Source organism: Nyctibius grandis, chromosome 22 (genome assembly GCF_013368605.1).
Source record: "Nyctibius grandis isolate bNycGra1 chromosome 22, bNycGra1.pri, whole genome shotgun sequence".
Lineage (NCBI taxonomy): Eukaryota > Metazoa > Chordata > Aves > Nyctibiiformes > Nyctibiidae > Nyctibius > Nyctibius grandis.
In genome coordinates, this window is record NC_090679.1 from 810,682 (window position 1) to 882,770 (window position 72,089).

A 72,089-nucleotide genomic window follows, 5' to 3' on the forward strand; every position below is an offset into this window, starting at 1 on the left:
CTTATTTCTGAAGGGTAACTGAATGACATCCACACCAGGAAGACAAGAGTACACTCCTCCCTTTTTGTGGGGAGAGCTTCCTAGTTGTAAAAGGTGTGCTGAATTTATACTGAAGGTGCTCTGAAAGCTCCAGGAGGTTGTAGATTTCTAGTCAAGACTTCACCTCATCAGAAGCAGTGAGTTAGAGAACAGGAGATAAACACATATGGTGTTTGTACTCCACTATAGATAAATCCAGCTGTCGCAGGAAAAGCCTCCTGAAAAAGACTTCGTCAATGATCACCACTAGATTTACCAGGTTCTCATAATCCCACAAGCACCTGATTGAGACCTTTGTTCTTTTTGGTGGTTTTCATTAATTCCAGAGTGCTTTTTGTAGAAAACAGATGATTATCCCATTCTTCCTTTCTTGACATCAGACAAGAAATCCTATTATTATCTAGGAAAGAATCCTCCGTTTCTGGCTTTACAGATTGAATTTCGTGGTGAAGTTTGGCAACAGCATGGCAAGGCATAATAAATTGTTGTCTCTGTGGCTTAGAAAGTCTGAGAAACTTGTAAGCAATTGAGTATTCTATTTGAAATATCGTATTTAGAGACTTCAAAATTCAAGAGACAATCATCATCTCTGAGTTTCTGGGCATCAGCTATTTTATATCTTTACTCCATTTTTAATAGATAATGGATTCAAAGTAGTGCCACTTTCAATTTTCAACACAGATGTAGAAAGAACATTTGTATGTCTTTAACGGGCATTGTACCTCAGACTGACTCTTTGAAAATAGTGCAACTTGTCATGAAGATTCTCATTTGTATTTCGCTGGAAATGCTCTTTCTACTAATTTTTTTGAAGAGAAAAGAGGCAATGGATAGAACTTTACTGCAAAGTAAGAGAGGCATAATAAGAGTGAACTTTTTGTTTATATCATCACTTGCCTTTTATAAAAATACTAGCTGACAATTATATGTCCTGTTTTCTTGACTATGCCTTTAAATTAAAGGGGGAAAGAAAAAAGTTAAGCAACTGAATTTCGTTATGTCTACCAAAGGGTCAATAGTTATTCTTCAATATATTTTTGAAACACATTAAATTAGAAATAAAATTCAAATCATATATTTAACAAAATATTTCCATTTAATCACACAAGCAGGACTTGTAAAAAATAGAGTTCAAAGCTTTGGAGCAGATGGTCTTTCTGTTTTAATTCTGTATCTGATCTGCAGTATGCCAGTAAATCTCTGAGTTTCATTTGCTTTATTCAAATCCCTTGGCTATTCAGGACACATTGTGTCAAAGCATTCTGCTGTGGAATTTCAGCTGGTTTACATATGCTCCTAAACTAAAAGAAAACATACATATATTTTGTACACACAAAGAACAACATGATAAAAGCCACAACACTGAAAAAAACAGTTCTTCCCTGGTGACATATAAATACTATATATGTGTTATGTATATGCGTACAGAGAGACGATGCAGGCAGTTAAGGAATAGGCCAGATTTCAAAAAATTTTTACTAGAAATTCAAAAGCAAAAATAGTTCTAACTCCTTTAAAAATCTTTCTCTATGTCAATTTTAATCCATTATTTAATAAATTTATTTCACCAAAATAGGATTCGATTGGTTTAACTTCATTGCTACTAATCACTTGCACTAACCTCAAGGTTCAAAGCGTTGCATGTAGTAGCTGTGCCAAGTTCGTTTTGGCTGGCTGTTTAGATTTAATAATATTGTCTTTAAAGGATTTAGCTCTACACTACCTTGTAACACAAATGACCGCCTCTTTTTGAAAACTGTACGGAGTCATAAAGCTGACTTGCAAAAAACTTAGGTCTTCTTGACATCTTCATTTTCCAAATGTGACTGTAAAGTCATGCAGTGAAATGCACATCACCTAATACTGAGTTACTTGGAGACATTACGTTCAAACGCATCTTCCCTTTCTCATTTGAACAATTCATTCAATAATTAAATCATATGACCCCAAGACTCACTGATAATATACACATTCCTATACATAGCTTGAGATTTTCAAAGATATCCTCTTAAGTTAGGTGCCTGAACCCACAGATGGACTTAATAAACACATTACCCTTGATGATGTTTGAATCAGGTCAGTGGAATTTGGATGGAAAAGGGAAAAAGTAAGAATTGCAAGACATGTATCTCCCACTTAGCACTTGTTCTTTGAAAGAACATTCCTGTTGGTAACAACAAATTATATTTATCTATAAAAGACTAGATGTTTTCTTTTCTAGCTGTTTTTTTTTCCTTAAGAGACAGCTATTTTGTTACCACAATCCATCATAAAACAGCCCGTTTGTTTGATTACATCCAAATATTTTTAGCGTTTACTATGGAATGACATGATAACTGTGATAACAGCCCTTGAAAAGAAAAGGGAAAATCTGGGTTACATGTGAGCACTGATGGACAGGAATCTCAGCCATGGAGGAAAAATAGTTTTGTCCTACTTTCTGAGCAGATGAGAATTAGAGAGAGAACGAGCAACTTCCAATTTTAGGTCAATATTTTCACCCAGGGAGAACTCTGAAAAACATATCATCCTTTGGCACATGGCAATTGTGTCCATGGAGGCAAAGTTGCCATTGTTTATATACTAATTAAAATAAGTCAGGAAGAAAAAATAGGATGCAAGGTGATGTCTTATTGGCTCTGAAATGACTTCAGCTGTCCACTTGATCAGATTTTAGTGCACAGAGGTACATGAACCTGTAGTCATTCAATTATTGACTTTTCAGCCCATCTGCCTGTCTAGCTACCTATCACCGACACACACATACAGCAAATGTACTTATAATTTCTTTGTTCATGAGAAATGAAGGGGAAAATGAAATACCGGAGCCATGTTGACCATTTATTTATTTTTGCAAACGTATATTATTCATCTAGAAGAAATAGTTTAAGGTCATTGTAGATAATACAGTTGATTCCCTAGTGACAGGGTAAGGAAGCTCAGTGGTTTTACAGCCACACAATGTCCAGGTACTTTAAGAAAAATTCTCTGTGCTGTTTTTGTAAACTCAGCTGAGGACCTCAACTTACTTGTTGCTTAAGCAAAACTCTCTCATGCTTCAGTGCAAGAATAAAAACATAGTAAATTATGTTAACTAAGAGCAAATGAAGGGGGAAACATTGCATATTTGGAAAATACCTCTCGCCACTAAGTGTGTCTATGTGCTAGTGATTTGAAAAGTCACTACTTACAATTCCCTTGGCAAGTCAGTAGCTTTTTCTCTTCCCTACTTTTCTGTGCACTGCTAACAACCTGGAATCAAAATGAGATGAACTACATTAGAAATGTCAGGAAACTAAGCAAAAAGTCCATTGCAAGTCTTTAAAATAACCTGTGGCTATTTAATGCTGATCATAATGACTGGGTGAACTTGGTGTACCAGCGGACTTTGATAAATAAAATTTCTATTTTCCTTGTGCTTAGGGAAATCATTGCAGCATTTAGACTGTTATAAGTCAGGCACTTATCCAAAATCACTGCCATCTTGGAAGTTATTGCCAGCCTTAGCTATGAATGTCATTGGTTTGTTGGGTCACATCAAATCCTTCTCATGCTGTTACAAAGACGAACAAATCATGTGTTTCATGAGGATGTGTAGAATGTGCAATATTTAATTTAAAAGTCTGGATAAAGCTTGCAACAGATAGTTTAACTGCAACTTAGGATACCAATTCAGGTTATGTCTGACAATATATATGGGTTTTGACCTCCCTTGCAACAGCATCATAAGAAGTAACAGAAATTGGATTGGTGATGGCATTGAGAGGAGAAGAGGGAAAGTAGACAGTATTTGAAATCCAGTAGGTGCATATGATATAAGGATTTTTGCCACCCCATAGATGCTGGTAGTGCTTTCTAAGTATATAGTCTTGACTGAGGAGTTCATTTCATCTTTACACTAAACAGAGCCAAGACAGCTGACCATGCTGTGTTTGTGGCAGTTAGCAGTGTCTGACATTTCTGCAGAAGGCTTGGAGCTGATGAAAGGTGCCTTGAGCTGAAGCCACGACAGAGCCTGTGGTGGGCAGGGGAGCGGCTGCGCGACGCTCTCCCGGCCCCTCTCCCTACCTGATGCACCCAACTTCCTCCTTGCTTCTCCGCAGAAGTATCAGCCCCCGCCGAGCTCGCCCAGTTTGCTCACACCTGAGGAGAGGACGGTCGCTGGCGAGGGGGAGGGGGGTTCAGCTGACGTTAACTTCAAGCAGAACTGGGCCCCTCGGTGACCACGGGTGGGCCAGGGCCGGGCCACCACGCATGTCCCGGGAGGCAGCCGGGAGCGCCTCTCCCGCCGCGGGGGCTGTCCCGGTTTCGGTCCCCTGCGGGGGGCCGCGGGGCAGTGCCGCTGTCGGGTCCCTGGTGGCCCCGGGGGCGAGCGGTGCAGCGGGGGCAGCGGGGCTGGGATCCCCCGAGCACGGCAGAGCCCTGGGGCCGCTCCGGGCAAACGTGGCACCTACCGACAAAAGGCGTGTGAAAGTGCGGAGAGCCGTGGGGCCCCGGAGCTGATTTCCTACGGGTCTCACCCAAAATGCGTGTTACCTGGGTTTAATTAGGATTGCACATCATCTCTGCCCCTGTCTGGCTACATCTATAGGCTACTGCCTGGTCCCTATAGGTATATAGAGCCTATAGGCACACACGCGTAGTGCTGCATCCTCCACATTTCTAGCTAGCCTTCATTCATATTTATGCCGCGATTAAATATTTGATCAAAGGTCGAACACTAACGCGGATCGGTTATATTTTTAATGTACGCCCCTTAAAATAGACTGTTTTGTAAACTGCAAGTGTCTAAAGATTCTCCGGGCAGCCCCCCCCCGCCCCATCCCGCCGTGCAGCCTCCCCCCAAATAATAATGCTGCAGATTGTAGAAGGATTTGAGTCTGCAGCCAGAGAGAAAGGGATTAGGGCGAGAGCACTGGAAGTTAAATTGTGCTGCATATAAAAAATGGGCGGATTGGTCTCTAGATGAGAGCTTGGTACCACCTTCCTTTCTAAAATAAAATCTCTCTGGCATGAAGTCACAGCCTATTTCACATCCGGTTTACCCTGGGACGTATTACTACTGTCTTGGTAAAGAGCAAGCTTTTGTTGTATAGCGGCGGTCGGAATACCGGGAAGAGAAATTTGGGTGCTAAACCCGGAGGAGCGGAGCAGCGGCGGCGGCGATGGCCGAGGCGGAGTGAGCGGCGGAGCCGGAGCCGCGCAGCCTCCGCGCCGCGCGGGCGGGAGGGCAGCCCGGCGGAGCCGGTCAGCGCCGCCGCGGACCCGCGCCCGAGGGGCTCCCGGTAAGCGCGGCTGCTCGCCCGCACACCCGCACACACACCCGCACCCCTCCGGGCGCTCCCGGCTGCGGGCACGGCGTCCAGGCGCGCAGGCGGCTGCTCTCCCCTCTCTCCGCAGGTACCGCCGGCTCCGTGTGATTTTTTCCTATCCCTCCAGCTTGAAAATCCGCAGCGATCGATGGGCATTTTAATTTATCTTATTTATTTATTTTTTTAGCTTGGACTGATTTCCACCGGTCGCTTGGAAAAGGTTTTTTGGTTTTGGGGCTTGCTTTTTTTTTTTTTTTTTTTTTTTTTTTAACGAGGGAGGTGGCGGGAGGGGTGGCTTTCTCAGGGTGAGGGGGAAATACAAAGTTGAAATGCCGGGAGGAAAACAAGTCTGGATTTGCGCCTCACAGGCGGGCAAATCTCTCACCGGGGGTCAAAAATCCGTCAAAATACCCTCCCCACCCCCTTTTTCTTTCCTTTTTTTTTTTTTTTTTTTTCCTCCAGTGGGAGCAGCTGAAATTCTCCCAGAAGCGTGGCTCTTTCTCCCATTTTGAATGGGAAAACCGGCACTGGTTTCACAGGCGGTGCGGGCAGGGGGAGGCCAGGGGCTGGGGGCTGCTGCTGTTCAACGCTCCTTGAAAGTCTTTGTTAACATTTGCTTTTTCCAGCTGCAAGAAACTTTCCTTCTCCAGGATTTATAGTGCCTGTATGGGTTTGTTGAAGCGGGGGGTGGTGTTGGGAAGGGGGTCTGGACGGGCGTGAAGCTCAACAGATCAAGATAGATCAGAATAATTCACTTTCGGTTCTTTATCCCGAGGAGACTTTTGCAAAGGCAGAAGTTGGCAGGACCGGGAGAAGGCGATTTTTGAAGCTACAGATGTTGCCTTTCCCTTTGTAAGGGGGCTGATCACAGGGCAAGTGAAGATGCAGTCTCGTCCCTGAAGATCTTTATCCACGCTTTCCTGCCACATCCAGCTCCTTCCTATCCAGTTAGACAAGCATTGAGTGGGGCTGAGCTAATCTGCCGATCACTTGCCTATAAACGCATTAATTATATCTCATTGCTTACATCCCGCTTTGTAATGATATTTTATTGATTTAAATTGTCCCCGAGAGTGTGCAGTGAATTGGGGTAGCTTTATTTAAAGGTACAGCAACATTTCCATGTATAGTGCTTCATTTTCTCAGGCATTTAAAAAACCTCTGCTATTGGGGGAGAATACAGGCTTCATATTTTGTTGCCCTTATTTATTGTAATGAATACCAAAAATCAGCTGGATTCCAGCACACAGTATATAGGTATGTAAAGGGACCTGCAGTATCTTCTGAGCCATCAGTTGAATCTGGAACCAATTCCACAAATATCAGCTAACGTTATATTTTATGGTTTATTAGAAAGCAAAAGAAACCTTCTGAGTTGTGTTACTTTTTACTCAAAGGTAAACCGAGAGTAACTCAGTGAAGTCTGGTGAGAGGACAGGAGACATTTGGAGAGGAGGAGAAGGCTGCTAATCAAAAACATTTCCTAGCAGCGATCAGAGACTGGTAGAGATTTAGGAGATGGTGTGTACGTTATCAGCACATGGGTTGATTATGAATTGTACCCTTTAGCCTAACAAAAATATTAGTGTGCATACGTAGCAGCAGATCACAGAGTTAAAGTCTGATCATGTTACTCCTCTGATGCTAATATTTCAGGGAAGAAGAGAATAGTAATATCTGTAGAAGAAAGTTGCTTCCATCACATCAAAGCAAAGCAGTGGCTGGAAGAGAAGCACAGCTCTCCTCAGTCACACTACCACACACTGACACCTTCCAAGAGGTTTGGAAGGACTCAGGCTGGTTGAAGTCAAAAAAAAACCATTACACTTGGTTATCTGCAAATGTTATGGAGGCACCTTGTCACATTTTCAACACAAGAGGAAACAGAGTAAGAATTGACACAGAGTTTGGGGACAGCAGCTTTAACTTGTAATTGTTTTTGTTAAAGTTTGAGAATAATGCAAACAAGAATACACCCTTACCGTAAAATAAATCCCACCCTAAGCCTCTGTGTTTAAAAGTAGAAGGTAAACAGCAGAACAGCCAAGGCCGTGCTGCCTTATTCCAAATGACCTGAGCTATAGTGTTGTGAGGTCATTGCCTGACATCAAATTATTCTGCAAATGTTTCCAAAATCAGACATTTTTTTCCACAGTACCTGTTTTAATGGAGGGGATGTTGATGGTTATTTTCCTTCTAGTTTCAGACCCCACCATGAAGAGACTCCTGGTGCTTTGTGACTGCCTCTGGGCCTGGAGCCTCCTTCTGAATGCATTGACTGAAAGAAGGTGGGGAGAGATTTTTTAATGCACCGACATATTTTAGGAACCTTTAATTTAATATAGCAGCATAGGACAAATACTGCATGGGCTGCACTACTACTTAGTATGTTGGGGGAAGTTAATCCCTGTTCAAATCCCAGCTAAATCTAACTAAGGGAAGACTGAAAGAAAACTACAATTTGTTTGCATAACATCTTTTTTTTTCATTATTGGGGGAAAAAAAAAAGCAAAAGCTTTTGGAAACAAATTGAAACTAAACTACCTCTTAAACACCTGTGCAATCCTTTCCACTCTTATATAATGACTGCTCAGAAATACATGTTTCATTAGAGGGAAAAAAAAGTGTAATTAAGTTTTTTTTAATCTCGTTTAAATGCTATTTAGTAACTTTATTGTCCCTGCAAGTGAAGGCAAAACTTTCACTTCTTGGTTGGTCAGGATTGTGTCCTAACTTAGCTGGTTTTGGAAATCCAAAGTAGACCTTCCTGGTGAAGGGAGACTGCTTGGATGAAGAAGAATTGTAAGCTCAAACCCTGTAACAGTTTATGTTTGAATGACCATGCTGCACTGAATGTTTATCGAATATATGTTGAAACCATAATAGCATTAGTATTAAGAACAATTAGAGGAATCATACAACACCTCATCTAACAACTACTAGGTTAACTAAAGACTATAAAGCAGTTTGGAGTATACGTGAAGTACTCTCTGCAATTCAAAATTCAGTAAAGGTGTTTAAGACAACTTGCAGATATATTTCTGTATTTTAAAAATATTAATGTCCTGTCAATAGTGCTACCTAATGACCAAAAAGCAGTAGAAATTTTGTATTGTCAATAGTGATCCCTAAAAGATGTATTTGTGCCTTGATCTCCATAGTGTCTCCTTATGCATTCACAGCTCTAGATAAACTTATCTTCAGGCTACCTTGAAGATTTTAAATAGAGTGGGGTGGGCAAAGGGGCAAAGGTTAATCTGCACAAGTGTTTCCTCTAAAAAATACAAAAGAATAAAAGCGGATGTTACAATTGCTGTATTGAATAAACATGAAATTTTAGAAGAAATACCTTGATTTTGATAATACATTAAGAAAGGTGAGATTTGAAGTATTCATGAAGTACTTAATCTGGCCTAGCTAAAGAACTTTGTGAAAACATGTTTATTATATAGATATGTGTACATATGTATGTGTACATATATTTATTACATCTATAGTGTATGCATGTGCATTCTTAAAGTGATAATTAAAACGCATTGGACTAGTGTTTAAAAATTATATGGTTTGTCACTATTATAATGACCTGTAGATGGAGTTAGTGCACAGTTTTTTATTGTGCTGTGGTTTAATATGAAAACAGAATCGCATACAGTCACTTTTTCCTCAAAATGTACACACCTTACATGAAATATATCTGTTTCTAAAGCCATTTTGTCATAGTTAACTTCCCTTGCCTTTTCTTCTGGAGTGCTGTTAAACCTTTATGATAAAAAACAATTGATGAATTAGATAAATTGTCTGTGATAGAGAAAGACACAGTCTTTCCATATCATTCTTCCTGTCATAAAAAAACAGCATTAGGACTATTTTAATATGTGTGTTTTGAATGAAAAATCACAATCCCTGTGGAGTTACAGTATACTTTATGTACACAAATGCTCACATCCTTCCTGTTGTGACCATATGTCGGTTAAAACCAGCCCTAACAGTGCTCTTTACCTCTGATAAGATGGTGGGAAGAACAGGTAATGGTACTGACAAATGCGACGCCCCGAATGGAAGCGGTGTATTGTATCGCATCCTTTCTGACTGCACTGCCACTAGTCCATCTTTCAGATGCCTCTTCTGCAAACATACTCATTTATTTACCACTAAAATATCTGAAGAGTTTTTATATCCTTCTGCCACCTTAATCCTGATGACCTTCTGCTATCCTTGAGATATGTGTGTACAGCAGCTTGTTTACTGACAATGAGTGTTAATATAAAATTTAATCAGTGAAAAGTCCTGTGTTGCAATTCTACACAAGGTGTATGAGGAATGATCCTTTGAAAGATAATGCTCGCTGGAGACAGCAGGAGAACTTGTTATTTGGTAACATATAGGAAGCATAAAAGAAAAAAATATTAGCCTCTGTGACTTAAATGCAACTGTAGGTATGAAAAGTAAATATAAATCAACCTATTTATTTATTAAGTGAAAGTATATGATATGGCTAGAGGAAATTCATAGTATTTTATAAACTGTTAGATATTTTGCCTTCATTAGAGAGAGTGATTTATATGCATTAAAAAGCCCTGAAAATTGTTCTCTACAAAGTCACATCCTATTGAAATAAAACAAAAGTTAGTAAAACTATGAGAATCAGTTCTGAAACTCATTTAAATTTGTAGTGTTAATTATTCAAATATGTACTGCAAAATAACTTGAGAGCGTTTCCAGAGTACCTATATTGGGGTATCTTTTCTCCTTCTCTCTGTATTTGATACAAGTGGAATATACGTGTGGGATACACAAAGGATGCAGCTTACAGAAAATCATTTTGTGCGTGTTTAATAGAACCAGATCAGTTCATGTAACAGTATATTCCTCATAAGACGGGCTTTGCTGGTTAGAGCAGGAACAACTGGCAGAGCACCGAGACCCACGTATCGCTGTAGCCGTATGGGTGACAAGCTGCCCAATGGAAGAATCGCTTTTGTGACTAGACCTGATCCAACAAAAGTTCTTGGCACTGCACTGTTTATCCAGTTCAGTAGCAATGTGTGCGACAAAATGATGTTTGGAAAGCAGTGTTTTTCCTTTTAGTCATGATGACTACACATGTTTATAATGCAAGTCTTCCCAGCAATGAATGAAAAAACGATACCGGGTTTGGCTTTAAGACAACTGTAATCTATGATTAAGGGAATCATCTACGACAGGATATTTGGTAAAGGTTTCAGATTTAAGAGAAAGGTTAATTCTGATGTCATCTACAGTAGACAGAAGCCACTAAGCCCAAGGATTTCATTCTGATTTGTATCGATGGAAGTAAGATTTTGGTAGCTGAGTTCAAAGAGCTTAATTTTATCCTTGTTCGAGCAAAATTTCAGGACCTTTGGCTGAGTTAGAGGTATACATTAGGGATCTTGTAAGCGAAGCTTTACAGACGTGAGAGATTTACATATCAACAGATGGTTTCATTACACATTTGTAAGGAAAAGTTGGAGGTATTCCTCCAAGTCTAATTGCTAAAGGAAAATGGGAAATAAAATAAAGCAAAATTATAAATTGAGCTATGAAAATGCACACTCACTTGATTTACTTCTATATGCATAAAGAAGACTTCTCTGTATTTTTTGTTTTATCTTTGTTTTAGCATTTATTTTCAGTACTTAAGCATCAACGTTCTAAATTATTGTATCTTTCTTTGTATGCAAACCCGTCATAACTATTATGAATTAAACACATCACCTTTTGCTGACAAATGAGCCTTTTACTGAGGAACGCATATTAGATTATTAGCATCAATGAATGATGAGATAAATATTAAGGAACTGACATTCTATTTACTCACCGTTTATAGAGAGGCACCGGTTTTCTATATTTTTACAAAAAATGTACCATTTAAGAAGAAAATGATCAAGTGAAAGAACCTTATAAAGCACTACAGTCTTGTTTTATGGAAGAGATTTTGTGACCATGAACCAGTATGAGGAAGATTAAACAGATTTTGGAATTATTGTTTTGTAAGGTTATTGGCGGATTACTGTTTTTCAGTGATAACTGTTCTGTATTTCAGCTATGGACAAACCTCATCACAAGATGAACTTAAAGACAACACCACAGTATTTACCAGAATATTGGATCGTCTGTTGGATGGTTATGATAACCGCTTGAGACCAGGACTGGGAGGTGTGTTGTACTATAATTTTCAAGGTCACATTTTAGATAAAAATAAGTTAAAAAATTTTATTTTTCCATTATATACTTGTTTTAATTCTGTTTATATATACACAAAAAATAACGCTGATATGTAATACTTATTTTTTCAAAAATGCCATGCTTTCTCTGTCTTTCACATACTCGCTTTTCTCACACTTATAGCCAAAAGAAGAAGAAAATGGTTCACAATTCAAGAAGACCTCTGAATACGTATTAAAACTTTAAATGTATGAAGAATAAAAGATAATAAAATATGACCTGTGACCTGACAAATGACATGCTTATGAATCAGGCCGAAACAGCACATCTGTATGTGACTATCTTCATAAGAGGATTTGGTTTTAAAAGTGAAAGCATCAATCCACCTTAGTGATAAAAGTCTCAGAGAAGTTTATAAGACTTTTTTTTCTACTTAGGTATGTCAGGATTTGTTTCTGTAACATTTTGTCTTCACAGCTTAGTAAAAATGTCTTCTTCTGCTCTTGATGCTGAATCCATAAAAATGTACAAAAACACATAGCAATTATATCTTTATAAAAATGTTGTTACAAAGCCTAGTCTTTATGAGCATGTCTACGTTCACTCTTTGATTTATTCTACTGTGACACGACCTCAAAATTGGGTCTTAAAAGCTCGTTGTTGACAAATGTGAAAGTTCTAAACATACAAGCATTCCAGTGCGTGGAAAAGTTGGTTTTACTTCTTTCAGATGTCGTCTTTTTTTTTCCTTTTGAGCTCTTCAGGTAAAATAAAACAAAGCAACCCACCCCGCAAAGTATAGTTCAACCTGTTTTCATATAATAGCTCTCAAAGGAGCTGCATTATAAGAAGAACAGGGTATTACATTAAGAATTCTTATACCATCTCCTGCAGATGAAATAGAAGGTAATTGAGAGTCAGCTTATTTTGTGGTTTGAGGCTACCGTCTTGCAACAGTTCTTGAATTGTGAGCCACCTTCTTCAATGGTTTGACTTCACTGACTTCAAGGAATAGCTAAAGATACAATTCTGTTTATAAAGCATTAAATAACATATTTAAAAATAGGTTGGTTTGGAAATTTGTGTGCAACTTCAGATAATACACAACAAAGTAAGAATCACTTTTTACTTTTATCTACCAGTAGTTTTGCCTGCTTACTTGTAAACTCTTGGACTAGTGTAGAAATAAATGCTCCTTAATCTTTGATTAATGCAACTGTACAATTCAGTCAGCTACTATATCACAATAAATAAACATAGCAGAGAAGGCAATAAATAAATGAAACTATAAACTGTGTAGAGTCTGGTACACGTCTACAAGAAAAATCTGAGCACATGATGATTTCTTATATGAGTTTTGTAGCTACTATGGTTTGTTTAACTGTTACTAGAAGAGCAAACCAAGGGAGATGCAGGGAAAGGATTTTCTCTCATTCTCTGGATTGTAATTTAGAGAACTAAGCACATCAGTGTAGTCTTATGTATGTGTGTTTATATACATGTTTCTGAAGCCAGACTTCAAAGTTGTACTGGGAGAACAGGTCTGCGTACTTCATGAAAGGATCCTCCAGTCCAGTTAAAATTTACTCTTGACAGAAAGGTTGTTTAATGTAACTGCTTCTATAGGAAGAAATGTGTCTCTTTCTCAAACTTCAATAGCCATTTACATCGCTATCAGTTAAAAGCAAAAATGAGTAGGGCATGGGGAAATATGGGGTGGAGGGAAGGCAGGACTGGAGTAGTTTCTCTAGCCCACAGTTGGAGAAGTTTAAATAACCTTTGCATCTCTCCTTTTTTGAATTCTGTTGCATGTTCCTGCCTGTAGCCAAGAACCTTGAATATCATAATTTCGCTGTTGCTCGGTACATTATAGTTTCACGGTGTCAGTTCAGCAGGGTAAATTTAATTTATCTGTTATATTTGTCAGCTTTGAATACTGGAACTAAGAGTACTAGGGCTTTTAAAAAATCCCACATCTAATGAAATTGTGGGCAGTAAATTAATGTTTAAAATCAAATGTAGTTAGAAGTAGCTTTACTCTTTTGACTGGTGAATAATGCTTTATTTAAAAGACATAAATTATAGATTTCAAAAACTAGGGACAAACATCTAGGCCAATGTTTTCAATTCTGGTACCAATTTATAGTAAAGGGTTTGCTCAGGAATTTTGAAATTCACCTCTGCAAAACCTTCTTGCTGAGGTATCTAAATATGAGCTAAGAACCTCAAGATGACTCAATTTTGACACATTTGGTTTAGATACTTTGTATAATGGGGAAATGTATTTGGAAATGTTCCATACGTAAAAATATCTAATGAGAAATCTAAATTAATATATCGAATATAGCACAGTTTTTGGAGCTGGAAGTTCAATAGCCTTCCATCATAGCATGATCTGTTGCTGGAAATTTTAAAATGTGTATGGAAGAGCAGCAGCTTCATTTTTCTTCCCAACATCAGTGATGGTTACTTATTACATATTTCAATGCGAACACTATTTTTGTCTACTCTAAAGAGAAGGTTAAGAAAGCTACCAATATAACAGCATTTTTAGATACATAGAATTAGGTCTAAAACTTATTCATTCCATATTAGCTGTGATGTAGTTATCAGAGAATTTAAGAGACCAGAGACCTCATACATATATGTTATGTTGATAAATTTTACAGTTAGGCACAATGTAAATCTGTGTATCACTAATTACACTATAGCAATCTTCCAATTATCCAAAATTGTCTGTCCTGTTCTTTCTACACCTTCTGAGAAACAGCAGATGAAGTAAGACATTGCGGGGTACAGTTACTTCCTTCTACAGAAAGGGGCATATTGCAGAAAACTGCTTACCCCTGTACTGCAGTTTTTCAAATATATACACCTACAGAAAAGAGAATTCTATGCATGAACAGAAACAGAAAAGAGAATCAATTTCTCTCTTTCTCACCTATGGAAGAAAAGGTAGATGACAGAGTTTCTTCAGTCAGTTTATTTGTTTCTCCTTCCTTGTGTTTACGTGTATGCATGAAGAACCAGTGACGAAAAGGTATGTTTACTGAAAAATTGTAATGAATTGTGAAAGGAGTTTGATCTTTATCTTGCTCTACTCACTTATAGGAGTAATTTCCTCCTTTTTGAAATAAACACCATTATATTTCTCTGTCCCAAGTTTGCAAACTTCCTAGTAGTGTGGTGAAAAGTGTCATTGTTTGGTAGAAATATCCTGGTGAGGCACATGAGGCACCATGAAGGCAGGAACAAGCTCCTGAAGAGATCTCATTACAAAGATACATTGTTGCAGCTATACTATATATTAATTGGAAAGCCCGTTTAAAAGGTGGAGCATTAAGATAATGAAAAATTTAGAGGTGCTGAATTTTGAATCACTCTTTCAGCATGCATGAAATCAATGCTAGATTAATATTAAGTTCTCCCTTTTCTTTTTTTAGATCTTCTTTTGAGGTATCACTTCAAAAGGAAAACTAAAAAACACATATGTTCCATAAAGAGTATGGGAATGAAAATTATTATTCATCAGATAACCCAGTAAGGCCATATCTGAAATTAAGTGAGCAGCTCGGAGCATTTTGCAGTTAAAAAAAGAAGGAATTATTTCTCATTAACAAGAATATAAAAAAATAGAGTAAGTGACCCACAGGGAAAAATCATAGTGATTGAATATGCTCAGTATTTAAAACACGGCATTGTGGCTAAAACTAATCTGATTTTTCTTTAAAAGAAACACGCAGCACTATGCTATGCATTGGCACATTTGCACCTCTTATCAATAATTATTGATAGAATTTATGTTATTTAGATGTTTGCCTCCTTCGTATGTGGGCATAGTCACTTAGTCAGACATTGCTAGGAAACGGCGTCTGTTGTACCCATCCGTAAACACAGACAAATAACTACATTTACAGTTATTTATGGCTGGAAAATAGAACTTTCAAAATGAATGTAAAAATGTTCTGAATCACACTAGAGGACACCTATTAATTCTAGGAAAGGATAATTTACAAAAAGCAAGGAGGAGGAATTGCGAGAGTAACATATTGAAGCTGAAAAAGAGGAAATTACATTAGACATGAAGGGAAAAATAAACAGTGAAGTTGTTTAGGTAATAGCATAATTTTCTGTGGGAACTATCTCGATCCTAGAACTACAGGTAATCAGAAATAGGCTAAATAATAAAGATGCTGTTCTCTTTTCAAATACACAATCCTGTACAAAATAAAAAGGATCAGATAGTGGCAGGAAGGAGTCAAATAAGTAGGAAAATTCACCTCAATGTTTGGTGACCTCTCATAGTAAACCACTATATGTAGAGCAGGAGTTTAAAAGAATTGAAAAGCAATGAAATATTATGGAAAAAATAAGTTCCTCAGATAAATGGATATGACATTGCCTTTTGTTCTGTGTTGTCTTCATGTGGGGAATAGAGATGAGCCCTGGATGCCACCAGGGTGGATTTGGAGTGCCACAGTGGAGACAGGGTGGGCTTGCACAGGGCAGGTGGTTTGTAGCTGGTGCCTAGATTCATTAGCATGAAATCAGGTGCAGCTACAGATTTTTTTAAGACTATCACCTTTGCAGTGCACACATCTGCTTTCTAAAACTAAAGAATATCATGTGGTCTGTGACCTTCTAACCTAGAATAATTATAAATGCAGTTTATCCCTTTGAGAGGGATTTTGTAGTAGAAAGGTTGTTCAATACAGAACTAAGGACAAGAGTGGGTTTCATTAGGCAGACCAGAATCTTCCTAAAGGAAATTTGCTTTTATAGCTGGGTCGAATGCCCATTAGATCATCCCAAGTACATTATCAACATTACTGCAGTATTGAACAGAATAATACTTGTTTTATGCTATCAGTAAAAGCTATTTGTTGATCTCTCCTGTGTGATGTTTATCAAAATTGAGTGTGACTGTCCTTAAATGAAACGTCAGTCCATCTCAGGCAATTCATTACTTCCACAGAGTGCTTATATTTAAAGTGATGGAAAATAAACCTGACAGTATTATGTTAATTAGGTTTTAAAATTCAGTTTTATGAGAACATTATCTATAAATATACGATAAAGTTACCTCTTGCTGATTGAGTTCCCAATGGAAATTGTTGGATTTGAACTCATATCTGAGCTAACTTAAAGTTTAGGAGAAGTATGTTTTTGGTCTGTATGTGTAATAAAAATCTAGTTAAACCTAAATGTTTCTACTCTAAATGAAAAGAGAGTCCTATACTGGACCCCTGCACATAATTCTGTAAGTGAAGAAGGACTAGATGCCATACTTAACTCTGTAACAACTGAAAGGGCTGATTTTGGTCTTTTTTTCCACTCTGTAGGCACCACACTGAAGTAAAGGCAACTGTAAAAAGCCACAGAAGACCCTAGGAAAATTGATTTAATACAACAGTAGGGAGGTACAGAGGATACGAGCAGCTTTGAGCTGTTAATTGGCGTGGGGAGAGCTGCGCAGCTCTCAGTAAACCCTTCACAGCAGCACAGACTGTAGCTGGGTGATCACAGGACAGCTTGCTGTTCTTCCGTTTGGTCTCTACTTTTACAAAAGGTCAGAAAGAGAAATAGCTAATGTATAGTTTCCTACGATAAATGGGCTTATTTCCTGCTGTTTAAATAAATCTGTATTTCCTATTTTGGTATCAGTTTGTAATCTAATCACAATTCTAGCAATAATGAGCTCCCTGGGACTTTAAAACAAAATATTTATTGTTATTAATTTTGGGAGTTTACATTAGTCTAGCATCATTAGCAAAATGCAGTAGTTGTAAACAGTAAAATTACATTAGTTCACATTGACTGGTGCTTTCATAGCTGTATGTGGATCAATTGCCTGAGGCTGTGTTCCAGAGTGTCTAGGTGTGGTACTCATTTGGTATTTTGCTGATCAGTAACTACTTGTACCCGATGGTTGCCTTATAGTAAAACTAGTAAGTCATTAGTAATTTCCTTGGTTTTATTTTACTGGATTTGTTACATGATCTACAGATATCCCTATATTACTTAGTCCTGGTTCATGAGACAGACATTATAGTCAAGAGACATGGGTAACATGTCTTTACAACTGATGGATTTATCCTCAGCAGTCCAATCAGCTCCTGACCTGAGCTTGTTTTGTTCAATGACTTAGAGTTTTCTCCAGTTCTTAAGGATATTGTGAAGGTTTTGAACATAGCTCAGGATTTGAGGTTCCTGAAAAATGCATTCTGAGCATTTGAAGCACAGTTTAAGCCTTCTCATGGCAATCAAGCTGCAAACTGAACACAGTTAACCTTGATTCTAAATATATATCTCAACTGTATGAGTAAACACATGTCCTGTGCAGCAGTGACTCACAACTTCTGAAGCTCTTAACAAAGCACAGTTGAATCATCTAACTAGTAAAACAGTAAACAAAAATTTCAAAACTTCCACATGGCTTTGGAGGGCCTAATCTTTTTCTGTGTGTTCATACATACTTTTTCATTGCTCTTGAAAATGACGTACATATGAAAGAAAAAAGAAATAATTTGGTGGTGTGTACAGTAGTTTTATCTGGATTTGAAGAGACCTGGGATTAGATGCTCTGCAAAAGTGTAATCAGTATGAAGATAACACAATCTCTTGTGAGTTCACGATCTCATCTTCTATTATTACTTATGACTTACATGCCACTTAAATTATCTTCAATATTATATAGAAATAAAAGGCATCACGCATTTTTCCACTCCCTCAGAAAACTTCCATCTTACCGCCAAAGCCTTTAGTTTCCATTTTGTGTCCTCAAAGTGATTTCCTTAAGCCTCAACGTCTCTAATATGACCATGTGTCTCCCAAGACTAGAATTCAGGATACCACTACATGATATGGTGCTGACTCAAAGAGCATAAGAATATGTTTGTGCAAGGTAAATCAGTTAGCTATATTATATTAAATAGAGGCTCACTCAGAGCTGGGACTCTGCGTTTACACCATTAAGGGATGAACGCATTGGGCCTGAAGAGCTTCTGTCTCCTCGTGACATCAGTGGAAGTGCCTCAATGGAAAGCAGATGGAGAGATGGGGAGTCAGAATGAAAGATCTTTAAAAGAGTCATTTGAGTTTCACTTTTCAATATGTAAAAGGCTAACAGGTTTCATGATGATAGTTTCTCGGTCTTAAGAAAAGGTTCCAGTAGCGGGAACTTAAAGAATCAGTTCAGCAATGTTTTACTGGACCTTGTGAAATCTCCATCTTCTTTTTCTGCCAGCTGTTTCATTCAAGACCACAGCCTCTTGAACTTTTGTGAAAGTGATGGGCTGAAGGAGAGAATACTTTTTTCCCAAGCCAAGTCATTTCTGGACAACCATATGCTTCTTCCAGTAATAGAAGGTTAAATTCTCACTGTGAACTTCTTGAAGTCCCGAGCCAATTAGTTGTCAAAAGAATACTTAAATTTCTTTAAGTCAGTTGAAAAGCTTGTAAACAATGGTACGGTCACACGTTAATTTCACTGGACAGCCAAGGAGGAAATTTCACCTATCCAATGCTTTTGCCAATAGTCACTGTAGTTTGTACACATCTCAGTCACAGATATAAAGAATGAAAATATTATTAGTAGGTAATTCACCCACATCATAGTATTTTACTTTCTGTGATACATTGGAAATTTCATCCTTTAACTTTTTAAATGAGTCTTGGAGATTACTTTTACAACCACCTAATCTTTGCATTAACTTGCTAACAGTATACAAGTGTCATTCAGTGCATTACTAGAATGACAGTAGAATCAGATTTAATATTACATCTTGATTATTGCTGTCTCAAAAAAGGAGACATTTTACTGTATATATATTAAGAGTTTATATTAAACTGCTTACATTTAGATATATTTAGAAGTTGTAGACTTTTTTGAATGTAGACTTTGAATGTAAGTGTATTGTAGAACACTGATTCTCATTAGAAATTTTGCATCAGATAGAGAAATGTATATTATTACCGGCTGCGTAACCTTGATTCTTTATTTCACTTCTCTTCTGTCAGAACTTTCTTGTCAGCTGGAACAAATAATATTTAAACAATCTGAAGCCTTTTGAAATCAGAGAGTTGTATTAAATTAGTTTAGTTTAATTATTTTACAATATTTACATAACATTATACAGTTAGCTGTTTATATACATTTCTTAGTCTTATGAAAATTTTTGCCTGCTGCATGTCTTTTGCTTACTATACATTTACTTTTCTGTTAGCCTCTTTTCTTTAGGATTGCTTTTAATATTCCAAATTTCTCAATTTATTTCCTTTTTGAAAGTTTTTTGAGAAATGTATCACTCCTTCCACATTTGAAATTTCTACCAAAAACCCCACGCTGGCTTGTATAGCACTATAGTAAATGTCTTCAGACTTACAGCACTGTAAATTCTGAAAGCTGATGGGGTTATCTCCACTCAACATTGTTTGGATTTATGGCTCCAGGTGGTGTTACTCCCTGCAGCTATATTTAAAGCAACAGAGTTATTTTGATATATGCCATCCTGGGTGAATACTTTGTGATGTGTGGCCTAGAAAATACCAATATGTTCAGATGTGACTGATGCTCTATGTGTCTGTAGAGGGGGAGGAGAGGAAGGGTGGAGGTTAAGCTTATGCGTTTCTCGAAATGACTTCTAACAGTAGATCTGCAGAAGCCAGATGTTTGGCTCTATCTGGAGATCAACGCCATTTTAGGTGTCTCAGATTCGGCATTTGTGACCACTAAAATCATTAGATTCTTCTGAAGTGGCCAAGGGCATTGTGCCCTGGAGCAAATATACATCCATGAAATCACAGAGAAGTCTACTTTTATGGTATAGCATATGCAGATAATCTGTATTATGTACATGTTATAGATTTCTGAATTATTATTTATACTAATCTATCATTGAAGCCTATAAAACAAATTGGGTAGTTTAAGGGGAATCTAATGTTAGTGCCTGTATCAATTTAAAAAGAAATCTAAAACATGTACAAACTATAACATTTATATATAAGTCAAAAATTGTAGTGGAGAAGTTTAGCTGATATTTATTTGGAAAACTGCAGTTAAGGGTAATGCAGCCATTTCTAACTCTTGCCAATAACATATCTTTATGTTTTTATACACCATAATGTATTCTATCTCTTTCTCTTTTTCTGTTTTCCTGTGTCTCAATATAAAATACATAATTCATAAGCCAAGGGTTAATTATTAGAGACCCTCATTCAGCTTGCCCAGAAACACTGAGCACCCAATGAGACTTTTGAGTGCTGTGTAATATATTCAGCACTGTTTATATTGTCAGGCAAAATTTATTAGTCAAAGAGTGAAAAGACTTACACAACAGTGGAACGCTGGCTACTGTACGGTGGCAACACAAGCCACATCTCAAAAAGTTCTGTGGAAACACTGTAATAAAAAATTGTTGCTGACAATATTGACTGTGAAATTACATCTAGAAGCAATAAATTATCAGGACTGTATTGTAGACCAATTTTAGAATGGCTAATCAAAGCCAATAATTTTTCTATTTATTGTGAGAATTGGTAGTGGTTAGATCTAATGAAGACTGTTGATAGACACTCACTGTCCTAATTTCCTGCTTCATCAGAGCGTGTAACTGAAGTGAAGACTGACATTTTCGTCACCAGTTTTGGGCCTGTTTCAGACCATGATATGGTAAGTGATGGCCTGTATTTCTACGGCATTCATTTTATCTTGTCTTTTTATTTGGAGGATGGAAGATCTATGCAATAAGTTGTTTACTCGTTTTAAGGCGGGCTTTTTTTAAACCCTTGATTCCAAAATGCTGTCAGCTTTTATGTGCAAACATTCCTGCTAGCTGTGACTGCATTTAAGTGCCCTGAAATTAGCAGCCTTGGTGACTTTAATAATGTGTTTTAACAGACCTTATATTTGCTATATGATATATTAAGAAATGCATTAGGGTTTGGATCTGTATTCTTCTGAGAATGATTGCTCAGGTCCTTGCTGGCACATCACTGATCCAATTTGCTGAGAAAGATCATCATCTTAAAATGCAATTAACACTTATGCCTACAGTGTGACATGCGTATAGTCTAACCTGTGTTTTCATATTAAAAGCTACTGATCAATGGGAAGTGACTTTTCCTAGATCTTGGCTGCTGAAAGAGAAGAAAAGATTAATGAGAGAATTACTGTCACCTCTTTATGGAATGAATATTAAAATCAAATTGCTAGATAACTGCAGGGGTTGGAGAAGCTCAGAAAACTGAATGAAGATGTTGTGAGCCCCAGTCTTAAGAGATTATTAAAAATTGTGTAAAAATACGGATAAGGTACTTCAAATTTTGCATATAAATGAGGTCTTCACAAGTAGGTTGCTATTGACAGGGAGAGCCTAGCCTGCAGCTACCAGTATCTGCTGGATCCTGTGGTAGGATGAATGCTGGGAAGATCCTCATTAATTTAAATGAAGAAAAGAGAAAAGTTCAACCTTGTAGCTGGCTACATTTAGCTAAAGACATTCAACAAAAGAAAGATTAAAAACAATTAAAAGAAAAAATTATCACAGGAAAGGAAGCAAGTTCCATTTCTTACCATAAAATTGTCAGTTGTTTAATTTGAACTACAGTTGTAGACAGACCTTAAACACCAGGTTATTACAAGTTTCTGGCTACTCAAAACAATGTTAAGGGATGGAATAACAGAGCAAGTAACTTTTACAAGATAGTTTATTTTCCTAAATGAACTTTATGCAAAGACACTATTTTCCTGATTGCTTGGAAAATAGCATTTATAAAACTACAGTCAAATTTATAATTGCAACTGATGCCATGATACTTAAATGAGAAAGAATAGCTTGGGCAGCACAGACTTTTCGACCAATCATTCTGCTGAGAAGACCTACAATAGAAGGGTAATCCAGGGAAACAGCTAGACTGGTGGCTTGTCTCCTGAGCACATATATACAATACTAAGTATTATATATACTGTGAAGAAGAATTAAAAAAAAAATCATTCAGTGACTTCTGCTTTTTTGTTCTGTGATAATCTTGTGAAATTACAATGTCTACTTAATGTCTACTCTAAATTATACATTAAAAGAGGGGAAATTCCTCGGATTAAAGATTGGTAGAAACCACTGACATCCACTATTTGTGTTCTGGTAATTGGTTCAGCAAAACACTATCTTGCTTTCCCATTTCTGCCTCAAAATAGGTAACCAATCACCACTGGACAAACTGGAAATTTCAAACACAAGTCATGTGACTAAAATACATGTTTTTTTAATTTAATGGTCTTTGAATTAGAATTGTAGCAGCTGCAGTTTTTTAGTGATAGGAGGTTGCTCCGTTTTCATAGAGACCTGTCTTCTTGGGACAGATCTCTTGTTAATTTCCTGAAAATTAACGTGATTTGAAGTATTGGGCTGGACATAGATGCTTCTAGGAGGTGAACAAAAAGAGATGATAAATATATGTGGGTGAATGTATGTTTTATATTAATATTTATTAGAGTTGTTTTTTGTAAGTCAGCTGGCTAAGCTATTGTTTGCTCTGTTGAGTCAGATTTACTAGAAAACTCCAATAATGAATGGCAATCTAATAAACAAATGCACATGGATGCTTTCCTACATGTAGAGGTAAGTTTAGAGTAACTGATAGGCCTCCTGAATTATTTGGGACTGTATAATGTTTGGACTTCAGCATCTACTCATACTTTGTGTTTTCAGGTAATTTAATTATTGTGTAGAAGGTAAAGCAAATTTGACATTCCTAGGACAAACTGATATTTGCACAGGATTTGGATTGCAAGGAAGAATAAAATACTGAAGCCAGAAATAATCTACTTTCAGAATTAGGAATAGATATATTTGAAAAAAAATATTGTCTTCAGCTATAATTCAGTATAGCTGAATTACTATAGCATAAGCGATCACTACCTACAAAAAGAATCTCAAAAATAATTAAAACTCCATACCACATTGGCACCTGATTTTCACTTAGTTAAACAGGAGAAAGAATTTGTCAGTCTCTTAATAAAGTGTGTGACCAAGAAATACACAGGCAGGTGTTCATGTGGTTTGAAAACTAAGGAATTACAGAAAAGTATTTAGTGTAAAACTCCTACTCACCTCCCCTTACTAAGAAGTAATGTGTGTGCAACCTACTCATGCTAACTCTTTTGCTTAAGGAATTAAGAGTGAAATAAGAGACAGAAAGAGAAAGATAAAATGAAGAGCTTACCAGAATATAAAGTTTATATTCATTTCAATGTACATTTAGTGCAGAGTCCTCTGTGCATACTACAGGTTGGTTGTAGTACACCATCATTTGAGGGCTACCTCATATTTGCTCCAGTGAGCAGATTTACAGTAAGCGTAGACTGGATTGTGGGATTTGGTCCCAGGGAGGCCTCACAAGCAGCTGTATTGGCACACGGAGGGAAGCACGCGCTGCTGTCTGAGCCCAAGATTGATGGCTGGCAACTGGCAGTGAGCTATTCCAGCTGACGCCATGTGTTATGAAACTACAGCCACAGTGAGACATCAGCATACCTAGACCATCTGTTTGCAGGAATCCAATGAGGCAGTTATATAGATAGTAGGTTGATATATCAGGGAGTACATGGTGTTCCTACCCACTCTCAATATACACTCTTTTAAGAGCAGCATAGACATAACCTGTTATTCTATAAAGAGAATGTCTTAGCTTGTTCTTAAACTTGTGAATAAAGTTAAACAGGAGAAAAGCACTTTTTAAAATAAAAACGTCTTTTTTTTGGAAGGTCTCTGCAGGTTTTCAGGCATGCTCTCAGATGGTGGATCGAATTAAACAACAGATAACTTGCTATTCTCACATGACTGTCATTTTTGTGAAATTTTTGATGTATAATATCTGGAATAAGAAGCATTTTAAAATTAACTTTTTTCATGAAGACAGAATTTTTTTTTTTTAGTAAACCTTCATTCCCACTGCTTCTGTACTGTAAGTTCTTCAGGAGCAAATTTCTACCTTACTACCTTCCTGTACAGCACCTCATATGATGGAGACCACAGTGTGGTCTACCCTGTGTATAAACACTCTCCAGGGAGAGATATCAGATGAGTAAATTAGAAAACATTTAAGTCTAAGTGTTATAAATAAATGTTCAATACCATACAACTTATTGCCAAAGTGCAGATAGGGATCTTCTTTCTTTACCTGCACACTAAGGAATGAAGAGTCTCCACTGTGGAGAATTTATTGTGAATTTCATCTCACTCATATGTTTGCACATAGACCACTGCTATAGTACATGGTTTGGAGACAATCCTTCTGTTGCCTTGCTCTGTATGGCACCCTCTTGTAGAAGGAAGCCCTAATCAGAGTATCTGATGACTTGAACTTAAAGATCAGCTGTCTGTCAGGATTCATTTGAGGAGAATTATTGTATGTGTTAAAGTGGGTAGTGAAAGCTAACGAGTTGAGAAATCTCAGACAAAATGAATTCATCCTATGCGGTGCAACAGCCTGGCATAGAGAAATATTCAGTCTGTGCCAGGCATGACCTGTCAGCTACTTTTTAATTGATTTTTTTCTTATGCTGTCAGATCCCTTATCAAATCTCTCAGGCTCCTTGTTCTTTGCCAGTATAAGAACCTTGTGTTCATATAAAGTGAAGAACCAGATTCCCTTCTCTCAACCTGTACCACCTCCCACACACCTCCTCCTTTGCAGTTAAAAGAGATAAAAAGGGAATGGCTTACATGCACACTGAAATGACGTCACCTTCTGGGCATGTCTTTTACCTTTCCCATGTGTGTAGGAGGAAATTTTCTTTGGAGCTAGTAAACCACAGAGGAAATCCAATATTTTAATGCTATCTACTGCACTTTAAACCTCCTTCTCTCCTACTCTGCTGCACACCTGGGACAAGATTTTGCACACAGTTCAACCTAAGGCCCTGACCAGCAAAATTCTGAAGCAAGTAGTTGGCTGTAAGTGCACAACTGCTGTCATGGAGCTGAACAAATTCAGGCTTCAGCAGCTCACTGAGCATGTGATTAAAAAGATGGAAATACAATTAAGTGTGCATCAAAATGATTCTCAGGTCTGGGACGTAAATTAAAAAAAAAAACACAAAACCCAAAACCAAACAAACCCAAAGTAAGACCACCCCATGGAACTAGAACATTTTCACATCAACAAGAGATTTATTTAGGCATTTCATGCCCTAACCACAGCAAAAACACACCACCAGTAAGAGCTACCATTCCTACTTGCCGATAGTTGCACAAGGAATAAACACAACTGCTTACATTGTACGGAGCGCTGCCATTTGTTAAAAGAGAAATCACAAGTCTAAGGGAGCCTGCCACGGAGAGATGTTGCTTACTTGTTCCAGAATGTTTCTCTTTACTAACATATTCCTTGGGGCAGCTCTTTTCCTTATAGCTGTGTGTGCCTTCACACACAGGAATTTCCTTTATTTCAGGATTTGCCATCTCCATTGGCAGGAGATCTCAGCAAAGGTTCAGCTTCTCAGCCAAAAGATTATCATCCAGGGCAATTTTGAACAGTGTTTGGACAGCTACTTTTGATGTTTATCACAATATCATAGCCGTAAATGATGGAGGGAGCAGGGTAATCACATACTGAACTTTCATGTCGGAGTGGAATTTTTCCCTAGGAAAATATTATACTATACTGCATCCACAGGAGTTTTCACATTTTCACCCCACATACATTTACATTTTACATATAATACTTCAACATATTTTTCCTAATTTCACCCTCTCCCTCTTAACTTTGTTCCTGTTGCTTTGTAGAAATAACTCTTTCATGTCGTTGGTTATTTTGATTCTCCCCGTGTACACTGAGTCAGCCACTGAATCTCTTCCCTGATGTCCAGTCCTTGCATAACTGAACTCTAATTCTTGGTTCAAAGCTGTCCCTGGCTTGTGTGCTCTGTAGTCCAATGATTTGACCCAATGAGCCGTTCCACGTCTCATAAATCAGACTGCATAATTTTAGCGAACTGTGAACTTTTCGCAGGTTGACTACATGTTTATGCTAATGAGACAGAATGAAAGGCTCTAGTAAGACCTGTCTCACCAGGCTTGTTTTCTTCTAAGAGATATATTCTTCCTGTGCTACGCATACCGGCTACATGTCCACAGCTTCAAATTACAGTTTTATGGAAGGTGAAGGAAAAGTGAGAAAAGGGTGACTGACTTTGTGTCTACTGTATTATATCTCAAATTCTCGTCTAACTTTTGATATACTATTTGCCCTAACATTTATTCTGTTGAACACAGTAATGATATTGTAACTGTTTAATAACCAGCTTCAGGTACATTGTAAGTGATATAGAGAATAAACGTTCTGATACTTACTAATTTCATTAATAGTTATCTTGCTTCTAGGGAATGGTAAGAATATACTTTTCGAGTTCTCATATTGCAACATATAGCATCATAAGCATTTCCTTTTTTTCTGAATTGATGTAGGAATACACTATAGATGTATTTTTCCGCCAGAGCTGGAAAGATGAGAGATTAAAATTCAAAGGACCTATGACTGTTCTCCGGTTAAATAATTTAATGGCCAGCAAAATTTGGACACCTGATACCTTTTTCCACAATGGAAAGAAGTCTGTGGCTCATAACATGACGATGCCAAATAAACTATTACGAATTACAGAGGATGGGACGTTGCTATACACAATGAGGTGAGCCCTAAAATACTACAACCTTGCTTTAGTTGGACAATTTAACTTGTTAAAGCATCATATTTTCCAAACAGGAAACAAGTTCCTTTTTGAGCATAATTTGATTCCTGCTTAGTAATGATTTTCACAATAGGCCATGGAATGATGGACAAACAGAGGCATTTGCAGTGTTTATTTTTTCCCCTTCCTGCTGTGCTACCTTTACACTCCCTGGATGTGTCTTAATGCTTGATTTTAAAAAGGTACCAGTAGTATTAGGAATCCATCAATTTGCAGAGGACCTTAATTTGGAGTTGCTTTTAAGGATTCCATCAGCAAAGTATAACAAAGCCTGAAAGTTTAATATAATCTAGACTACTAGATCATGTACAAGGGTCTTTAATCTTTGGATCCTATAGAAAGCAGATTCTAAGAACTAGCAGATGCACACAGAATTCATTGCCCATTCTTCATGCCTCTTGTGCTTGGAAATAGAGAGTATGACAGTCTAAAACCAGATATTTCTTATTCCATTCATAACATGAAAAAAATTCACTAGAGCATTTGGAAAGTTTGTGCTAGCACCACTCTTACTGGAAATATATTATTCTCTTCATGGATAACTTTGGCTATCCAGTTGTCAGCAGAGGAGTTAAATAAATCCTTTTGAAATAACGATGATACACAGTCATGGAAACATTCTGGACTAAAAGCCTGCAAATTAAAAAATGAAAAAAAAAGGTATGTTGTCTCTACAGAGCTACACATCCCCCATTTATGTCTCTCATGGAATCAAACAAGGTATAAAGTGATTCTATTGACTCAAAGTCAAGATGGATAGCTTAGTACATAGGTGAACACTGAGTTTTCTTTTAACAATTTTAAAGATGTTTTTAAAAGCAGTACAAGTATTCGAAGGAAACAAAGTCTCCAGGCTTTTGGGCGCCTGTCAAATATGTTCAATTTATTCTGCAACACCTTCCAAGGCTGTCTAGGGTAGGGTAGAATCTGCTTGGCTGGTACTTATACAAGTCCAGGTCAATTTTTCTTGTCTTCCTAAATGCTTGGCTGTTAGGGATTTAATCCAGAAGAACACTATCTTGGCAGCACATTGTTCACATATGTCTCTGTTTTTGACCATAACCTTTTCTGTTTGCTCACTTTTGCAAGTGCTTTAATGCAATCTTCTGCCTAGTATTCAAGTATTATTGTTCATTCCTTGCTGATGTGTGGTATGTGACTGTTTCTAGTTTATTTAATCTCTTTTATTGAGAAACATGTTTGCACCCAAGCTGACAGCAATGAAATGATTTCAGCAAATGTCTGAGCATCCAGCGTGGGACAATTTAATGACGGCAGTAAGGAAGCAATTTCAGTTTCTAATAGACTTTAATCCTCACACCAAGTCAGAAGTCTGAGCATGTCTCTGCTGTACAGTGAAACATGGTAGAGGGGCAGAGCCAGTTGCACTGCTGTGTCTGCACATGCCTGTCAGCACCCCCAGCCAGACAATTCAGGTCCCGTTCTAGCTGATAATCAATCACATAACAGATATTATGCTATACTTATTCTATGTGTCTTAATAGAAGTCTATTTGCTATTTCTATGAAACTAGAATAAATGTGTCCTTTTGCTCATTAATCCATTACAGATTGACTGTGAGAGCAGAATGTCCAATGCATTTAGAAGACTTTCCTATGGATGCACATGCTTGCCCCTTGAAATTTGGAAGCTGTAAGTTTATTTTAAATTGAGGTTTCTCCCTTTTTAGGCCACTTTACAAAAGTATTTTGCAAGTGAGAAAACCTCAATGTTTTAATCTTGTGTATTTTTCACTTTTTTTGCAGGGTTGTATTTTTATTCTTATATAACTTTAATAAACCTCTTCTATGTGTCTTAAACATCCTCCAATGTCATGCCTGGACATTCACAAAAGAGAAAAATGACAGTGCTCTAAACATCTAGAAAAGTAGTTTGTCACATAGAAAATGTTGTTAATGTTATAGTTGCTTTATTTTGTTAAGATCTAAAATCAATGTTAGAGAAAAGTAATACAGACCATGGATAACTGAATTGGTTTAGGTGAAAACAATTCCCATACCATAATCTTGGCTCATTTAGAACAAAATTTTGCCTAGGATTATAAAACATTCATATTACAATCATGCAACATTTCTGGAAGTGAAAAATCTCACAAATCTCCAAATAGAGTCCTACACTTGCAGTATTTGTAACATTAGATTAGAAAATATACTGGACAAAATGTAATGTAATTGAAATCAGTGTAATAACTGACCAAGCTTTCTGTAAGTTGAGAATTTCCCACAAAACCTTAATTTGGATAACAACCAACCTGACATAACACTTTCAAACTTAGCTAAACCTGATATTTTTAAAAATTAAATATAGTTCCCCTTCAACTCTTTCAGAAAAAAAAAAAAAAAGTGAAGATCTGTATTACTCTGGTTGGTTCAACACAAACAAGAAAGACAAAATGTGTGGAAGATATAATAGTGTACAAATTGTTTCTGCAATGGCTATTTTTTTCTGGTAAAAATGGGTCATTTCACTGATAATGGGTACTTAGTGGTTTGATATATTTTAGTAGTCAACAAACAGAACACCCCATTCATTCTTCACCTGTTACCAGACAGGGTGATAATTTACTTTGGGCCGAATAGCTCTATGTTTACCATGAGAAAGGACTGATGTTTTGTCTTTAAAGAGCTACTAGCCTCCTAGATAAGATTAGAGAACAAAAAGCTCATACAAACTTGGAGTATAAGTGACAAGAATAGTTTACTCCTTGAATGTTAAGTTTTCTTACAGCACTTCCAATAAATCTTTCCAAATCTCCTGTGAAACAGAAGGGGGTGGGGGGAAAGCCTTGCTCCAGCTAAAACAGGGCAAATAGCTGCAGTGGGTTCTGGATTAATAACGGGAGATTTGTGTACCTGAGATCCCAGTTGGATCAGGAGTGGTTGCAGGATTCAATTTCTTTTGAAATGCACATTAAAGTGTTTATGCGGACTGCATGCTGGATCTGGGAGGTGGGAGATGGCTAATCGTACTTAAAACCTGCTAATGCAAAGTTAAACCCGCAACAGTTTTTGAACAAATGTAAACTACTAGATTGAATTTATATAGACATAAGACACCTGTCACCACATCTGTGCATCACTGAGCCACAGCCTCCTAGACACCAGACACTGCCTAGTCTGAACAACAGTTCCCATTTTTTTCCTACATCGAGTTCTTTCTGGCCCAATGTGTTCCAGATTAGTGTACTCTTGGTTCACAAAGTGCACAGCTTTCCAGATTACTAAGGATCTTGCCTCGATTAAATGATTGAGAGATGCAGAAATTATGAATGAAAAGGGACAGATAATATGGATTTGAGTACAACTCCAGAACACACCACACCGTAAAAACAAGATAGCAAAAAGACATGCAATTGTATCTGCATATCTTCTGTTTCTAAATTGTCTTCCTTTTTATCCTGCAAAAAAAAAATGATATTATAATATTCTTAAATGAAAAAAAAAAATCAATGATATTTCTGATTGAAAGACCATTTCTTACACTAAAGTCAGAGATGATAACTCGCATTCTCAGCTCAGAGTACAGGTGTGGTCTGTCATGTTTTACAGGCTACTTTCATTATTTATTTGTTTTGAACACTAACTGGCCATCATGCCAGCTGTCCTAAACAAGACCTAGCAAAACAAGTGACTTCAAATGCTGGGAAGGGCCATGAAACAAAATCAAGGAGTTTTCAGGGAAACTTAACATTCCCCTAGTAAATTCAGGTGAGCTTCTAATCTGGGATCCTCCTGGGGAGGAGTTACTTCTGTAACATGGTTTTATTGCAAACTCCGCATGGGGAATTCACTGTCCAGAGCAAGGCTTTAAAGCTGGACCTTCCCCCTCCTTCTCATCAGATTGTATGTCATAATTAACAGATTATAGAATATTTGTCTCAATATTTAGTAACTGATAGAAATATCTCCCATGGGACAAATGGCTGGACCCAAGAAAGATATGAAAATGGGACTCACCATTGTACATAGAAAAAGAACAGTTACATTTAATTGCAACATTTCAGTGGGAATCATATTTAAATACATTTGGGACATTTCTGTCAAACAACTAAAGCAATTCATTATAATAATCTTAATGGACTGAAAAATTAACTGAAAAAGACATTTAATTGTCATGAAAGCCACTCTTTAAGTGCAGACTACAATATTACACTTAGTAGCTCCCCCAGGTAGTGTTTGCCCAGCTCTGTTTGTTTTGAATTAATTTGGATAAGAGGTTTTTTGTGTCCCTCACTGTTACTCATCACTTGAAGGAGCTGGGTTCAGAAAAACCTCATACTGAAGGAGTTGCACATCTCCTACAGACTCTGCCCATACTGTAGAGGCCGATAAATGTTTGACCCCGCTCCAAGGCTAAAGTGATTTGCCAAAACAGCAGCTTAAGCTAGAGGTTATTCCAATGTAAATTCAATGTGACAAATGCTAAAGAGATTCTGGAACAACAAAAAGCCATATGTTGGCAAAACAAAATCAGAAAAGAAGATGCTCTCTTCAATTCTTAACACAAAAATCTGATTGTCAGTTTAAAAGTAAGGCCACTCTGGAAAGCAGCAGTGGTAGGAGCAAGAGGCTGTGTTGCTACTTCTGCAATATCTGAATTGGAAGCTGAGGATGGAAGCTAAACAGAGCACCGAATCTAGCAGTTACAGGGCAGGGCGAGCTCATTTCCAGCACTAATGAGTGTACTCCCCTCCAAGCCAATCCAGTGGTTCTCAGCAGCTCTGGAAATCAGGCCTCTCTCTTCCAAACTACTCTCATGCTCCAGAACAAGTAAAATGCTTGAAAATTAATATTATTATTGCCACTCTTTCTTTATGTGACTAGATTAGCAAGCCAATTCTTGTACTTACTGTGGCCATTATTTTTAAGGTCAGAATTATTAAGACACGATTTGCATTTGATTTTGATTCCAAAAAGCTATGTATATGTTACAGTGCTTGGGGAATGTGAAGTCTGAGGGTAAAAGCACCCTTCTACTTCAATAATGTAGGATCAAATGCCATGCAATTAATTTACCAGCACACTCCATCCAACACCACCTCTTCAATTACTCTTATCTCTTACACTGATAAGATAAAATTACTAACTCACAAACGAGGGCAAGTGAATCAGATTCCTCCTTTTCCTTTCCTGTTTACCAGTCCTGAAAAAAGGGAAAATCTCATCCTGTAGGAAGGAGTCCAGTGTCATTTTAGATGCCCTAAGATGTCCCATCTGGCTTCCAGCTGCCTTTGGTGGGTGCAAGCTTTATGTAGGTTCTGATCACACATTCAGTCCCATACATGTCTTGGATACTCTTAGGTGTGAAGAATGACACTAGATGCCTCTATGTAGACCACTAACTCCCACCCTAACTGCGCAAAGCAAGAGCTGGCAGACTCCAGACTACACAAAATAACAGATGAATTTTACAACAGGACTAATATTTAAAATATTTATGTATAGTTTGATTCCTGAAATAACATAAATAACATACTAATAGCAGCACAAAACACCTGGACAGCATATGTAGTATGCTACTGGATTATCTAGGTAACACACTAGGCTCCTAAGGTTTGGAGAGCCCACAGTGTTTTTCTTTTGCTTTGTTCAAGACTCAAGTAAACGTGAACTTGAGTGTGAGCATTTCCCAGAAATAAGCAAAACAAATAGATTAATTGTGATTTAAAGTCACTCAAGCCTAGGCAGCCTCAGAAATGTCTGCTATGCCTGTTTATACAGCAAAGACTGTGTGCGTGGGGGGCGATAACCAAATGGAGAGCTCTGTCCAGGCCAGTGATGAGAAGATCACTGAAGCCACTCTGAGGAGGACTTATTTTCTTACAGTGGCCCAGACAACACCACACTATGACAAACTGAAAAGGCTGGGGCTTATATCTTTCTTGATAGTAGTTAACAGTTAGAAAAAAGAGTTGAAGTCCTTGCATGCCCATGAAATTCCACATCTCAGTCTTGCTTTTGGTTACTCAGATTTTACACAGGTAGGAATGATGTAAGGGAAAGAAAGATTTTCATGCCATTGAGGACCAACCTTAATCCAGCCCTACAGCAGATATTTAGCTAATTATCATATGGATAGACCTATAAAATCAGTTATATTTCCCATAGATAAAAAGTTCCAGTAAGCTAGTTGTGGGTTTCTACAGATAATTAAAGAGAATTTTATATTCAAACTACTGCTCAAAACATTGTTCAGATAAAGCCACATGGTAAAAGAACGTACAAAGCTGAAATGCAATGTATTTCTTTTAAATTAGATGCTTATACCAGAGCAGAAGTTGTGTATGAATGGACACGGGAACCAGCAAGGTCAGTGGTTGTGGCTGAAGACGGCTCTCGATTGAACCAATATGATCTGCTTGGACAAACTGTGGACTCTGGAATTGTTCAGTCCAGTACAGGTCTGTGAAAAAGGTTTTTTTGGGAAGGGTCATATTTAACTGCCAAAACATAATTTAGAGCAGGAGAACAAGTACAAAGACCAAAGAGTGAGAGAGGTAAGTTGCAATATGAGAGCTTCAGATGAGGAAGCTATGACTCTGAATAGATAACATATCCTGGGATTATTTCCCTTCTTCAACTGGTGGTTAAAATATTTGAACAATTAAAAAGCTTCCTTTAGTGACAGATCTAACCAGAAAAACCATTCATTTACATTAGAAAGAAGCACTCCTCATATCCTTATCATATTATCTTCTTACTATATGAGCTTAAAAAAATAGTATAATATGAATCCTCAAAGATTATATTCCTGGAGGCAGTGAAGTAAGTTGCTAAAAGCAAGCAGATAGTTTCTCAAGGACGTTATTTAAAGAGTGAAAAAAAAGTGTCATTAAACTAACAACCATCTGGAACATCCAAACAGCGTTTAGGTGTCTTAATGGTAGCACCAGCTTTAACCCCAAAACTATTAATGAGATACAGAAACATCGCCAACATTTATAGTATTATATACCTGTAACATTGAAGCTGGCTAAAAACCTTTGCTTTTTCACTTTGCAGGGTTTCTTTCAAGATGTATTTTTTTTTTAATAATTTGGAAGGTGCACCAAGACCTAAATTCAGTAATAAACTGAGCATTGGGTATGAACAGACAAAAGTTTCTAGTGGACCAATATTCACGTTACTGGTTGGAAGCTTCCATTCAGTTGATGTAATCATAAAAGAAGTTGGATGGAAGTAATAAGGACTTCGCATAAGAACAATATCAACACAATTGCTCCCATAGTTTCACCGCTTCCATTATTGAGCACAGAGGCATGTATCAGACAAGTAAAAAGAAAAGGGAAGAACTCTTGGCCTGGTCATGGTTAGAAATGTTGCCATTGACTTTTGTGGAGCCAGTGATTCACCCCCGCTGCCCTTTGCTGAAAAGTCAATAGCATTTGTGAGGAACTGCAAGGGTCCTGAGCTCTTTGCTCTTTCTGTTCTGAAGCTACTCACTCTGAGACCTTGGCAACCTGTGTGCCTGCCCTTTCACACTCGTCACAGATCCTCTGCTTGCTGGATGCATTATAAGGGCGGCAGGATAATCAGAAGACACTCAGAGGCTTGGGAACATATCTAAACCAAATAGGTAATACCAGATATAGTTCAGGGTAATTAGATAGTAATGTGAGAAGCACCCTATAAATTGTTAAGGAAGGCAGATAATAAATTTTTAAACAGAACTGAAGGCAAGCATAAGAAGCGTAAAAGTTCTTCATACATTTCCATGAAGAAATAAAAAAATATTTGTTTTGCCCATGATATTTTCATAGCTTTGAATTCTCTCCTTTTTCTACCTGACGAAAATCTTTACCATACCTATCTATAAAGTTAAATACAGTATAATTAATATTTGCTGAAATAAAGATGCTATTGTCTAGGTGCAGGAAAAAACATTACAAAGAACTAAATACAATGGTTATCAAAACTAAAAATAAACTTATTAAAGACTTTAGTACCAAACTTGCAATTCTCTTTAGTTACTACCTGATAAGAATATACAGTGGTGGAGGAAACACATTTATTGCTTGCAAATTCAATATCTCAAGGAAGATCTCTTCTGGATTTGCTTTGTAAAGAAAAATGCTTCGCCTTCCCCAAAATAATGGTGGGGATCAGAAGTGGTTAATAATCACTTTTCTCCCCGTTCAGGTAGGCGGGCAGCTAGTCTCAACAGAACCCTCCAGCACATCTTTGTCCTCTGATCATCTCTGTTTTAAGAAATGACATATGTAATGAAAATTATGAAATCCCTCCCTACTTTCAGAGTTGTGGATGATGACTCATGTGACAAAAAGACAAAAGGAATTAAAGACAATCTTCACTTAAGAGTTCTCAGCACCTTTATTAGGCAAGAAAATTAAGCTCTCATGCAGCTCCTCATTAGAGAAATCTACAACATCTTGGGCAATTTTAAGATGATATTTATAGTTGTCTGGAATTCCAGACACATATTTTCCAAGAATTTGAGTGTAACTGGGTTACTCTAAACATTCTCAAAACTATTAAATGATTTGGTGAATCCATAAAGTGCTTTTTTTTTTTCCTTTAATTTCTTCCTTTGCTAGGAGGCCATCTGCTATCCTTATTTCTGGATCTAGAACAAGATAACTACAAATACTGATTTTTTTAATGACAAGGGAATCTTGAAAGACTAAAACTTTTTTATAGCATAGGTATTCATCTATGCTGGCAATGGAATGTGCAGGTACTACAGGCTTAAAAATAGTATTCAGTAAATGAAATAATTATTGTTGCTGCTGTTTTCCTTAAGCAGAGAGTCATCCATTTGTTACTTGTATGCAAAATTCCTGTCACTCTCCAAATACTGACTCATATTGACTCAGAAAGAGTTTAAAATTATCTTTTTGGTAAACACCTTAACAGATGCTTAAAGGGCTTGTGCAAGTTCCTATTTACATAGAATTATTTTGCCACCTTGAAAACATTGCTTTGCACTGAGAATCATCAGGATTTATACTCACAATGGTATATTTTTTTCTGATGTTCTGTAAATCTGCTGAGAGGATGCCGTTCTTAAGAGTTTTTCTATTGGCTTACATGGCATAAGTAGTAAATGACAAATATTTTGTTTTAAATTAATAGCAAGAAAAGCCTTACTTCCTATCTACAGTGACAGAAAAAAATATTATAGCGAAAACTCAGTTCCCACCTCAAACCTTATGTCTGATGTGATGCACAGTAATTTTAGGTGCTCACCTGATACAAAATAGTTTGCAGAACACTGAGTAATAGATTTGATGTAACTTTACTGAATTGTCAACTATTTTATTCTAAGGATACAGGTTAGTTTACACCACCTGAGCATTTGATGCAATGATTGTGATATACTGTAGAATTAAGGGGTGGTTAAAAACTGCAGCTACAGAAGTGCTGAACACAGGCACAAACTCTTCTAGAGCACTGGAATATTCAAATGTGTACAATCATTTGACACATTAAGTTAATATAGATAAAGGAGTTGTGTGACCACTTTTAAATGCTTCATATTGGGTAATACATGTAAACTAATTTAAACTTCATGGAATGAATAAAATGAAAAACATTTATTTGCTCAACACAGTTCTCTGTAGAAGACTAGGAATTTCAAGGAAGCTAAAAAGAAATACCTTTCTAACTTCTTTGGACAAGATAATAAGAGATAAGAGAATGTAAGATGCATAAGCTGTGACTCAAACTACAACTTGTGAAAGCCTAGTAATCAGACACTATGAGTATAGGAAGTATTTTGCTCAAGAGCTATTTGAAATTTTAGCTTGTAGGAAATTTTATGGCTGAACCTTTGAAAACAATTACAGAGGAATTGCTGGGAAGTTAGACAGTGGTCAGCAGCTGTCATGAATGTGGCTGTGCTTTTCAATTAAAGCCATAAAATGTGTGAGGCTAAAGGTTCAGTAAATAACTGGAATACTCTCATGTCCTGCAGTTACTTAAATAAATCTCAAAGATCTACTATCTTCTAATAAATTACTGCAGTCCATTGGTACTTTGGAGACTTAAAAGCATGCTTTCACCTTGTAACTGAACTGTAGGTGTTATTCTAGGCCTCTGCTTTCCCTGATTCACTCCTCATGGTATTACCTTTAGCTGACTTCTAGCTCAGACCTGCTGCAATGCTTAACAGATGAGAGTAATCCCTGTCTTTTTAATTGCCTTTATGCTTTGAATCTTGTTCTCATTTTCCAGAGGTTAAAAATACTTTGATAATTTAAGCACCTAAATAAAGCTTCAGAGTACACTGGTGTGTTCACTCTGTATTCTTAGCCTGCCATCTACAATCACTGAATTAATTCTGACATATCATTGTGAGCATTCCATATCTGATTGCATTAAAATACCTTCCCACGTCATATTTTAGTAGATAAAATTGAATTATTGGCTCTTCTAGCCAAGGCTGGCACCCTTCATAAGATCATAATCTCTGGTACAGAGGAAAAGAAGGTTGTTTCAGTGAAAGTTAAACAAAGGTGGGCAAAATCCAAGTAATAATGCCCACTATATGACTACTGCTAGTCCTGTTTTTGAAAGAAAATTTTCCTCGTATATCCTTTGCTTTAACTCTCAATTTATGATTGATTCTCTTTTCTCCCTTTGCTACTGTCTTTTATATTGAAACATACCAGGAGTATTGTCACATCTTATTTATAGGCTTTCCTCAGGGTTATACACTGAGCAAGATTGTTCAAATGAATGTTCTTCCAGACTCTGAATTAAAGAAAAGGGCATTTGACATGCTCGATGCATAAGCAGTCAATGTCTAGACATAGTTTTTTCAATCCAATTTGTGCTTTTCCTGTACAAGAGCAACTTCCTCTTTGCCTACATTTTAAAATAGAGTAACAGTAATTTCACATGTCATCTCTAATCTAGACAGAGGTTTCCATTCAGTTACATGTCCACCTGTTTCTTTCCTAAGATAATGCTTATTGCATAAGAAGAAGAATCAATCTCCTCCAAAAAAAAGTCACAACAATAGGTTTTCCAGTCTTTTGAGCATATACTGTTTTTCAAAATCCATTTTCAATGATGTAAATAATGATCTGAAAATGAGGCATTATTTGCTGTGCTCTGGCAGGAAAGGTTTACAGAGTTACATAAATACTTAAAAATCCTTTCAATTGTAATTAGAATACCCAGCTCATATGTTTTTGTATCACTCAAAAAATTAGTGATAATGAAAATATCTGTGTTATTTTTGCATTTACTCCATTTACTTCAGGAGAGAATAATTTACTGAAGTACTGAATTAGCAGAACAGGGACACTTAATCCTCAAAGTACATAAAGCAGACAGTGGTAATGCAGACACAATCACATCAACAATTACATCTTAAGCCTGGCCCAACTGAAACACTTCTGAGTGCCTGTCTTCATTTACTCTTTGTATGATGTTTACATGTCTATATTATGGTGGTTTTCCACCTTCTAATGGAATAAGACCTTTCACAAGAGGTCTAAACAGCCACCAGTTAATGCAGACTTTCATTCACAATCCAGCTGAGATGAAAAGATGTAAATTTAATTAGCATTTCCCAGAACTGTCTGGTTTTGTATTATTAGTGGAACTTCAGAACCTGCTTTATTAAATGTTTTCTTCAGAGCTGACCCAAGTTGATCTGAGGACTTTTTTTTTTTTTACAATAGGGGTGAATACAATGAAAAAATACTTCCTATAAAGCCCTCTAATTTGTATATTTATAAAAGCTTTAATGTTCCTGGTTTTCTTGTTTTTAGGAGAATATGTTGTTATGACTACGCATTTTCATTTGAAGAGAAAGATTGGTTACTTTGTCATCCAGACTTATCTGCCATGCATCATGACAGTGATACTGTCACAGGTGTCCTTCTGGCTTAACAGAGAATCTGTTCCAGCAAGAACTGTATTTGGTAAGCAAGACCTATAAACCGTTTGGCAATCATAAGCTAAATAGTTTTAACAAATTTTATGGTAAAACTAGTTATGTGTAACATGATATTGGAGAACAGCATGAGCCTGGACATAGTGCAGTACACAATAGTTTACATGTTTTATCGCAGTGACGCAGCAGAAGCTGATTTAAGGTTCAAGGCTTTTAAAGTGATTGTAAGAAGAGACCTAAAAATATCTTAAGTGATGTATTACAGTTTGACTTTTCCAAAAAAATAAGTATATGAATAAAACATTTCTGACAATAGCAATGACGCTCATGGTGGGGATAGTCAAAAAGGCTTTAATCAATGGGTGTTGGTCACTTGACATCCTTAGGCCCTTTGAAAATTCTTATCTTAAAAATCTTTTTCATCAATCCCTTTTGCAGACTGCTGCTAAAGGTGTCCTGTTGAAATCAGTTACAATTTATTGTGCTTACAGCGGTGAACAGATGCACTCAGCAGTAAGAAGGCAATCTAAAGGACTCTTAAGCTTATACAGTTGGTCCCTAGTGTGTTAACCACTGCTTGCAAATGCTTATCTTAAAATTAAAAACAAACTAGCATATTCTTTGGAGATACTAATCCAAGTGAAGTACATAATTAAAAACCAAAAAAGTTGTAAACAAATGTTCGGTCAAGGAAAACAGAAGCTGATATTTCTGCTATGTGACCTAGTCTTTTTTGTGATGTTCAGATGGGGCACCTGAACACCTTTGGCAGAAGGAAGTGGAAGAACATACAGCCGAGTTGGCTTTTACACTAGTTTCCCTGCCTCGGGGCACTGCTGGGGCAGGATGCCATGGACCCTCCTGCTTTGCAGAAGAGAATTTACCAATTTACACTGGACATAGCAAAGCTAGAGAGTCACAAGGCCTGATGTTGAGAAACACAGGCTGAAACTCTTGTTGAACAAGAGCTATTTTTGTTGACCTTTTCTGGCACTCTTCACAGCTGTGCTTTAGTTTCCCAGTGCCTCTGGAAATGAAGTAACTTACATAGCCTTAGGCCTCATGAACCAAGAAGAGGCTTTCTGTTGATATACAGATGTGTGTTTACAGAAGAATAGTTTAGACCACAGTATAGTTAATTTTGATTTACATAATGTTTAGATTAACATCGAAAATTAGTTCTGAATTTTTATCATCAACTTCACTGAGAATTAACCAGGGACTTTTATGGGCCTCTGTAGTCAAAGCTATTGAAATTGTAACTATTTTACCTCTTTTCGCACATGCCATTTAAAAAGAAATGTCAGATGATCAGCTTGAAATGCTATATTTCATTGCCCCTAGATGGAGAACAAAATTTCCTAGTCTCACAATGAATAATATATAATACTGCACGATGTTCAAGCTGCTATCTTCACAGGCTCAAGAACCGACCCATTTGTCCTTTTAGAAGACAGTTATTTAGTAAATAGTCTTGTGTTTACTCCATGTTATGTATCAAGATAGCTTTTTCATTTCTTAATGGCAGTGAAACAATGTTTCAGAAAATTTTGCATGAACGTATATACATACAGAAGCACAACTTACATCTTTTAGTGCACTTAGTACCACAGCTAACAAAAATTATAAATCTTGTTTTGCTGCTACGTAAGAGAAAAATAAGCTCGCTAGTAATGAGTCAAAGACAGGATTAGTTTGTCTCTCAGGGAGGAGAAATTGTTTCCTCATTATGCACTAATAATTCAAGATCTTTACACCAGCACTGAAATGTATTGTTCATTATTTGGCCTATTTTAGACCACTGCACGTTTTCACTAACAGTGCAGCGAAGATGAACTTGCAAGACACATTCAATACATGACACTGCAGTTGTCAAGGTAACTTGTGGGCATGTGACTTGATGTAAATGTCTCGCCTGCACTTGCAGATTTTTTTTTTTTTTAAGCAGCTGCAAGCGGAGTGAGTTCCATACAGTCCTGCTTGCTCTCTATGGCCAGTTAAGGGAAAAGGTTCATCAGCAGTGAGAAACTCTGATATCAGAAATGCAAAATACATTGTCATTGTTCTTACATAAATTCTTTGCTATTTTCAGGGCATCAGTGAATAAAGGGACAGAAATCTGTAAAATGATCAATTCAAATAAATGTGGTCTGACATAAAGCTTACTGCATTTGTGTATATATTTGAAGAAGCATATACCAAATAAGCTGAATGAAAACAAGTTTTTTAGTTTTCTATCTAAATATCTTAGAACTGTTGGAAGAAAGAACTAAAAATGTTAAATTGTTACATCTATAGGACAATTTGCAGGGCATGAGTAAGGAACAGCAACAAATACCAGGAAGCATAAAGTAGTGTCCAGTCCACAACTCAAAATATTATTCCTATTCCAACTTTAAAAATATTATTCTGCTACAACAATGTCAAAGAATAAAGGTATAAAAGTTGTTTTGAAGATCCTGCAACTTCCACAGAACGTGAGATCTGATATCCTCAATTAGCAACTGAACTTAAGTGGGGAAGTTTGTAAGAATTAGAGGTGAAGACAAGGCTTTCCCACCTACTGTAACAGTTGAAAAATGAAGCAGAAAATACAGCCACTGATCTAAAGATACTAAAACTGTTTGCTTTGCAGGAGTGACAACTGTCCTGACAATGACTACTCTGAGCATCAGCGCAAGGAATTCACTCCCCAAAGTGGCCTATGCCACTGCTATGGATTGGTTTATAGCCGTGTGCTATGCCTTCGTGTTCTCTGCACTCATCGAATTTGCAACAGTGAATTACTTCACAAAGAGAGGCTATGCATGGGATGGCAAAAGCGTTGTTCCTGAAAAGGTAACACCACTTAATATCTATCCCAACAGGTCATACTGGGTCATATGCTTGGTCACTATATAGGGCTTTTTTAGCCCGTTAGGAATTCTTATTATTTAGAATAGTAAGTAAATATTCCAAAAGAGTTTCATGTGTTTGCACACAGCATTTCTACACATAAACAATAATTACTTAGACATTGAGTACCTAAATGCTAGTTCTGAAATACTGGATATGTAATGCTATTAATAATCAAAAATTTTACTGAGATTTTGACTTGTACAACTGAGCAGAAAGATAAATGTGTATTTTTTTTAAGGGAAGGCAATTTATTTTCAAGTGTTCGAGCAAGAGAAAATCTGGATGCCTCAGTATAAACGTAGAAAAAAATCTTGTAGCTACTGTATTTTACAGTTTCCAAAGTATATTGCTTCCCAACATGAACTTCAGGAGGACTACTCTGTGATCATGACCAAATAAATCACCACAGAACTTCTTCTTTCCTTTCTTTTGCCTCCTATCATTTCCCTGCTTTTTAAAAATAGAAATATTATTTTTACTTCTCAGTCTATAGGAGAAATTGATTTATTTTGGGGGAAGCACTGACAGTTGTGTTGTGACTGTGCAACCCTGATCCATACCTCCCCTGAATGCAAGAGAGACATGACGGTGACTCCCTTTGGTCTGGGATCAGACCCAGTCTGTAAATCACAGGTGCATCAAGAAACTGTAGAGGACATTTAGGGGATGAAAGAGAAAGTTTCCCCTTTCCTGTGAGTTATCGTGTCAGCTGCTTCTGTGAGGAAGCTCATTTGGTTGGTTGTTTTTTTTCAGAGAGAGATCTTGAAAGAGAGCTTTAGCTTGCCTAATTAGTTATTATGAACATTCACAGACTAGAGATTCAGCAGAATAAATATTTGGAGGAGCAGATGTTACTCATTCGTATGCGAATATATGTGTTGAATTCAGGAGGGTATGCCTATATATAATTATATTTTTTTTGCTATTTTAGTTGTGTAAGTCAGTGAGAAAACAGAAATAAAATTAGGACATTTACACAACGACAACTAATACAAAAGTATTGTAGAACAAATGGGTGAAGTAACAAAACAAATTTACAGTAATGAGCTGCACAACTGCTGGTGAATATTGAGTTTTCAGTTACTGATGATACTTTCATTGAAAATAATTTGTTTGATTCCTTGTTGTGCTCCTATCTTCATGATATCTATTGTAAAAAATGTGCTGTATTAATAGAACAAAACGCTTAAGTGTTGAATATTTCCTTGTTAATATAACCTGACTTGTAACATAGTTACTATAATCAGACATTTCATTTGTTTCAAAGAAAATTACATTTTCAGAAAAAAACACACCAATATAAACACGATATTCAAACACTGTTTAAAACATTGGAAGATTTATGGCTTTGCATTCCACAACAGGTAAGGGTCTTTATGTGTTGTTATATATAAGTCAGCAACGACATACCGGTACCTGGTAGAGTGCATTAACTGCAGACGTCAGGAAAGGCAGGCAAGGCAAATGAACGGTGAACAGAACATCGCAGCTTAATAAAACTGATAGCTCTAATTAGCTGTCATGTTACTTTTTCATAAAGTTGAGTTTGACATTAAATATTAAGACCCTGATTGGTGTCAGGGCTTTCTGTGGATCAGATTCCTCTGAGTATTTTTTTCAGCCTTTTTGTTCCTGCTATTCAGAAACATTCTAAGACAATTTGAAGCTTTTTCTTAGCCTCAAGCTAAGCTGAATATTAGTGCCATGAAATAAAGAGCATCTTCATCAGAGTCGTCATGTGAATCCCTTTTCTTACTAAGTAGCAGAAATTTAACATTTCAGCCTTCACTCCCTTCCGGCGTGGGGCTCCAAGCCATGCTTCGACAAGCCTCTCCCCACTTGCCCTGATGCTTTTGCAGGTTCCCTTCGCATTCCAGGTGTCCCAGGGGCCTATCTACTCCCTGAAACGTTCACCTCTTGAAAGAGAACTTTTTACCAAAGCTCCCCTCCTGGGAGGTCTGTATAGCTGTTAATCTATAGTTGATCTGTCATAAAAAGTACTTCGACTACTTTGAAAAATATTGCCTCTGTGGGACAGCTGCTTCTTGAAAACAGAGAATTATAGTTGCTATCTTGTGAAATGACATAACAGATCACATTCTGCTGATATTTTCTCTTTAGCTATATCTTTTTTTTTTCCTTTCTAAGAGGATAAAATGGATAACATTTGTCTATTCTTTTTGTGGCAAATACCACCTAAAGATTTCCTAAGCTCTTTGGATTTTTTTATCTGTTTTTCTCATAATCAGAGCAAAGAGACTTGGAGCAAAGTGCTGCTTTTCTTTACACCTCCTTAACAACCTGCTACATCTCTCTTCTATGTTTATCCTTGTGCAGTGGCTGGAGAAAGGGCTTGGACTGCCCACAACAGGGACAGTTGAATTCCAACTGGTAACCCCAGATGTCAAAATTGAAATTTTTTTTCCTACAAGTAGATCCCAGAAGTAGAATACTAGAAAACACAAGGACCCAGGGGAAAAAAATCTAGATATTCTGATTAATAACTACTTCTCCACTAAAATATTTTCAATACATTCTTACTTTAGTCCCTGTATGTGGAATGACATTTCAGCCATTATGATCCAATTGTAACATTCAAACAAGAATATTAAGTTTCTGTTCTGTAACGCATATGCTTTTGGTGTAAATTGTTAGTGAATAGAATACTGACAGCTTTGCATTTTATTAAATAATCCACATTTTAATGCATGGGCACACGATATTTTTATTGTATATTTTTATGTATTAACTGTGTTAGAATGCATCATATAACATTATTTGTCTTAATATTGGAAATCTATATTAAGAAATTCAGTGTCTTTTAAAGCTTTTGTCCTGGTCAAGAAGCACAGCTGATTAAGGGAACATTGAGTTATGAGTGGTTTGTCACTCCTGATTACCATTAAAAGTAATTTTGTCTATCAGTGAGCGTAGCTATCAGTATAAGTCCTCCTTATAGTTTATCTGTCATCTAATTTGGTTTAACTAATACAAGTAATGCAGATGGATGATTTTGTCTTTGTCTACACCTAAATATTTTGCATGAGTCTTGTATCCAGACACTAACTTCTTCCAGCCTATTACAATTTATGGTATAAATTCAATTAATTGCAAAATTTTATGATGCTTTTTCATAAGCTTATCTGTTGAGAAGATAGTGAGAATAAAACATTTTCTTCTTTCTTCAGCCAAAGAAGGTAAAGGATCCTCTCATTAAGAAAAATAACACGTACACAGCTGCAGCTACGAGCTACACCCCTAATATTGCAAGGGACCCTGGGCTGGCAACCATTGCTAAAAGTGCAACGATTGAGCCCAAAGAAGTTAAGCCAGAAACAAAACCTGCAGAACCCAAGAAAACTTTTAACAGCGTCAGTAAAATTGATCGACTATCAAGAATAGCCTTCCCATTGCTTTTTGGAATCTTTAACTTAGTCTATTGGGCTACCTACTTAAACCGAGAGCCCCAGTTAAAAGCTCCAACTCCACATCAATAACCTCATTTATTCGTATAGTTCCGTTTTGTCTTTTGCTTGGGGAATTTCTTCCCATTTTCACATACAGTAATTCGTATTTGCTTCATTGCCTCTGTCTTAAAGAAAATAAAGGTTTCTTTATTTAACAAAAGGTAAAATATATCTGTATATTTTTAAAAAAACCTGTGCGTGAGGGAAAGAACAATATAAGCTATATACTTTGGAAAAGTTATTCTGAAAATGGAAAGAAAGGGTTGTAGAGTAATGAAAAAAAAAAAGGAAACCATTTGTAGATAGCTTAGTACTGAATGTCCTCAAAAGGTATTGTATATGTACGTGAAAAAGATATTTTTACTCAAAGGATTATGGGGAGTGGGAAAATATTCTTTATGACATTCCTGATGCACATACTATACCGTACCATTTATTCAACCACTGTTTATAATCTTTTCAAGGATGCAAAGCTTTCTGTTTGCTGAATCCCATAAGATATGTTATTTTCTTAACCCTTTTTCTCTTCTATATTCCAAACCACCTGACTTATAATATTAAATGGTCTTTAAAGAAAAAAGAAATTACTCACTCTAGGTACAGTTTGTCACTGTATAGCACATCAGATCGAATGGTAACAAATGCTTTACTCTGCTGTCTTACTGAAGCCTTGTTCTAAGCATTAAGTTGACACTAGACTAGATTTAAAACCAGTTACGCAATCAAGTGCAGATCCCACGTTCCCTCTGTCACCTGTGTAATCCAAACAACTCCTGGATGCTTTTACAGATAGCTTTTACTCATCACTATGTTTTAGAAAGTTAAAAAAAAAAGAAAACCAACAATTTTTGCAAGCTCTAGATATGTTGAATGTATTCTTTTATAAAATGATACATTAAAAAGAAGCTTTAGACTGAGATTTATGGAGAGCAGAAAGACAAAATACAGTATTTAAATAATATATGTAAATATGCAGCATGAGATTGTACATTTTTTTACTTTTTTAAAGTTGCGTTCTTAAAACATCGTGTAGGATTCACCTCTTAGCTCTTAATATGTTGTTAAATGTTCAATAAAACATATTTAGAGCCTGAATTAAAAAAAAAAAACAAAACACAGTGGTACTGGAAAGCCTAAAAAAATAAATACGCAGAAAGTGCTTGGAATTAATTCCATTTGTAAAGTGGTTAAGTGTACAGTAGCTTGCAATTTGACAATGTCATCCAATGTATACTATTAGATTAATGACTGGTCTGCTCAGGTCATGCATAAATACTAAAGTATGGGATTATATTTGGTAGGTAAAAATGGTGAAATATTTAAGACAGAAGTTCATCTGTATATTATTGCTATATTTGCTGATACATAACTGTTACAATAAGTCATGTAATATATGTAGCATTAAATACAAAAAAGTCATACATAAAAGAATGTACAGGAAAATAGATTTTATTGAGTAAACTTACTACATTTCATTTTTACTGTAGCAATATATTTGTAGGAATAATATGTAAGGGCTTTAAATACAAGATGTCCATTTTGCAGGTATTGTGCTCCCTTTAAAAAATTCTAGTCAGTATCATTACTGCTGATTCTTATAAACAAAATTTCAGATAAAGATTTTTCAAAGAGATGGGAAGAATGGTGGATATTTGCAAGCATCGGTTAAAAAAATGTAATATATGGTATTGAATGAATTTTAAAACAATGCTACATGAGCCTCCAGAGAAACAGCTACTAAGTCAAATTTCATAGGCAATGTTTTCTAAACTTTCTCAATAAATCAAACAGTTGACATTCTTTATCTACAAAAGGAATTAGTTAATGCTTTATTTAGAGAAGGTTTTTTTAAAATAATGCTTCATTGTCTAACATTTAGTCCTGTCTAAACTTGATAAGTTATCTGATTGGAGCTTATTAAAAGGGGATGTTTTCATCTTCTGGTATCATGTGTAGATATATGTATAGAAAAAAAAATAAACTATGGCTCTTTAACTTCTGTGTACTTGTTTATCTTGTTATTTTTGGCGTTAAACTAGTGTGTTCATTTAGGGCATTTTATCTTTCTAGCAGTTCATAGCTACCTTTTGGTCTGCATTTTGCACATTAGATGTGAATATTACTTAACTAGTCTGCTTTTTGCTATGCAATGATTGCATTATATCACCTCTTAGTTAGTCTATGCCAATAGTATTATACTGTATAAACTTGATTGCACAGTTTATCAAAGACAAGGTGTTCTCTATGTAGCTTTTTTACGATGCTTTGCTAAACCATGTAATAATAGTAAGTCTTCCTTGAAAATAATGATACACTCTTATAGAGGACAGTTTCTGTTTACTCCTGGGATAATTTTAAAAAGATGACATTGAATGTTTATTGCACCTCCGTGCAGTGATGTGGCAATAAAACCTAAATCTAATAGAGGTTGTTTATGGCAGAAGCATGTATTGCTTTACAGAGTTTAGCAAAAGCTCTTTATTTTATGTCAGACTGTAATTCTATTATAATAATAAAGCTAAAAATGTTCAATAATGAAAGTGAATGTTTTACTTTGGTTTTCTTTAGTTACTTCCTTTTATGACACATTGCTTGATAAACTGCTATTCATTCAAAAAATTTGTTTCTGTGGATTTGGTAATGAATGCAGTTTTAATAGGTGTAATTTTCTGTCCAGTGTTTTCCAGGGACAAATATAACAACAGGAATGTTTCTGAAATCTGATTTGACATTCAAAAAAAGATAGTTCAGTCTGTACAATGTATATCCAGTAAAACAATTGAATCAGATGAACAACTGTTAAGGTTTAGTAAAACAATTAACACGATATAGGGCAGGAACAGAATAAAATGCCTTGTCTCCCAGATAAAATGGCAGATAAACCAGAGATGAGAGTAAAAATATGGGTATTTATGTTATAGATTTCACTGTTTAAATAAATGCACAGATCTAAGAAAGACTGTTAGAAGAGAATGCCAGGCTGTATAAAATAATATTATTTCACTTATTTAATGATCTGTGGGGATAGCACTCAAACAAGCATATGTATAGCTTGAAAATTTTTATTCTCAACTCTTCATTCTTTCCCCTCATACAAAAATACAGAGAGAGGAAAAGTCATTCTAGTGCATTCTGCCCTCAGCTTTTCTTGGAAAAGCTCCTGGAAAGCAAGGCTCATACTCTTATGTAGGGGGGATGACCAATTGCAGAGGATCCAAAGCAGGAAAGGCTGATATGAGTGTATACATGTATATAACAATATTCATAGTGTTCTTAAGCACGAGTCCTACAGAAGGATTCTTCAAAATGGAAGGAAAGATTCTGTTAATACAGACTCAGGTTCTATTAACTTATTACGCTTTCCTCTATTTTGAATGAGGATAATGCAGTTTGAATCCCTGTTCCTCGTCTCCCACTACAAACTCCACAGAGATGAATCCCTATGGAAACCCACACAGGATTTTCTGAAGGAGTCTGGTAAAGAAAGTGGCGAGTGACACTGTTTGAACACCCACCTCCTATGTTCACATGCCAGATGCAGAGCATGCATGGGGATTCTCACTTCTCCTTTGTCACTGCTCAGACATTTTTAGGCAGAATTTTACTTGAGTAAAAGGAGTGAAAAATATCTAGATGCAACAGGATTTGAGACAGAGAAAAATATATAGCACTATTCAGCTTCACAGTGGAAGAACAGCCTTGCCAGACGACAGATTCACAGTCACCAGACAGTCCATGACCCCCTGACATGGCATTGCTGTGTTTGCTCTGATACTACATCAGTAGGGGAAACTCCTCCAGTTTTTCTTAGATCACCCCTAGAAGCTACTGCAGGACAATGACAAAGAACTTTTTTTACAACACCAGCGACTTTCTTAATGATATTCTCTCTCTTGGACTGACTATGGGAGACCTGAAAAAACTGACTTCCTTTTCTCTATCTCCATATTTTTCACCAGTATGGTAAATAATAACAGCTTATGAAACACCCTAATGGCTAAAAAATGGGGCACACATGCTTCAGGGAGCAAATAATAAGAGAACTTCTTTCAGCCTGTGCTTTGTCTCTGAATGACTGTCCAAACAAATTAGTGTGACTGAAGAAAGTCAAACTTTTTCTTGGAGGCTGTAAAAATATCAGTCATACTTTAAAAAGATAAAATCTCAAGCTCTCCTCAGACTTTCTACAGCAGATACACAGAAGAAAAAAACCTCCTGCTATGCATAAACATGACATAGCTTAAATAAAATGTGTTTGCAGTCTTAGCACATGAATTTTGCAAGTGAAGTGTATTATCAGCTTGTCAAGATGTTGCTGTCATGTTACATCTGATTACAAACTACGTCAAATACAATGAGAGGTAAAAGTCTTGAAATGACAAGTTTCTATAGGCTTGTTCACTCTGCCTATAAGCCCATCCAAACAGGCAGGATGACTTCACAGCTGCTGATAAACTTATTTGATTAAACTGCTTTAGGTCATTTGAAGACACTCTGAGTAAATTTTGCACTTGCAGCCCAGCTATTGCATGCATTTCACCCAAAGACTAGAGACATTTCCCCTCAAACACCTGCAGACAGATCAACCAACAAGGCATATTGCTTTTCTGAATGTGCTGTCAAGGGAGGAAAGATGTATTAGCTGAACTCTTTCTCCAGTCAAGGACATTTAAATGCAAACAGCTATGATGAATTTCTTTGCAAATGTCCTCATATATGAAGTATTTAATTAACCTCAAGTTGTACAAGCCTAAGGATCTGAACCAGGCCTAAGACGCTAAATTTGTTTAGAAGTGGTTTGCTAATGGCTGCCCAGAATGTACTGTCTCTGCCACATGGTAGTTTTACATGTATGCATCATCTGCTTAATACTAGGTGACTAAAATGCCTCATAGGAAAAAAATAATTCAGCTGTTATGGGATTAATGCAAATTTCTTTAAAAAAACCCCACATAGTTAGAGCTCCTATTCCATTACTGCCCGTAGCAGCAGAATCATACTTCTAAACAAGTAGTTTGTAAGCTTCTAGGATTGCTCTCTGTTGAAGTGATACTTATTAATGCAACAAATTTATCACAAGGTTGTGAAAAAATCTGGAAAAATTAAACATAAATTAATCTTTTATGGTCATCTAAAATCAAAAATAAAACCTAGTGACGTACAATAGAAAGATCTTTCTCTTAAATTAAATTACTTTTTTTTATGAAATACCTTAAAAAACAGAAAAGTGGATTTCAGCCAAGAATCTCTTAAATGAATGCATCTTCTGAATAAGAGAAAAAGCCAATAGAGGCCACAGTAAAAACCTCTGCCAATTGTTAGGACCTGCTGTAGGGACATAAATTTAAGAAAGAAAATAACATTTATCAATTAAAAATAATCAGCTAAATTAAGAGGCCATCTTGTTTTTGGACAAAATTGTTAAGTTCAATAGCTTCAGGAGGCATTTTAGACAGCGTTTTTGCTTTGATTTTGTTTTTCTACAAAAATCCAGGAAATTCAACTTCAGTTTTCATCTTTTTCCTGTCTGAGGGGCTACAGCAGGCATGAAGAGATGACGGACACAGTTCTCAAAGGTAATGGTGAATATCTCGGGAAATAAATGCACGGGAGTCTTAGATCAAACATTACTTTTAATATAGCAATGTGAAATATTTTTGTCACTATGCATAATGCTCAGCTAAGCATCATGGACAAAACAATATGCAGATTAATGTAAAACTTTGTGGACTTGATAGGATTTGGTTTCTTCACTTACGTGAGACAGCTAAATCAAACTTTGAAGAAAACTACTACATATAACTATTCAGAAGACAATACCTACTGTCAATCAGCCTGCTGATTTCTGCGTATTTCTATCATCTCCTCCCTAGCTTGTCGCACCAGCACTTATTTGTAAGGAACTGAGCTAATTTAGACCAAGCAAAATGGGTCCTTGGTCATTAGGGCCTTTACCAGCTTGTTTGTGACTACCCTCTCTCCTAACTATCTTGTCTGTGGGAAGGTGAAGAAAATATAAATGAAGTAACTAGAGGAACACATCCCATTTCAACAGTTTAAAAGGACACAGCATGTATTCTAAGAGTAATGTGCATTGATATAATGTTAGCTGTCTGAAAAGCCAGAATTTTCACACCTGAGTGTGCTTCTCTTACATCCACATGTGTTATCCTCCCTCAAAAGATAACCAGACTCCCAGAGAAGGTGAATCTTTTTACAGTTCAGCATAATACTTCCAGAGGATCCCAGCCATGATTTTACTAGCAGCTTTGTAAGAATGCATAGGAGTTGTGTTCTGGTCATTGAATGGTTATGCTAATTTGTAAGTGACTCTAACCTAGGCCTTCTTTTCCAACAAAGGCAGCAGGGCTGAAAATGTCTGCTTCCACTTAACAGTTTTTGAACGGAAAGATTTTTTGCTTTCAACTCCCAAAAAGTATAAAAATTAAGAAAATTAATGTTAAGAACACTGAGACAGAAGAGAAGAATCATTATGAAGAATATAGAGAACTGGTAAACCAGAAAGTTCACTTTCAGATGTTTATCATAGCTTTAGTCCTGATGATTAACCATCCATCATCCACCCCCAGACAGCACTGGCCTCCTCCTAGCAAATGAGTTAATAAAACAACAAAAACCTTTTCAAGTGGATATGAGCAGAATTAAATGAGTGCTTGATGCCTTTGAAAACCCCACCCAATATTTCTACCCATGCATAGAATGATTTTTAAAAGCATACTGGTGATGCTAAGAAATAATCATTAAAAAAGGCAAAACAATCAGATTTTACAGCAAGTTCTGCTAACAAAATTTTCTGAGTCTGGATTTTGCCAAAGCATGAGGCTAAAAACCTTATTCTTGCAGACACGTGAACAGTGCCATAAATACTTAAGTGGTAAACCACACAAACCTGGTTATATTCACACTGCTGCAAAAGACTTTCTTAATTATATAACAGAGTTTGAAATTTATATTGAGGATTGTCATAGATCTGCGTGGAGCCATTGATCAGTCAATTTAGAGACACCAGTTAATTATTATCTTCCTGTATCAGGCCGTAGTAATGGCAGTAGAAATAATAGTTAGAAGTTCAAGTGACTCAATTCTGTGAAGTATTTCTATCACATTATTCTAGAACTGACACAATTTATCTTTCAATACAACTTTTTTCCCTAAATATCACCCTTGGTTATTTGCAAAGCAAAAGATGTAAAAAGCAAGAATATTAATTTTATTACGGCCTCAGGTTCAAAGGGAATATGCAAGCTTCAAGAAATATGACTATATACCTAAAGAAAAGCAGTTTTATCTGGCTACTGCAAGAAGTAAATGGAAAGAAGTCTATAAATAAACATGATTCATTTATTTATAAATGTCTAGAGATAAGAAATAATAATAACTCTCTCGTGCAGCACAAGCTGACATATTTATTACTAAACATCGTGTACTTAACAACAAGAGTTGTAAGACAACAGGCTGTTTTACTACTGCCTCTTAATGGGAATTACAGGAATAATGAGTCTCAAGAGGCACTTACCAGTGATAAAGGTAAATATTGGCTCTAAAAAATGTCAGACAAGCTATTATACCTCTGTATTGCAAGCAAACTATACAGATTATTAGCTATTATTTGGTTTTATTATATCTAGTATTTAATAGCTGGGAATGCATGTTTAAAATATAAAAAGACTGATGGTATTGGAAGGTATGGCCACTGCAAATGGCAAATAATCATCCATTTCTCTTCACATCATAACTGTGGCTGGATGGTGTGCATCACTAAAGTGAAGAAAACTGGCTTCAATGTCAGCACGGTGAAGGATCTTAAACAGAAACCAACACAACAGAAACTGAACTGTAATGCATCACATCCCCAATCCGAGATCAAAAATATATTTTGTTTCTATTGTTACTAGTTTCTATCTAGTAACAGAGAAGAACTCGCCTGAGATTTCAGCTCTGCTCCTTGAGCCATTATGCAAAGGGTGACAGCACTGCATAGTTAGGATGGACAGGCTGTTCTCATCAGTGTACACAGAGAAAAATAAGGACAAAAAGAAACTTTGCCTGTACAACACCAGAAGGAATTGAAGGCAAGAAGGCTGCAAAGTCAGAAGTGAAGCAGCTTAACACAGGCTAGGGAAGGTTGGCAAGCAGTGAACACATGTGTCTGTCTGATTGAGGAGGGGGTGATGCCACAGCTGCCACTTGGTGGCTCCTGGTCAGGCCAGGGCTTTGGCAGGAGCCAGTGCCTGCATGCCGGAGCAGCCCGGGAAATGTTTCCCTGCCCGCTGCACTGCCCAGCTTCCCCTGGCTGGTCCTTGCCATGGCCCTGCAGAAGTGACCTGACACAGAGCAGGACTGTGCCTGCCACAGGTTTCTGGGAAAAATCCTAAGCCTTAGCGTAGGGCTGTCTCTGTGGTCCTCTCAGAAGAGACATTGTGGCACCATTGAACATTAAGACTGAAAAGGGCTGCAGATGGTTGTCCTTGTCCACTCTTTGCTCCAAAGGGGGACCAACAGTCCTCACAGAAATCATCATTCCCTATGACTGAAAAATTCTTATTAAATGTGCACTGTATTCATTTGATAATTTCCACAGTTAAACTAGCATGCTTCAGAACGGCCAAGAAACCATTAACATTGTACGTATGCTGAGATCACTTCTCCGTCCAAGAAACTAACCAGACTTCCTCAGGTAAAATAGAGGGCAGACCAGACCACAACTTGTTGGTGACAGTAACTGTGAACTCATGATGTCTGGATTTAGGAAACTGCTCATCTAAACATAACTTTGTCCACTTCACAATCAAAAGAAAAATATTCACCATGGTCACACCACCATAACTCAGGTGATATAATCCAATGGCTCAGCTATGGTTTAACTCTCCAAGGACCTAAACTACTGAGTTTTTTTCTGGGTGAATGTGGATAAGTCACTTTCTCTAATTGCATTCCTTCATTGGTGAAATGGTGATAATGATGCTGGTCTGCTTACAAATGCTCTGAATGCAATATTTCCCTCTTTAAACGAGTGGCAGTTAAGAGGAAGAATTATCTTGTGGTTTGCTGGGTTTGAAGAAATCAGGCAAGGATCCACTCACTCTGCTCTCCCAGACCTCTTGTATGACCTTTAGATTCTGCTGAGAAAAAAATGTCACGTAACAGCTACGTATTATTGCTATTAGCTATAACAGCAACTAGAATCTGTGGTGAGTGATTGGGACTTCTCAGCAGTGACTGTTGTACAAAGAGGTAAGAGGCAGAGAATTGGGAAAAAAAAAAAGAGGAAAAGAGGGAAATCTGACCACAGTGGTGGTTATGATCGTGTATATTAGAAGTGTCAGCAGAGAAACATGCTACTGATAGCCAAAAGTCTAGCCCGTACTAGACAATAATGTACAAGAATATTGTGGCTAAGGCAGTTTTAAAAGAGAATTTTATATAAAACAAGAATACATTTTATGGAGCCTTTTTTCCTCCAACATGTTTCTAACAAAAAGATCTAAGACTTTTGAGATAAATGGTTCTCACACAGTATATGAAATTCTTAGCAGAAGTCTAAAATATTTTCGAAACAACTTTGGGTTGTGTACTTACGGGGTAGACACATTCCCTGTCTTCCAGGGGATTTCTTCATAAAGAAAGTTTCTTAAGTTTGAATAGCCTCTATAGTGACTGATTCCCAGCCGTAGTATCTTTGAAAACAACTGTCTCAAATCTCTCTACTCATGAAGCTGTCACTTCTGATGTCCCAGAAATCACTAGTCTGACTTACATTTCTTCTGCCACTCATGCTACTGCTGGCTAGTGCAGTGCAATAGGTCAAGGGGCATAGTTGTAAATATATGCCAAGATGAGGAAAATCAATTTTGGAGCCCAAAAGGCAAAACTATTGATGCAGAAGATGACTAAATACAACCAGTTTCCTTATGGCACTTGAGTCTTCCAAGGAGGACACTGTGAGGCTGCTGTTCAGTAAACATGAAATAAGGTCTTATGGCAAGTCAGAAAGAATAAGATTTTTTTTTTTCATTGCTCCTAATTACTATTTGCTTAGGGGAAAAATGGTAGGGAGTATATCTGTATGAAATACATTAAAAATATTTCTATGGCTAACTTTACAGAAAGAGTGAAAAACCTGCTGACCCTTGGACAAATTTGCATCAGCTCTGGGACTCTGCGAGCAAGGGCAGAACGTCCTTGGGGAAAAATAACTGTATCTTAAATACATATATTTAGAGCTTAAATTGTGGGATAATGAGGGGGATCTCTCAACCCTAATGAAACAGTCCTAAACCTCTAATCAAATTATTAGAATGCTGTTAATATATTTTTTAGTGTAGATATATTTATACACACATATAATTTTCTCCCCAACTTCAAGTGGTTCTTCTTTCTGCTGTAGCTTCAGCATTAATTTGCACTTAAACTTTGTGTCTAGTTGTCTAGTCACCTACTAACACAACAGGATTCCTGTAGAGGATGCCATATTATGTAATTTCCTGAGAAGTGTGTGAGCAGTGCTACAAATGCTCCTAAACTTTGTTGAAATCAATGGCAAATTTTGGGTTTGGCCCCCACTTCAAACTTACTTTCCTTTTTTCTCAAAGCAGTGAAGTGTATTAGAAGCTCAGGTGCAATATCCCACTACTCAATGGCTGCACTATCTGCTAAGATGCTGAGTTTTGATTTATTAAATTTAGTTTAAGTCTGTTTATTAAGTTCTTTTCATATACTTCAATGGTGAACCAGATAACATAATCTGAAAACTTGCCTTATTTGCCTCACTATAATTATTAGCATTTTGATAACAAAGATCCTCTAAAAGTAATTTTTTTGATATGGTATTTATTCTTGCCTAGTATATTTAAATATCTTCAGTACCTGAAAACAGCATGCTTGAGTATGACTGCTCAGGGCCACTGAGACACAGGCATGACAACCACTGTCACCAATGTACCTTCCAACCCCATTTCATCTGCCTAGCTGGGGTATACCTCTGATTTGCTGTGAATGCATTTGGCTGAGAATAAGCTGTGAGCTTCAGCACTGCTGGGGTGAATCCATCTCTATATTTGTGGCCTGAGCTATAACCACAATTCTAAATGAGCCACAGTGAGCACCCCCTGAGTGATGCACATCTCAGTAACCCCCAAAACTTTGTTCCAGTTTCCCATGGAGATAAATGGTGAGCTCTTCAAATGTGTGAATGGCAATTATGTGCCTAACCTGGAAGTTTGATTCTAAACGGATATTTCAGCTTGTGGTAGATGCAAAGCTCTTCATTCTGCTTTGCTACACTCATTTGCCATCTTTTCTTCCTCCTTTCTCCACAAAGCAACTGTCTTCTTATAGGGGCATACTTGGTTTGATGGTCTTGGGGCTTCGTAGAAACCTGTTTTTCAAGCTTTGTTTACCTAGACAGAGTCATCACTTGAACTAGGAAATTTAAGGTGGCCAAATGTGATGACTGGACACATGATGGCCAGATATTTCATCCTTAACTACGGTTAACCACCGAAATGTGGGTGCCCAAATGAGTTCAGATCTTGGTCAATGCAGACTGAAATGTTTTTTTAATTTTTAACTCTCGACATATCTTGTTAAAATAATAAACCATAGAAATACATTTCTGTATGATATTAACAGAACATTTAAGCTAGAATGCCCTTGCAGATTCCCTCTGCCTTCAATTACATGCTTTTGTTTCATTCTTGCTTTTACCAAGACTTTTCAGGGCTAGATAGAGGGAATAGACTTGGGACAAAAGTGAGATGACAGATTGTTTCGTGCCACAAGGGACCATGGGATTAAAAACCACAAAAAGTTGTGGAAATATTTAGTGGCTGCAGGCAACCTATGTCAGGATTAGAGAGCAATAGTCCTGGGACAGTAGTGCCCCAGAGCTGTGACTTGTAACAACTGTATATGGCCTAAACACACAAAAAAACCCCATTTAATCATCTCTCATCTAGTCAAAGCAGACAGTAAAACATAGCAAGGAATAGCCAAGTAGTTGCTGCCCTCCTGCCCATTCTGAGCATCTTATCCCAAAGTAACACCGCCTTTGGATTTGACAAAAAATTAGCTTTTAGAGCAAAAGTATTTTGTTACTCTGTAAAGTGCTGTGACATATCACCAAACTGGATCTTTGGCATAACTACTCCCTCCCTTTTTTTTTTTTTAATATAATTTTCTTCCATATGGTAAATTTTACTTGAACTCAAGAAATGGAAGAGAAGGGAGGGGAAGATAATGGCTTTTACTTTGATTATACTAGGAAATTACCCTAGATTTAACATTTGATAGTCACCCCTGTAAGTATCATTCCTTCTACAAGCATCCAGCAAGGGAAGCAGTAATTTGCAAAGATAAGGGGTGGGGAGGGAGATAAGGGCGCATTCAGTTTCAAAGAGTGAAATATCTTAGAATAACAATGTTTATTTGTGTCTCATTTAAGATCTAGCAATGCTAACATCCCTCACTGTAAAGAAAGCATTCATTGTATACCTCTCATTGATCATGATTTACAATAGTTGGTGCTGTTTAAGGTCTTGAAATGGAAAGCTATTTAGTGTTATAACAAAGGATAAGATAACAGATTTCTGACTAGATCTTTTAGACTACTTTTTTCCTAGTGCATGAAATGAGTCTGCCCCTAATGAGTGCTGAACAAATACTGGAATTTACTTGTATTAGATCATACTTAACAAACAGATATGTGGAACATCAAGCTTCTTGAAGTTCAACCGTTTGAGTCAGTAATGTACAGTTTGAGAAACCTGAAATAGGAATACCCATGTACCATTGCTCTAGTCTAAACCAAGTACAATTGCACCATATGATATGTGAGACTCTGAGCTATCAGTATAAAAAATAACCTGTTAAATACTGAAATATAGAATTTCACTGGCTGTGCTCATAAGGTTTTTTTCTGCAGATTTTGGAAGATACAGATGTACTTTATTTTGAGCAATATATTCTTGCTCCAAAAGAATTGTGATGAGAAACTGTAGGATTTTTATTTCAAAGTGAATAGAGGATACAAGATACTATGAAAAGAAGCATGGAAGTCTAAATATAATGACTAAAACGCAAGGTTAAGAATGTAGTAATATTATTAATGTGGTATCAAGTGATTCACAGGAAATAAGTGACTGGAAAAAAAAAATCCTGCTCAACTTCCATGAGTTAATAAAACTTCTTATATATGTAAAGTGTATTCTGCTATATAAAATAAATTCTCACATCTGCAGTCTGTCTTGTGTTTTGTACTAAATAGTATAAAAGTGTATTATGTACAAAAGACAAAAACATGAGCAGCGAGGCCTGCCAGGGAAAAAAAAAGGCAGTACAAGTACTGGATTGGCTGGAAAGGAAAGTACTAAGAAGTGAAAAAACCCTATGTGCAAGAAAAGGAAGACTCATAGAGGCTGGAGAAGAAAGAAAGAGGGACCAAACTCCCACACCCCAATAAAGAGACTTGAGGATGTTCATGTACATTCCCGGACTTCAGTATTTAGCTCTATTTGTCTTCATTTTTGATTCATGTTGAGAAACCAAGATCTATGTAGTGATTTCATATAAGAAGTCAGGCCCCTCTCCAGCTACATCACAAAACTTTCATTATTGTAGTAATGGAGCCAACATACACATAATTCAAATTGGATTTAATTCCTGATTTATATAGAGGAAAGACATCTTGAAAAAAGAAAAACACCTTAATCCAGGTAATTGCCACTATCATCTCCTACGTGGCCAAAAGACCTGATGAGAAACTGAAGCCATAATTAGGAAAATCAGTTTGGACCATCCAACTTTAGACCTGCATTCAGATTTGGAAATTATGGGGGTTATAGCTGTGGACTTTTTGCACCTTATCATTGAACAGAGATTTGAATAATTTGATACGGTTTGCAGGTTGTGAGTATGATGCTGAGTCATGTATGAAAAAAACGTGCATGCTGGAATCAGGCTGGGATACAAGTGAAAGGTTTTTAGCAAAGTAACATTTTCAACTGTGGAGAAATAGAGGATTTCAGGGAGATTCAGTGGCCCTATTCATAACACGGGTGGCAGTTTTTAGGCAAAAAAAAAAAAATCTATCTTAATAATCTTATGAGGTGATTAAAGACAAAGCCTCAATTAATGAGGATTGATATAATATGATTTGAAGTGGATTATAGCATCATTTTATTTCCTGGGTTTAGATGAAGGAAATAGCAGATGAGTGCAGATACAAGTAGGATCCTTTTATTTAGCAAAAAAAGGAAAACCTACAAGCCAAAACCGGAAAGATAAAACAGAAAAGCAAGTGAGAAAATTACTGACATGAGGTATAGGCTTACGCTGCTGCATATTGACCAGGGTAGGGATTTTGGAGCTACTGCTGAAAAGTTACAAACTTCGCTCCAATGCACTGCTGTCATGAAGGAAGAAAATGAAAATCAGAATCAAAGCTCCAAAGAGACAGAAGTGGAATATAAATAAGAATTGGTGGTGTTGCCTATTTTATTCTCACCTACAGCACTAGGATGTTCATCTCTGAATGAGAAAACATTACCCAGCAGTGACCGAGTAGCGTAACTAAATACATCACATTACTTAATACTAATCAGAATTAATTTTTAAAATATGGTAAGTTAAAAAATGAAAAAGTGTCTCTGATAGAAAAAGGAAGATTAAAATGTGTGGCAAGAACAAGGAAATCTGTGCAGTAGTTCAGAAAACTAAACATAAAATGATATGTTACTTGTTTCATTATGAAGCAGTAATCAAGCAAGTTTACTAGACCAATTAATATTATGCAGCAAATTCAAATTAATTGGCCTACTGGGATATTTTCTGTAAAGGTAGAATTAATGTTTATCAGAAAAGCCACATTCCTAATCCAAAGTGAAGGAAATTAATCTCCTTCATCACCAAATCCCAATGACATGCAGAGCATAAACCTCTAAGGGCTAATTCTTGTTCATTTTGCAGACTGCTGAGAAGCATACAAGCAAAGCAGTCTGAGAGTCCTCATTGTACGTCATCTTGATCGATGACCAGTTAATTTCAGTTAAAAGAGATATTTTTAAATGCTTATTTAGATATAAATGCTGATTTGGTCCACCTTGGGTGAAACATGGAGTTTCAGTCAGCACAACAGATAGCCCAGAGCCCCAGACAATACTGTGGCTTAGTTGAAAAAAGCACTATACAAACAAGAGGTCTTTACGAGACTACCATTAGCAAAGCAGGAAAAAGAAAGGTTGAAAAGAGAATCAGATGCACAGATAAGAGCAGAGCAGATCAATATCAGAAAGAGAAGCAGATCATGAGTCTTGCCCAGTGTCTCCTCTATATGATGCCGTGTCTCCGTCATACTCAGAATATAAAATTTATATCTTAGGTTCTCCTTTTTTTTCTTTTCTCACTGTCCCAGTCATTGCATTTTTCCTTGTCCTTTCAGATACTGGAAGACAACGGACTGGAGGCTCACTTTCCAGCTTTGCTGGAACAATCATTGAAATATTTGAAAGGGATTGAATATAACCTCTCTATAAAATTAATCTCCCTCCTCCCGACAGACCTTGCCACCCTGAAATACAAAATAAGTCTCTCCTGAATCCCCATAATAATGAAAGTGCTATAGACCCTGTTATAAATAGATTTAAGTGATCTCAGCTCACTTGTTGCGTCGCTCTACCAGATAATCTTGCTATCACAGAGGGTTTATCATATACAGCTTGGAAAATTATGTTAACCCACAACGGCTCCAGTGTTGTTATAGAGCAAGACACCTTAAAGTAGTTATTTCTATTCTTAACACTTATTCATAAAAGGAAAATTTGTACTTGAGGGGGTTCCTTTTTCTACTTTTCTTTTTTCAGATCTTATTTATCTTACAGAACAGATATTCCTAAAAAACAACAGACACGAGAAAAATTTTTTTCATTAATTTCCTAATCTTCTTTCCCAATTTTGACTTTAAGATGCCAGAAGTCAAGGTTAGTTCTAAGGCAGTTTCTTCAACATGTAACAAAATCCAAGTTCTTTGCATAGTCACACTCCAATTACATTGTGATTGACAGATGTCAGACTTGTTCATAATCAGGATTATGCATAACAGATATTTAAAGAAATTAAAGAAAAAAAAGACATAGAAAACTGAATTTTGGTAAGTAATCAGGATACTGTTAATTCATTGAGAATTTTTTGTTGTTGCATATACTTCTTTGTTGATTTGTAAGACAAGCAGGTAAAGAAGTAATCAGCTTTTCCATACCAGAGACATCTAGTGAAGTTTTAAGATAAATTACATCATTCAGGAATGAAAAATTAAATTAGTTCACCCAACAGAATTACATACTTCAGAAGGAATCTGTGAAATAGCTTAAAATATTGAACACAGCATATGCAAAGAAAGCAAATATACGCAAATACGTAAAAGACGTGTAGGGTAATTTTACAAACAATAGAAAGGGATCTTAATACTGGAAATAAACATTTCTAAAATTAAGAGTGCCTTGCTCTGCCAGACTTCTGACAACATAATATTTTGGTTTTTTCAACCAAAAGGGAGTTAGCAGGACCTGCCACCTATTCTTCCTGAATGCTTCATAATTCATCCCTGAGATTATTCATTCTTCCTTCCTTTACTATTACTCATATCATAACCAGAGCCCATACTACATTGTGCCAGGTACTGTACAAACATAGGCTGAAGAAACGAGCATGGTCCTACTGAGTTTTCAAGCCAAAGTTCAAAGCTAGTGCCAGCTGTTTTGACACAAAAAAAGCACTACACATTTAATGATCAGTGTAGCTGGAAATCATCAAATACATTTTCACACCTTCTCTAATTCCCTGCCTGCAACAACTGGTTCACTAGAAGACACTGTAGTGTTTAAATTGCTGTATTTTAGAAAGTCTGTACTATGAATTTGGCCACCAAGGAGTAGTCTACAAGAACCAGCTCAGTCTTCATGGGAAACAGAAAAACTGTCATAGAGTAACAATTACAGTTAAGATCATCTCATTCTGGACTGAGAACAATAGCCCTAACGATCACTTTCTTTGCTTAAAGACTACCTTTGTGTTAGCCCCCCTCTCCCATGTGTTCTCATGTGGTCAGGAAGAAAAAACTAAGTATTCTGGGAGGTGACAACTTGACACTGTTTGGGAACGGCCTTGTCTTACTGTGCTGATTTCACTGTGCTCCTAATTGTACCATCAATAGTCATAATTAAAATGTCACCAAGAAATTAAAAATGTTCCTACTCAGCAACACAAATAAAGCTTGTTTATTCAACCAGGAGAAGGATTTTTGACACAAAATACCCTTCTCAACATATTTAATGAGCTCATTTTCTAGGGAGGATTAACCGATAGGATGTTTGAATGGAACTTAATTATTCTTAGTGAGATAAAGTAACAAATTAGGGTACACTGTGTGGATTAGTAAACAAGTAATTTATTTTTCTATAATTAAGACCTAACTTAGAGCACCAAGTAAGATAGGTTCTGTTATCAAGAGACTGTAAGCTACATTTTTCCCAGCATTCCTGAGTTCCAGCATGTTAGTTTATAATCCAGAATTAAGGGCATTTGAGAAAGAGAAGATACAGTTAGAAAATGAGTTGGTAAAAAAAGCTGTAAGTTTTCATGATAAATATTCACATATGAAGCAGGTTTTCTATCCAGATTTCAGAGGTGTTTGTGCTGAAGAGGCCCAAGTATTTTCAGAATTACAAGACAACAGTCTTTTATATCTGGCCCATTGTTTATGCTAGTGCTTTTTAAAGAGGTATTTAGCTATATCTATATAATCACAGAAAGATAGTTAATACAGATTGTGTAATTGTTCAAAGACCCTAGTAACACTCCAATATCATTATGCCAGATCATTCAGTATCCTGTCACAAGGCTAGAAGCCATAGGCACAAATTCTGAGATTTTCTATGGTTTTCTTGCCGACATTTTTAAGTCTGAAGTTTCATAAAATGTTTCAGATCAATGAAAGCCCTTGTTTTCGCTAGATCACCCACATTCAGCTTGTTTTTAAGCTCCATATCTATGGCTGGAATACATAAACCATAGCACCACGGGACAAACACCACACCATGTTAATGAGAATCGGGAATTTTTCCGTTCAGTTTCATTTGAACTGGAACAGGCCTGTAGTTTAAAGCCTACTCCATAACATCATTAGTAGTTATACACTTGGAGCTATTGAGCAATGCTCCAGCCATACCTTGGTTCATTCAGGACTTAAAGAAAACAGGAAAGGCATCAGCATCCAAAGCAGCTACTGTTTTGCTCCTGCCAGGGAGCCGGAGGGACCGTGCAGAGCAGGCACGCCTATAGCCAGTCAATAACACAAGTTCATATCCTCCTAAAACTCACTTCGTGCTACTACGTTAGCATTCACATTTGTAATCAAGCTATTAGCTGTCATTTCTGAAAACAAGTACATAAATAATGATTGATCATGTAAATTAGAACATCTCATAATTTGCATACACACTCTAAATATATCATAGGTTTCAGTCTACCCATGGCAGAAAGATGGGGAAGGTCATACTGTTCCCAGTGCCTTGTACCATTAGAATCTGAGGAGCTGAAATACTGCCCCTCATCCCCCACCCCTTTAATACCCTTTAATACTTTAAAAAAATTCGTTCCTTAAGTGTGCTCTGTGCTTCTGACAGGTGTATCTTTCTGGACATCATAGACTATTTTGCTCTTTTGGTGGGGGGAAAACAAAGAAACAATCCAACTGATTTTTATTAGGAACTCCCCTAATCAGTTACAATATGCTACCTCATTTCAGAGAATCTTTGTCTGCAAGACCTAGACTGCAGGTCTAGGTTTTTCCCATGGTACAGTTTATCTTGTATATACTGTGTATTCCTATCCTTTCATTAAAGAACTTTTTCAAAGTAAAGCTGCATATTACGAGGTGTATAATGATGACCTGCTTGCATTATAGAATTGCTTAGCAAGTAACTATATAATGTCTTACCCTCCAGAGAAGTGAACCAGCAGAGGTAAGTTGCAATGCAGTTATCTACATTGTACATGCCTATGAAAACCTCCCCGATTGTTTGTATTAACTCCTTACTATAGGTACAAAATACCATCTCAAGCACAGAAAAGAAAAATAAGCAAATATCAAAGACAGAGGGACTAGTGACAATTGATTAACTGTGGTCGTTCTGTTAACACAAAATACTCTAACTGAATATTGGGCAGTTACAAAATCAGATGTGTCATTATACAGTCAGTGACCTAAAACTGATTAATCTGATTTCTCTGACATTTTCAGTGTATATATGGGGTCATCTATTGACTTAGTATGGGAATCATAATTTAGCAACTATTCCTTAGACTGATCATGTGTTCAAATCTGTTTTTGAGATTCATGACCAGGGTTGCTGCAAAATACACTAAATTCATAAGTTGCATTTTCTCTCTCTATACTATAATCTGTTTGTCTTACTGGAACTAGGAGATGCAGGTTCTAGGGTAAGATAAAATACATTAGCCCAATGATATGAGAAGAGGTTGTTTATATGACAGATTTGCAAACATATAAACTAATTTTCAATTTTCTTGCATGTTTGACTGCAAACGTCATTTAGCATCACATTTGACTTTTTTTTCCCCTCATAATATACAAATAAATTAATATCCAACAAATGAAACAAAAGCAGTTTATATTCTCCTTGTACATAAACTTATTTTCAACTGTTTTTATACCCGCCTACCTTTTGCATTTTAACTTGGGTGCTATCATTTTGAAAAAAATCACTACTTTGGTTCACAAGAAAACACAATATGAAAGTTTCTGGTCAAAATAATTTAATTAAAATGATTTAAAAAGGAGTGGGGAAATAAAAAAAAAAACCTGCTCAGACTACTGTAATAGTTGGTGAGGAAAAGGCTTCCAGCATATTGCATATCCAGAAAGACAAGAAATTGGAAAGTTAGCAATGCATTAAAGTAGACATTGAGTCTGATTTATAGTTCCATTTCACTCTAGGCAATCGTTGTTCACACCAAAACAAGCTGAATGCAAAGTTATTGTAAAAGACTGTGAAATCAAAATTGATAGCGCTTTATGTTTACTTGCACCTTGTAAAAAGATTACAAAAAATATTGGACAAGAATGAACCAGAGCATGTGCCTCCTCTGCAGTCAACTTCTGAACAGTGTAACTCTTTTAAAATACAATTGTCCCTGTAGAAAAAAAAAAAAAAAAAAAAAAATGGAGTTTTTAGCTCTTGTTCCTCACTAAAAGATTCACACAAGATAGATGCTCAAGTAATTCAGTCAGTGAGGCAAAGATGTCTTTACACAAATAGGTAATGGACTTTCCAAAACAAAATCATTATGGAAAGATTATCCTGAAACTGTTGATATAATTAATAAAATATGATTTGGAATAAACCTGTTATTAACCCAATAGACAATGTGTGCAATTTGCATTGCAATGAAAAAACAACATTCTAAACGTCTTTCTTTTTTCCCCTCTCCACTCATGATTTTATTTGAGACAGCAAGATCTGCACAGGAAGTGGCTTAAATTCCTCCCGGTATTACCTTAATTCGAAGGGATAAAGACCATCTAGTCACCTGTCCTGCCAAACAACTGAGGTGAAATTCATTAGAAAGGCTCCAGGTTGGAAACCTGTTATCATGAGACTCAATAACATCAGCAGAAGGAATCTGTCTGTGAGGTCGAGAGCAGCTGCCTTGCAGGAGCAGGAAAGGCTGCTGGCAAAACCTGCAGCAGCAGCTGGGCACAGACCTGGGGAGAGCCCGGCAGGACAGAGGGCCAAAGAGCTTCAGTTCCTGCTGCCCTTGTGCAGGTCCAAACTACCTCCTCCTGCTTATTCCCAGCAATTCCGTACACACCTGCATATTTAACTTGAATTTCCTGTTCGTATTCAAAACAAAATTGGAGTAAAATACTAGGCAATTTGATGTGGCTGAAACAGAAGGGAAAAAAAAATTAAAATGACTGAAAGAGGAATCTTTCCTTGGAGAAAAGGTTAACTGCTCTAGTAAGAAATGCTTCAGGGAAAGGCCAGGGTGGAAGAACTCATGGAAAGTTGGGGAAGGTAATATGAGAATCTGTTTGCATTTTTTAAAGCTTCGGTGAATTTGAGCTTCTTTGTACCTGTATAAACTTGAATATGAGGGTCTTTTCATGGATTGTAGCTCAGATTTCACAAAGAATGGGTTTAGCAAAAAACCCAATTCATAATGATACAGCCCTAATTCACATTAGTCAGAGGTAACAGTAGTAGGATCTCACAATACATTTATGGTTCTATTAAAAACAAAACAGAACTTAAACTAGGGTAATGAACAGTGTAACTGTTAGTGCAATGATAACATTTCTTAAAACTTATACAGCTTCCCTCAGATAAAACTGAATGGAGACATTTGAAAACAGATCATCAAAAAAACCACTCATTTTCCTTCCCAAAACAACTGTAGGATGCTCAGCTGTGAGTTTTTTCTGCATTTTTCCTCGTTGCAAAATTTGTTGCATCAACTCTTAAAGAACACAATCTTTTCAGAACAAGCTGCATCACAGTAGTGGTCATAAGAACTACTTAAAAATCTATCCTTTGCTTCATTGGAAAAGAGGATACAGATGAGGGAAAAAGAGACATTTCAATCCAATTCATAAATAATCTGTCATCATCTATTCTGCTTAAGCCTAAACAGTGCCACCATGCCCCTCTTTATACTTTGAACTTGTCACTTCAGGCAACCAGACAGATTAATGGTGTTTTCATCAAGCATCTCAATCTCAACTTCAATCAATTGCTTATGTTTCTTTCTGGGAGTGAGGATATCCCCGAACTGCAGTGATGGACGAGAGGAAGCTGTGAGAGGCTGCTCCCAAACTCAGGAGTGTTCACCAGAATGCCTGGGACCTCAGAGGGTCCGAACACCATGCTTTGACACACTTGCACTTGTACCTCATTTGAAACATGAGCAACTATTAAAGTATTCAGCTCAATGTCAACTCAATGTCACAAAAAAGTCCAACAGAAGTAATTATTAACCCTTTGGATGACTTACAAGATGAGGACCCATAAGGAAAAATGAGAAACTCAATCTGATGGAAGTGGACACAAAACACCAGCCTCCTCTTGGGAACCACTGAGTCTTTGTGAAAAGGTGAGCATTTGGAAATGTCATCAAGGAATAACCTCAGTATCCCTTTTCCTATAATAAAAAGACTTCCCCTTCTCTGGCAGATGCTACTAGATATTCTTTCTGGTCGTCTTTTTTACCTGTTTTTGTTTTATTCTAGCCGTTCTCTGGGAAAGGAATTGCTTTCCTTCCACTTTTACCTAGCTGCATGTCATGAAACAAAGTTATCACTGATAACTGAATCAAAATTAATGCAGTGCTTCAGTTTGCACTTCACTAAGGCTTGTGTCTCCAGGAGCCAACACTGTACCCACGGAACATTAAGTGGCTCAAAAGGTTCACAAAACCATGTCAGGCTCAGAAATGGAAGACAAAAAGGTCTGAGGCTGAGTGGGTGAAGGTCACAGGGACCAAAAGGAAGAAAACTTGACTAATATGTGAAACCTGTATTGAAGAAAAATAAAGAACTGTAATACCTCTACTAGCTTGGCCATATTTTTATGAGGACGGCACTGTATATACATAGGCCTAAATATATCTGTCTTTTTGCTTATATCCCAAAGAAATGTATTATTTCAGTACTTCTATCTTTGGTGAGGAGGGGAAATCAGAATTCAGAAAAATTAATTCAGTGGTTTTGGAAACTGTTGAGACATATTCAAGGTTATCTCTTGTGATCTTTCCCTGTCCAAAAGCCCCCAAATATGTAACTGATGCTCACAGTTCCACGAGTTTAATGTGTAATTTTTCTCTTTATAATCTGAAGTAGAATACGTTAGACAAAGCTGAGCAATTAGCGACCCTTTTCAAACTGCTGTTATTCTCTACTGATACTGGGTCTGCTCCCTGCAATGCCAATGCAGGGCAAATTCCATTGACTTGACAACCTTTCTCAACCTTATCTCCTGAATTAATATAGCTGAACTCTGATTTTTCAATGAAAGGGAGTTTTTGGAACCATGATTTACTGTCAGCTCATTCAGAACGGAGGGACCTCATTTCGTCTCATTTCCAGCTTGCTCAAGCACACCAGCTTGCAAAGGTCATGTCAGACTTTACAATTACTATCCCCACACTCTCCTCTGACAAGGAGAAGAGGGGGAAAGAAGAGAGTTAGCACATGGTGGGGACAGATGAACTGGAAAACAGTGGGAAACATTCTGCAAGGAGTTCATGTAAGGAACTTTCAAAAAGGAGTACAGTACATATTATAAATGGGAAGTTTATTTGTGCAGACCTGCATAAGGGCAACTTACCTAACAATTTCATGTATAACTGTTTTAAATTTGCCAACTATCTCATTTGCAAAGAGCTTTCTGAAAAAAAAAAAAAAACCCACCTGAAAGAACAAGACAAAACTCTCAGTGGTTTCCTGATTTTATCTGTTAACAGTGTTCCCCCCCCCACCCCATTGTGAAAGGGTGATTTCGGGGTATGAAAGAAGGGAGGGAAAAAAATATTTTACAAATGTTTGCCAATGGTTGATAAGTCACTTCTGTTAAACTTGAACTCCAGCTCAGAAAAAAAGCAAAAAATACTTTAAGATATGTCTGTGGATTTTGCTACTTTCACCATTCTCCAACCAGATGTGGCCTTTCCAAAACAGATCTTTCTCTTTTCAGCACTGATTTTGTCTTGTGTTACTACAGATACAGAGCAGAAAGCAGCTCATTGTTCATTAATTCTAGTTCACTCTGACACATCCCTTAAACAGCTATATACTAAAGAGATCCACCATTTCTGCATGGCAATCCTAGGAAATTCAGCAGCTTATAAAAATCACCAGCAAAATGCCTTTTCAGTTTTAGTCTTTTTGAAGAAATGGAGCTAGTTCATCATATGACAACTTCACATTACAAAAAGACCAAAGCAACCAAGACTCCAAACCATGTTGCTTTTGTTGCTAATATTTAAATAATTACTTAAAAAATTAAGTTTCTTTGGGAAAAAATATTACTTAGTACTTTTACTCCCCTTCCCAGAATTGAGGTGGACTTTCCTTTATTCTCCCCATTTCACGGAGTTTTTTCAACTAGAAAATTCAAAAAGTGGAGAAAATTGTGATTCTGCTGAAGTCAGCTACAAATTATCATTGACTTTGAGAGGATTTCATGCTTCAAAGATGATTACATGCATATATATGTAATGTTATTCCTTAATTTCCTGTATGTCTGCAGGAACAGGAAGGAAGTATAAACAGGTAGACTGATCTGCACATTTCTCAGATGGTCCTTCTTCAAAGATTCTTATATCTTTGAATTTTTAACTTTGAAGTGTTTAGATTCAATGGAGCAGATATGATTATTCTCTGGGAGACTTTAACCATCTTAAGATATTTTTTCGGAAGTGATCTACTTATAGGAGTAAATTAATTATATGCAATTAGAATACAGCAGAAGACTCAGAAAAAAAGAAGCTGATAGAAAGCTACAAGCATAACTTTTTAAATACATAGTTTCTTCTTTCAGTCTTGATTTTTTTAAACCCTGCATTGTATAAAACAATTAGATAATTTAACATTGCCAAAAAATATAAACGAATATGCACGCATATTTTAAATTAATTAACTTACAATTTTCTGTTTGCTTTTCATGAATGTTCTAGCAAACAGCCTAATAGTAGAAAAATTGCAGGAGCTGAAACTCCAATATGAACTTTACAGAATACTAATAAAAATGTGGTCATGAAAGTACTGTCATATATATGAACACCTGTTTTAAAAAATTCTTTGTATTTTCCCTATCCAAAGAAAATCACACCTATATCTAAGTATTTGGGGTTACATCAGTTAGATTAGAAAGCAGAGGTCAAGTGACTTCAGCATGTTCATGTAATTCTTTAGAAATCCACTATTACTTTTTTCTTTTAAAATAACTTCTACCACAGTTTTATCTGACCCCAACTGAGGTACTGGTAATGGGATACACACTGTGTGAGAGACCCAAATGACCTAGTTAAGTGGCCAATAGCGAGATCCTGAAAAATCACGTGAGTGTATTAATCCACAAGCCAAATTCCAGCCATTCACTTAAGCCCCAAAGTCTCACGATGTTTGCTGTGCAAACACACATATTGTCTGCCTCCCTCAAAAAAACTATAAAATACTTTAACAACAATCACATAAGAGAAAAAAATTCCCATTTGTGTAGTTTCACTGATCTCAAAGAAGCTAAACTAATTTAGCCATTCAAGTCTCTACTCCACCACTGCATATCAAAGAATGACAGGACTGGTACGAGAAAGGAAAAAATGGCATGGTAACATTCATTTGTTAGGCTGAACATGACTGTTTTCAACATTGTGTTTACAACTAATACTGTCCTTTAAAGTTCCTACAACATATATAATTATAGAAATACAATTTTTCTATTACCATTAAGGAAGAACCTTGGGAAACAAAACAAAGACCCTGTTGCTGGCAGAGAATGTTTCTGCTGCTCTTCACTCCTTGATGCAAAGGCTGGTATTGAAAAATAAAAACAGTAGCCTGAGGGCTGGGAACGTCATCTGTCTTCATTACCCACCATCTCCAGTGCTATGGACTCAGAGATAGCCTGAGGGGAAACAAAGTGCCACAGAAAAATCTCTTCCAAATAAATCACATTTTTAAAGAAACAAGTCAAGCACTCAAACGGCAGCCAGCTGCTAGTGTTAAAAATAGAAATCCAGCCTTTACTTTATGTGTGTACTTTTCAAAGCTTTTCAGCTTGTAATGGGAAATTATTGCCATTTGGAAAGAAAATGCAACCAGCAAGAACACCACTATTTGGCACAGTCATACATCATGTCACAAATCAGAGTTTCTGTGGACAGGTATATAGTTTACTATTCTCATCATGGACCAGTGAAAAAATTCTAGACATAATCATAGGTGTGTGTGTGATAAAAGGATTTTAGTACTGCACAATTCAGTGGCTGCTTTCTGTTGATCTAGGTTTCTTAGTGAATTTAAATGATGGTGTTTGGTTAGCAAATGATTCGTCTTAAAAATCCTTCATATTTTAATTGTAGGAAAGCTAAATGAATGAATGTAGGTGGATTATTTCAGAGTGCAATGGGACCACCATAACCTTCAAGTTTGGCTTGATGTAAATATGAGAGGGCCTTACTGAGGTATTTTTGCATCAAGCATATAATTTGTTTAGAAACACTGATTTTCTTCAGAATCTTCAGGTATTAGTTTCTGACTTAAAACAAGCCCAGAAACTGTAAGATATGGAGAATCACCTTGTCTTCCCAAGTCAGATTCTCTAGAGGTTAACTATCTACCTTATTAGGAGGTTATCCCTGACTTGTGTCCTAGGTTTATGCAGTTATATTTTCCACATATTGTAGTTCTGGCAGATTAATCCCCTAGTATTCAGATTTTTCATACATATGCTTGATGTT

The 72,089-nt window shown here is 36.7% G+C and overlaps 1 protein-coding gene across 2 annotated transcripts; it reads left to right on the forward strand.

The window, feature by feature from the left end:
* The first annotated feature begins 5,092 nt into the window (after positions 1-5,092).
* GABRA1 (gamma-aminobutyric acid type A receptor subunit alpha1) lies at positions 5,093-48,076 on the forward strand. 2 transcript variants are annotated; one of them, XM_068417229.1, is made up of 10 exons: positions 5,093-5,324; positions 7,552-7,639; positions 11,416-11,528; positions 21,140-21,207; positions 27,005-27,225; positions 28,856-28,938; positions 33,563-33,706; positions 39,047-39,199; positions 41,807-42,009; positions 45,258-48,076. In XM_068417229.1, exons 2-10 carry the CDS (start codon positions 7,566-7,568, stop codon positions 45,564-45,566), a joined length of 1,368 nt encoding a protein of 455 aa, XP_068273330.1. In that variant the 5' UTR covers positions 5,093-5,324; positions 7,552-7,565; the 3' UTR covers positions 45,567-48,076. The 2 variants fall into 2 exon arrangements, with proteins under 2 accessions (XP_068273330.1, XP_068273331.1); XM_068417230.1 differs by lacking the exon at positions 5,093-5,324 and adding an exon at positions 5,354-5,439.
* The last annotated feature ends 24,013 nt before the right edge of the window (positions 48,077-72,089 follow it).

What these genes read in the sequence shown, in the direction of transcription:
- GABRA1 (XM_068417229.1), top strand. Translation starts at nt 7,566, where the DNA reads ATGAAGAGACTCCTGGTGCTTTGTGACTGCCTCTGGGCCTGGAGCCTC. An exon ending in ACGTTGCTATACACAATGAG is followed by an intron (nt 27,226 to 28,855) that starts GTGAGCCCTAAA and finishes AATCCATTACAG; the next exon opens with ATTGACTGTGAGAGCAGAAT. An exon ending in AAAGCGTTGTTCCTGAAAAG is followed by an intron (nt 42,010 to 45,257) that starts GTAACACCACTT and finishes TTCTTTCTTCAG; the next exon opens with CCAAAGAAGGTAAAGGATCC.